Raw genomic sequence first — 72089 nt, 5'->3', positions numbered from 1 at the left:
ATTGCAGATGGACAATTGAGCTAGAGCACACCTGAACAAAGGCAAAGCAGACATACCTTACGCATTTGGGTTGTCCTTGCTGCTGTGTCCTGCATCCGTTGGCTGTAGCTGGACCTCATAATCTTAAACTGATACCCGATTTGCTAAATTGGCTGTGAGCTGGAACGTACCTGTGAGCATGTCCCACAGTTACATAGGATAGGGCTTAACAAAGAGTTATTAGCACAAGGCAAGGAGGCTTGAAGTAAGTCAGTCTTTAAAAGAAACTATTGTTTCTAACACTTAGGATTTATTCTTTAACAAGAAGGGAAACTTTGAAGAGGAAACTTTTACTTCCTACATCATCTGCCCGCTTTGTCAAGGCCAAATGTAAGCACTTCTCAGACACTGAAATGCTGTTGACAAACTAATTTTCAGTCTAGTGGAAATCCTTGTATTAATTCACCCTTCTAAAATCATTCTTGGATGGGTGCAGTTGCTCACGCCTGTAATTCCAGCACTTTGGGAGGCCGAGGCGGGCGGATCACTTGAGGTCAGGACTCTGTCTTAAAAAAAAAAAAGGCCGGACGCGGTGGCTCACGCCTGTAATCCCAGCACTTTCACGAGGTCAAGAGATCGAGGATCGAGACCATCCTGACCAACATGGTGAAACCCCTTCTCTACTAAAAATACAAAAATTAGATGGGTGTGGTGGTGTGTGCCTATAGTCCCAGCTGCTTGGGAGGGTGAGGCAGGAGAATCGCTTGAACTAGAGAGGTGGAGGTTGCAGTGAGCTGAGATCCCACCACTGCACTCCAACCTGGGCAACAGAGTGAGACTCTGTCTCAAAAAAAAAAAAAGGGGGCATTCTTTCTTCACTCTGTGCTAGTTATCTTCACTGTGTTACAAAAAGTCAAATTATTTTACAATTTATATTACTTTTTTTGTAATGTGTAACTTTCCACCAGAGAACCACTAAGATTAGAGGAGTGTGAAGTGAGTGTCCTCTGGACCTTAGACTAGATATTAATAAGCAGGACTTGTTTTGAGACGGAGTCTCGCTCTGTCGCCCAGGCTGGAGTGCAGTGGCGCCATCTCAGCTCGCTGCAAGCTCTGCCTCCCAGGTTCACGCCATTCTCCTGCCTCAGCCTCCCTAGTAGCTGGGACTACAGGTGCCTGTCGCCACATCCAGCTAATTTTTTGTGTGTTTAGTAGAGATGGGGTTTCACCGTGTTAGCCAGGATGGTCTCGATCTCCTGACCTCGTGATCCACCCACCTCAGCCTCCCAAAGTGCTGGGATAACAGGAGTGAGCCACGGCGCCCTGCAGCACATTTTAAGTTTCACATTTTATCTTTAAAAATGTGCCTTTATGCATTTTACTCCACAACATATTTGTTCATTTTAATGCAAAAGTATTACACTCTCATCCAAAAATTTTTTTAAAAACGCTAAAACTTTCAAAATCATGTTTTATATATTATGTTACTTCTGAAATGTCCCTGGTGCCCTGTCTCCTTACCCCAGGGACATCTCAACTGCTGTTTGAGAAGTATTAATACTTGTTTAATACTTTTTAAAAATAAATTTTAGCTTATCACCATAAAAAGGTGATTATTTAGAATCTATTACCAGGCTGTTACACTTTTACTTAAGTAACTTTTGTTCCAACCAGGAATTTTGGAATATAGTTGGTTCTAGAATGGAAACCATGGTGTAAGCACCATGAACATAATTCAAAGTGGTTTTACTTTAAAAAGAAAAACAAAAACAAACAAACAAAACAAAAAAGAAAACCCCCCAAAACTTAGAAGTCAGTGGAACCAATTATAGAGCTCAGAGGACTTAGACAACATCTAGTCCAGGTGTTACTAATCTGGGGGGGTTCTGGATAAGTTTCAGGGGTTCTGAATCCCATGAAATTATATGCAAATATGTGGATATACATTTTTGGAGGAGCGCATTAAGATTTTAAGGGAGGAGACCACCCCTCCTATTGTCTTACGCCCAATTTCTGCCTCCAAAGAAAGAAGAAGTAAAAACTAAAAGGCAGAAATGAAATCCAAAGACAGCCCGGCGCCACACCCTGGGCCTGGTAAAGATCGACCCCTGACCTAATTGGTTATGTTATCTATAGATTACAGATATTGTATAGAAAAGCACTGTGAAAATCCCTGTCCTGTCCTGTTCTGTTGCGTTCTAATTACCGGTGCATGCAGTACCCCGTGCTTGCTCAATCTATCACGACCGTCTCACGCGGACCTTAGAGTTGTGAGCCTTTAAAGAGATGGGAATTGCTCACTCCAGGAGCTCGGTTGTTGGAGACAGGAGTCTTGCCGAAGCTCCGGGCGAATAAAGCCCTCTTTTCTTTAACTTGGTGTCTGAAGGGTTTTGTCTGTGGCTTGTCCTGCTACAATTTAAGTAGCATTTCAAAAAGATTAGTGTAAAGGTACCTCATTAAGGGTAAAATGCAGTGATTCACTCTTAGGTTCAGTCTTAGGTTATAAATGCTGAGATATGTCTGGAGAAGTGACTTTTTCAAGAACACACAGCTAAATAACAGAGCCAGTAATGCTGCTCTTTTTTGTGTGTCCTCGGCCTTGAACATTCTCTTTAACAGAGAGGAAAGCAGCAGCATTTCAGTTTATGCATGGCTGTGGCAGTAGTTTCAGATCTTAGATAGTGGATTTTCATTGTCTGAAGAAAGACAATGGAGAATTATATATCTGTTTAACTGGATTTGACCTGAGCATAACTTCCCATAAACCCTTCTATTCCCTTTCTAAACACAGGATGTAAAAAAGCCATTTAATCTCATTCTTGTGAAATCTGCAGCTGCCAAGAAACAACCAATGTTGAGAGTTCATTAATGAACACTAAAGCACGAGAGGATTATATTGTTTTGTAGCTTTGTTTTTAAATTATTGATTGAAAAGATTTTTGCACTTGAGCTATGCTCTGATTCATTCGTTCATTCAACAAGTATTTGTTGAGTGCCTAGCTTTGGTTTGCTAAAGTAAAAGCTAGTTTTTCTTCTTGGGTGGCGAGCATGGTAAGGTGGATATCCTGGGGTAAAAGCAGGATACGGTAGAGAAAAAGCCCTGTTAGAAATACCACGAGAATCTCATATTCCTGCTGAATTCCCCTCCTTTCTCAGTGCGGCAGGTAGCAACTCTTACATTCAAGGACTATGGAGGTTGCATGGAGGTTGCATGTGAATGTGTTCCTGGAGGTTTTGGTCTCCTTTGTATTTCCCAGCACGAAGGGAAGTGGAGATAATGCTCTACTTGCCCTGAACCTGTCCAGAAATTTGCTTCACCCACTTCATGGGATTAATCTAGTTGAAACAGAAGGTTTGCATTTGGGGCTTTTAGCGAGCAGAACATCGCTTGTGAGTCCTTGTTACTGTCATCTCCAAGGCCTAAGTGTCCATCTTTACCCTGGGATCTTGCTTACAACCTTCTGTTCCACAGCTGCTGCCATCTTCCTAGGTGGTTTCAACATGATTACATCGACCTCTGTCTTCCTCAGCCTCCTTACCACCTCCTCAGTGTTCAACTTCCACGTTCCTTTCCAACTGCAGCCTCAATGCTTACCTGGTCATAGCCATAATTGTGATTTTCTCTGTGTAAAATAAAGTCAGTCCTAAAATGAGAGAAGTAAAAAAAAAAATTTACAGAAAAAGAACCATGTTTTATTGGCTGTCTAAGCTATAGTAGTTAGGAATTGTATTTTACCTGACATAACGATAGTGGTCTAAACAAGACATTAAGTAAAATAAACCAGCAGTAAGCCAATCTAGTGCTAGTGGAAGGAGTCCTTAGTCGTCAGTGACCCAGACTCATTCTGTCTTGGATCCCAGTATTCTTCTGCATGACTTCTTCCCTGATGTCGCCTCAGTCCAAGATAGCTGCAGAGTTATTCTTTTTTTTTTTTTTTCGAGACAGAGTCTCGCTCTGTCCCCAAGGCAGTGGCGCGATCTCTGCTCACTGCAAGCTCTGCCTCTTGGGTTCATGCCATTCTCCTACCTCAGCCTCCCGAGTAGCTGGGACTATAGGAGCCCACCACCACGCCCGGCTAATTTTTTTGTATTTATATAGAGATGGGATTTCACCGTGTTAGCCAGGATGGTCTCGATCTCCTGACCTCGTGATCCGCCTGCCTCGGCCTCCCACAGTGCTAGGATTACAGGTGTGATCCACCATGCCTGGCAGCTGCAGTTATTCTGACACAAACCATCGTATTTGTAATCATAGCACCAGACCTGGGGAGAGGGGAGAAGACAGAAAGGCCCCTTTCCAGCTAAGCAAATACCATTTTCCCACACAGCTTTCCCCTATCCCCTTCTACTAGTTCTGTTTACATAATCTTAGCCGGACTGACCACCTGGCCACATCTTGCTGCAAGGGAGAAGCTAGGAAATGTAATGTTTTAGCTTGGGCCTGTTGCTAGCCCAAGTGAAATCAGAATTGTTATTAAGGAAGAAAAATAAACCAATATTGGGTGGCACTTAACAATGTCTGCCACAGCTGCTAATCAATAAAATCTCCCTTGACATGGGGAAATCCACTCCGTATAAACTCCAGTATATCATCAATGCTAGTTGCCTTGCCTTGCAGATACCGTCAGCCCTCAGAGTCTGTGGGTTCTGCATCCCTGGATTCAACCAATTGTGGGCTGAAAATACTTGGGAGGCGAGGCATGGTGGCTCACGCCTGTAATCCCAGCACTTTGGGAGGCCAAAGCAAGCAGATCTCCTGAGGTCAGAAGTTTGAGACCAGCCTGGCCAACATGGTGAAACCCCATCTCTACTAAAAATTGGCCAGGCATGATGGTGGGTGCCTGTAATCCCAGCTACTGGGGAGGCTGAGGCAGGAGAATCATTTGTACATGGAAGGCAGAGGTTGCAGTGAGGTGAGGTCATGCCACTGCCCTCCAGCCTGGGCAACATGGTGAAACCCTGTCTCTACTAAAAATACAGAAATTAGCCAGGTGTGGTGGCAGGTGCCTGTAATCCCAGCTACTGGGGAGGGTGAGGCAGCAGAATCACTTGAACCTGGGAGGTGGAGGTTGCAGTGAGCCAAGATCACACCACTGTACTCCAGCCTGGGTGACAGAGGGAGACTCCATCTCAAAAAAAAAAAAAAAAAGAAAAGAAAAGAAAAAACCCAAAACTCAAAAAGTTTCAAAAAGTAAAACCTGAATTTGCCACATGCCGGAAACTACTGGTGAAGCCACATGAAGTAATATATAGCCATTGCATTAGGTATTATAAGTAATCTAGACAGAATTTAAGGTTTATGGGAGGGAGGGTGTGTGTAGGTTCTTTGCAAACACTACACCATTTTATACTTGGGCATCCAAGGATTTGGGTATCTGAGGGGTCTCCTCTAAACAATCTCATATGGATACGGAGGGATGAGTGTAGTAATGGCTCCACAACTGGTGAATGATTGAATGATCTGAATGTTTTGAATTCATCATGTTTGCTATTTTTCACATTACAGGTAAATAGAAAATACATTAAGAACTTAGTTATTAGCAAGCTGCAAGGAAATGGCCAAACCTTAAGTGCTCCATATGGACTTAAAAGTTATCCTGAATTTTGACACTGTGTAACCTTGCTACTTAAAGTGGCGGGAGCTGGCTAATAAAGGCAGAATCTAAGGCTCCACTCCAAATCTGTCAAGTTAGAGAACCTACATTTTAAACAAGTCCAGGTCATTTGAATGCACATCAAAGTTTGGGAAGCTTTATCATGCTTTTTAAAAAAAATACTGAACCAGAGAAATATTTCTTTAAAATTGTATCCTGTACTCTCATTAATGTAGGGTGTAAGAGAAAAGGAAGAGAGGAGGGAAGGGAGCGAGGGAGCACATTCTTCTCTGCCTTTTAATTTTGTAGCTAGTTGGATGATGCTTTCCACCTGCATGGGATTAAAAAAAAAAGCCAGTAAGTGCTAGTTCCAATAGTTATTCTCAGCAGGTAGCTGAAGAGAGAAATGTATTTGTCTTAAGGTTTTAGTTACTAAAGTTTCCTCTTTTTTGTGTTGTGGTAAGGGGTGGAGTGGAGACTATCCTTCATTGTTGACCAACACACCTACCCCTTCTGTCCCTCCTTGGGGTTCTGCTGACTCCCCCTGGCCTGACAGTTGGTAGAGAGGGCTGGCAGGTGGAAGCCAGAAATTCCCCCAGGTGCCTCAGTACACCCCTCCCCCACCCACACCTTTGCCCCGTTTGTCAGGAAAGTCAAGCAATTAATTGCCTAGCAGGAATTGCCACTAAATGTAATTCTCTCAGGTGTAGTTGCAAGACTTATTTGTCAGGGTTGAGAGGTTTTAGCCCACAAGCTGGAATTTTTGACACGGGAATAAAAACTGGATTCTGCTCTCTTTTTGTAAAGTTTCTGGATAAATGGCCCAAGGAGAGAGTTTTGCAGGTTTTGGCATAACTCAACAAAATAACTATTACTGCTACTGGCAAAGGTGAGTGTTTTCCTCCTGCTTTGAAAAGGAAAGCTGTTACTGTTCTATTTGCTACATAATTGTTGGTAACTTACGAACTATGGCTTTTTAAAAATTTATTTAAGTTCCGGGGCACAGATACAGAATGTGCAGGTTTGTTACACAGGTATACATGTGCCATGGTGGCACATGAACACAGGTGTTCAATTTATTGCAAACTTCCTGGAGAAAAGAAAGGGTTTGGGGGTTTGTGGATGATTCTGCATTGGTTGGTGACGATTCTCATTCCTGTAGTCTCCCCTCTGCTATTAGAGTGAAGCAGGAGTTCCAGCCCAACCAGGGTTACCTCTATGGCAACTGGTATGCGCGACAGCACAGCTCATACCTTCTTTCTGGCTACAGCTATGGCTGTGCAGTGGATGGAAATGGACGGGACTGTTTTTCTGCGTATGAGACTCCTGAACACACAGCTGGAACTCTGGTTATGCCTAAGGTATACCTTGCTGGAATGAGTCTTGTGTCATTTGTATGCCCAATAATAGTAAACATCACTTTCCTGTCTTCACACATCTGTGTCCTGTCATCCAAATTCCCACAGCCATGGCTTTTGCTACCTGTTTTAATACTAGAGAGTAAAGCTGATAGCCTAAGAAAAATTTTGTATAGCTTTGTTGAGGTATAATACACAAAAAGTTTCTGTACATGTTTAATTTATATGATTTGCTGAGTTTGGACATGTATAACCTAGAAGTGTTCACTTGCAGATAATTTCCCATTCTCTTCCAGAAACAAAACAAAAGGCTAATGAAGTCTTTGTCTAAATTCTTGCTACTAAATTTTAGATTATCATAATTCAATATATTTTACTCTTTAACACTTAATATAGGACAAAAGGTAATTTTGGGGTTTGTTTTATAGCAGTTGGACATAAATACACTTTAAAAAGATAATAATTTGAATTACTGAAGTGACATATTTCTCAAATCACACAAAGATGTATTGAAGTAAGGGAAAAGTTCCTCCTCAAACACCCCTCCTTCTTCCCCATTCCCTTCCCACTTAGAAGAAAGTACTGTGGAGTGGAGCTATGTCTTCTAGATCTTTCTCCTGTACTCTTGCTAAATCAGTGTGGTTCGTCTTTCTGTTTTGGTGGTTAGGGGATGATTTAGGCAAGAATGAACTATGTAGTACATGCTGGTTTGCTCTTTGCTTCTGCATAAGGAGACCTTTCTTTAAAAAATTGCACACTTATGGTCTGGGCAAGGTGGCTCACGCGGGTAGTCCCAGCTACTTGGGAGACTGAGGCAGGATGGTCACTTGAGCTCGGGAGTTTGAGGCTGCAGTGAGCCATGACTGTGCCATTGTACTCCAACCTGAGCAATAGAGTGAGCTCATTTAGACATAGTGTGATTTTTAGCTCATCCGTTATTTGACATTTTAAATATTTTCAGGGCTTTAACAAACTTTTTTACTTATCTTCAAGCATTTGTCTGAGTGTTGCTTTTTTCCCCCAAGAATATATTTCTGGATGTGAAAGGGCTGGATTAAAGGATATAACATTAAAAATTTTTAATAGCAAATTACCTAAAGTCTGCATGAATTTGTACTTTTCATTATTGTGGTGGGTGTTCTTGCTACTCTACATTTCTCTGTGTATGATTAGCCAATCTAATAGGGCAGAGAGGCATTTGTCTATTATTGAGGGCAAATACCTCTTGAAATGTTTATTGGCATCTGTGTTCTGTGACTTGGATATCCTCTTTCTAGTTTTTCTGTTGAGTTATGTCCCTCTTGCTTGACTGCGTAAGATATTCACATGTTAGAGAAATTAACATTTTGGAGTTTAAATGTTACGGACTTCCCCCACCCTGGCTTGTCTCCTAATATTCGGAGTGACACCGTTTGTGTGATCTTTGCCTTAAAACCAAAGTTGAATTTTATATCTAGTCCCTTGGCTTTTAAAACTTACATTTGCTTTATATTATGATATTTTACTGCCCAAACTTGCGTTTTCAATTTTTCTCAAGTCTGTTTTAGTTGTGCCTCTTGTATAAAATATCTTGTTAGATTTCTTGTAATTTTTCCCCCTTTTGACCCAATTTGGGTTTTTCCCTTTTAACAAATGTTTGATATTGCAGCACTTAAAAAACAAAAATCTTTCACTACATTGCCTGAGGTTTTGGCACTCTTTTTTTTTTTTCTTTCGCCTCTTCCCTTTTTGCTCTTTTTTGGGAGACAGTCTGTCTTTTGGTGGTTACCCTTATATCATTAAATAGAGAAGTATAAGAATGAGTATATTATCAACTTCAGAAATGAAAGTATTTCCTGATTTTTCATCACTCTTGAGAAAATTAAGAAATGAATATCCTTTTTTTCTCACCTGGCTACCCTTTCTCTCCACTCCTCTGTCCATTTTTTGTTGGCACATTCTGGGATTTTTATCTCACCCTCTAGCCAAATTATTACTATAACATGCATTTTTTTCGTATAAGAATTATAGAAATATATTATCTTTTGTGGTTGTGGTGACCCCACTGTGCCATCTGCCTGCCATCCTGCTGGGTGTTCTCTGTTGGGAAGCTGCTGAGCAAAATTAAAGATGATAAGGCTCCGTGGTGGCGCTCTTTTACTCACACGTCCCCATTTTGGTCTTCTCTAATAAAGCGTATCCTCACCAAGATGTACTAGTTATTCCCTGCTTCACCCAATGTGCTGTGCCTCTGTCCATAACCTTTATCTCCCCAGTTAAAGGGGAGATCTCCAGCCCTCTCCTTTACATTTTGACATTGTGGAGGTGGGTGTCTCCAAAATGATTCTCAGGTCTTTGTGGTCCCTCAGAATGCTTTCCCAGACTATCTCTAGCTGAGGAAAGCCTTTTATAAATGTGCTTTTGTTTAAAGGCAGCCAGCTGCATACACAGTGCAGGTGGCCCTCAGACCAGAGAGAATGCTCTGTCTCCAGATAGTTCCTGCTTCCCTCATCCTGGTCATTTAGCATCCACATTTACCAGAACACTCATTGAAAGGAGGAAATGTGAGCTTACTTAGTCTTGTATTATGGGAAAGGACTTATGGAAGTGTGGATTCTGGGTGTTTTAGCCATTTCTTTCTTTCCTTTTTATATAACTAGTTTTAGAAATGATGTCTTGCTCTTTTGCCCAGGCTAGAGTACAGTGGTGCCATCATAACTCACTGCAGTCTTGATCTCCTGGGTTCAAGTGGTCCTCCTGCTTCAGCCTTCCAAGTAGCTGAGACTATCAGCTGCATGCTACCATGCCTGGTGTCTTAGCCATATCTAAGTAGAAAAAAGACACAGATTGTCTTTTGAAATTTATGGTAACTGTATAACCTATTTTCCAAACCTCAATATATTTCAGAGTGAAGAGGAGGCATACTTTCAGATAGACTGAAAAGTCTTTGGCTCTTAGTATCTTGTCATTCTTATTAGCAAGAGAAGCTTAATTAGGTGCCAGGAGCTACATCAGCCCTTTCTTGATAGAGTGATTCCTTGGAATAGCTGGCCATACTTAAAAATACAGGTTCCCAACAGGTCTACATAGAGGAATCATAAAAACATACGCTGCCCCAGTAAAGCCAACAGGGTCTGGGTTAACCAACCAAGATTTACTTTGGGAGTGCCTCTGCAGTTTACTTCTCTCATTATGTAAGAATATGATTGGTTTGCTTTGCTGTAGCCTCTGCATTTTCTTGAGCACCTAATGTCCTGGTTCTTAGCGGAGCCATGGGTTTGAGGACGTGATTAGAAGGCCATGAGGAAAACGTGTTCATGGAGACTTTACAGATTGTCTTCTGGAAGGAGGAGCAAAACTCGAGGTACAGGCGTGTAGTACAGGAAATAAGGAGCCTGGATACCAGGGTCCCTGCTGTCTGGTTCCTAGCTCAGGCTCTAGGATGCTAGTTAGGTCCCAGAAAATCCAGGGGCCAGAGGCCCTTGTTAGGCTGGCTCTTTGTTTGACAGTTCTTCTGTGACTCAGTTTACTTCTTTCATAATTGTACTGTCACCTAAAGATTCTTTGAATCAAATTCAAAAGTTGATTTAAAGAGACTAATTTTCAATATTATTTTTATTTTAGGTAGTTTTTTTGAGAGCTAGAGTTTTTCCCAATGAAGTATCTATTGATATTAAACCTTTAAACCTTTAAGTGAAATTATTTTCTCATAAGATAATTTTTTGTTGCAGGAAACCACACCTCTAGCTGAAAACCAAGATGAAGACCCACTAGAAGGTAACATAAACCTTGTACTGAAGTGGTTGGAAACAAAACCCCATTTCCTGGTTTCTCATTCACTCAGCTTGCTAGAAACTGGGAGGTTCTATTGGAAAATTCCAATGTAGGTTGCCTAAGCCATATGCTTCAGTAATTTCTCTTGTTTTTAGAAACTGGTTCTATGGGAACAACTTTAGCTAAGCCACCTCTTTGGGTCTTTCTGAAGGGCTGAGAAAAGGGGACATTCCCAAACAATAACAAGCCAATACATTTTTCTTAAGCTCCATTTCCTCTGTAAGTTTAGACTTTGAGGAAAATTATGCTTTAATTCTGTTTTTCAAGTGGGGAGAGCATGAGGTAATTGCTGTGGCCTCAGGATTATTGGATCCTGGGGTACCTGACAGGACAGCACTGTAGTGTCAGTCTGTGTGGTGCTTCCTGTACTTCTCAATTTGTTTTGGAAAGAACAAAGTTTGTCTGCCTGGAGACAAACACTCTGAATGTGTCTTATTTGAGGAAGGGAAAAAATGTTTTGCTTCTTTTATTTCAACTAATGGGAAGGAAAAATAGAAGAGAAATACAGAGAACACTGTTGCCTTTTTCTTATCACATGTCTGGCTTATCACATGTTTGTCTCATTTCTGTCCCTTGCCCAAACCCCTGCCCCTACCAGACAAACCCACTCACTGCCTTTATGACTTTATCAAAGAAGGGAGCATGGTGTTATCAGTCTTAGTAGCCCTTGTGACTAATTCAGAGTTCGCATGTCGGTAGGTGCTCAGTGTTTAAATCAAATTGGTGTTGAAAAGAAATCTTTATATGCTATTGAGCAGTTCTAGTTTTTAGCACTTTGATTTAAACATGAGTAAAGGGTGCTTATTTAAACTTTCTGGGATTTCTTTCAGGTTAAGTGTGAGTCTCTTCCTGCCTTCATCAGTTATGCAATTTATTAAAATTGATGCAGGATTTCTTCCTCCTCAGTTCAGCTAAATCTGGGTCCTTGTCTCACGACCAGGAAAAATTAGGCATGCAGACACATTGAAGGGTGAGGAGAATGGAATTTATTAAGCAAAAGGAAAGCTCTTAACACAAAAGAGGGATCCAAAACACAGGTTTCCACCCCACAAATTGAATACCAGGCTACCACACACAAGTTGAAAAGGCCAGGCTCCTCCCCTGCATAAGGTGTGAATTCCTGATGACGACTCCTCATTCTTCCAGTGTGCATGTGGGCCCTTAGTCTGAGCCACTCCACATTGATTTATTTCCCTTACTGCACATGTGTTAAGGGATGGAATTTTTCACTGTGGGCATGTTTAGCCAAGCCCCCTGTGTACAATGACTTGGGCAGGTTGGAGGTTTTCCAGGGACCCTTCCCTATTTGCCTAGGCATTGACTGTCCCCTGTCTCTATCAAAATAATAGAGGTAAAGGTCTGCTTTTTGGATACAGATTGCCATGGGGTTCAGATCCCACCTACTAGCTCTGTAGTTCCAGACAAATTAATCTCTAGTGTGTCTGCTTCACTTTCTGTAAAGTGGGGACATTGTTACCTTTCTCATGGGAAGTGTGGGCATGCTAGGTCTAAAGTACTTTTAGGTGGTTAAACAGCTTCTGCCATGTGATAACCACTCAAGTATTGGCTGGTCATCAATCTGGCACAGTACTGGTCAGTAGAAATGTAATGCAATTGCACCTCAAGGAACTAGAAGACAAGAACAAAGTAAACCCAAAATTAGTAGGAGAAAAGAAATAATAAAGACTATAGCAAAAATAAATAGAAACTAGAAAAACAATACAAAAGATCAACAAAATGAAGGGTTGATCTCTTTAAAAGATAGGCAACAAACCTTTAAGAACAAAAGAAACTCAAAATCAGACGAAAAAGGAGACATTACAACTGATACCACATAAATACAAAGGAACATAAAAGACAATTATAAACAATTATACATCAGTAAATTGGATAACATAGAAGAAATGAGTAAATTCCTGGACACATAGAATCTACTACCTACCAAGATTAAATTGTGAAGAAATAGAAAACCTGAACAGGCCAATAATGAGGAAGGAATTGAAACAGTAATAAAAAGTCTCCCATCAGGCCAGGCCTGGTGGATAATGCCTGTAATCCCAAGCACTTTGGGAGCTGATGGGGGAGGATCATTTGAGTCCAGGGGCTTGAGACCAGCCTTGGCAATACAGTGAGACCTTGTCTCTACCAAAAATTTAAAAAATAGCTGGGTATGGTAGTATGTGCCTGTAGTCCCAAATATTTGAGAGGCTGAGGTAGGAGGATTGCTTGTGCCCAGGAGGTTGAGGCTTAAGTGAGCTATGAATGTGCTGCTGCATGTCAGCCTGGGTGACAGAGTGAGACCCTGACTCAAAAAACAAAAGTCTCCCGTAAAAGAAAAGCCCAGGTCCTGATGGCTTCACTGTTTAATTCTACCAAACATTAATTTTTCATTTTATTTTTTGTAGAGGTGGAGTCTCACTTTGTTGCTCAGGTTGGTCTCAAACTCTTGGGCTCAAGCAATCCTCCCAGCTCTGCCTCCCCAAGAGTTGGAATTACAGGCATGAGTCACCATGCCTGGCCCCCAAACATTTAAAGAAGAACCAATGCCACGTCCTAAACTACTCAAAAAAATCGAAGACGAAATACTTTGAAACTCATTTTATGAAGCCAGCATTACTCCGATATCACAACCAGAAAAGGACACGGCAACAAGAAAGAACTACAGCCAGTATTCCTGATGAACATAGATGCAAAGGTCCCCAATAAAATACTAGCAAACTGAATTCAACAGCCCAATAACAAAATCATTTGTCATGAACAAGTGGTATTCATCCCAGGGATGCAAGGATGGTTTAATATACACGAATTAATAAACACGATACATCCCATTATCCCATCAACAGAATGAATGACGAAAAACATTATTTTTCTTTTCTTTCCTTTTTCTGGAGATAGGGTCTCACTCTGTCACCCAGGTTAGAGTGCAGTGGTGTGATCTTGGCTGCAACCTCTGCCTCCTAGGCTCAAGCAATCTTCCCATCTCAGCCTCCTGAGTAGCTGGGACCATGGGTGCATGTCACCATGCCCAGCTAATTTTTTGTATTTTTGGTAGAGATGGGGTTTCACCATGTTGCCCAAGCTGGTCTTGAACTCAGCTCAGGTGATCTGCCTGCCTCAGCCTCCCAGAGTTCTGGGATTTACAGGCATGAGCAACTGCACTTGGCGATCATTTCAGTAGATGCAGAAAAATCATTTGACAAAATTCAGTATCTCTTCATGATAAAAACTTTCAACAAATTAGATATAAAAGGAGTGTACCTCAATACAATAGAGGCCATATAACAAACTCACAGCTAACATTGCACTGAACGGGGAAAAACTGAAAGCTTTTCCTCTATGATCTGAAACCGGATAAGGATGCCCCCCTTCACTACTTCCATTCAACATAATAGAAGTAACCATAATAGTCTAGCCAGAGCAATTAGGCAGGAGGGGGAAATAAAAGGTTCCCAGGTTGGAAAGGAAGAAGTGAAATTGTCCTTGTTTGAAGATGACATGATGTGTTATACAGGCATACCTCATTTTATTGTACTTCACTTTATTATGTTCCACAGATACTATGGGTTTTTTTTTGTTTTTTTTTTTTTGTTTTTTACAAGTTAGAAGTTTATGGCAGCCCTGAACTGAGCAAGTGTATCTGTGCCATTTTCCCAACAGTATGTGCTCACTTTGTTAGCACTGTTTAGCAATAAGCTATTTTTTTTCTTTTTTCTTTTTTTTTGGAGACAGTCTTACTCTTTGTCACCCAGGCTAGAGTACAGTGGCATGATCTCGGGTCACTGCAACCTCCGTCTCTGGGTTCAAGCGATTATCCTGCCTCAGCCTCCTGAGTAGCTGGGATTAGAGGCACCTGCCACCACACCCGGCTAATTTTTGTATTTTTAGTAGAGATGGGGTTTCACCATGTTGGCCAGGCTGGTCTCGAACTCCTGACCTCAGGTGATCCACCCAGCTCGGCCTCCTAAAGTGCTGGAATTGCAGGCATGAGCCACCGTGCCCAGCAGCAATAAACTATTTCTTAAGGTAATTACATTGTAAACAAATTTATTCTTTTTTTTTTTTTTTTTTTCTTTTTTGAGATGGAGTCTTGCTCTGTTGCCAGGCTGGAGCACAGTGGCACGATCTCTGCTCACTGTAATCTCCACCTCCTGGGTTCAAGTGATTCCCCTGCCTCAGCCTCCCAAGTAGCTGGGACTATAGGCGTGCACCACCACACCTGGCTAATTTTTTGTATTTTAGTAGAGGTGGGGTTTCACCATGTTCGCCAGGATGGTCTCAATCTCCTGACCTCGTGATCTGCCTGCCTCAGACTCCCAAAGTGTGGGGATTAGAGGCGTGAGCCACTGTGCCTGGCCAAATTTGTTCTTTAAAAAAATTTTTTTTAAATAGAGACAAGGTCTTACTATGTTGCCAGGCTGGTGTAGAACTCCTGAGCTCAAGTGATTCTCCAGCCTCAGCTTCCCAAAGTACTGGGATTACAGGCTTGAGCCACCATGCCCAGCCAATATAAACAACTTTTATATGCACTGGGAAACCAAAAAATTCATGTGACTTGCTTCATTGCAATATTCATTTTACTGCAGTGGTTAGGAACTAAACCTGCAATATCTCCAAGGTATGCCTGTAAAGAAAACCCTACAGACTCTGCCAAAAAACTGTTAGGTCTAATAAACTTATTAGTTTTGTACCCTGTAACTTTACTACACAAAATTGTTTCTATACACTAATAGCTATTTGAAAAAGATAACAAGAAAATAATCCCATTTACAATAGCTATAACAAAAACTTAAGAGTAAATTTAACCCGGGAGGCGGAGCTCGCAGTGAGCAGAGATTGCGCCACTGTACTCCAGCCCGGGCGACAGAGCGAGACTCCGTCTCAAAAAAACAACAAAAAAAGTAAATTTAACTGAGGTGAAAGATGTCTATACTGAACACTAAAAAGTGTAGATGGAAGAAACTGAAGATACAAAAGATACCTCATGCTTATGGATTAAGAGAATGAATATTATTAAAAAGTTCATACTACCCAAAGTGATCTACAGAATCAATGCAATCTTTTTTTTTTTTTTTGAGACGGAGTCTTGCTCTGTCGCCTAGGCTGGAGTGCAGTGGCCTGATCTCAGCTCACTGCAAGCTCCGTCTCCTGGGTTTACGCCACTCTCCTGCCTCAGCCTCCCGAGTAGCTGGGACTACAGGCGCCTGTCACCACGCCCGGCTAGTTTTTGTATTTTTTAGTAGAGATGGGGTTTCACCGTGTTAGCCAGGATGGTCTCGATCTCCTGACCTCGTGATCTGCCCGTCTCGGCCTCCCAAAGTGCTGGGATTACAGGCTTGAGCCACCGTGCCCGGCTTTTATTTATTTATTTTTTCAGGCAGTCTCACTGTGTTGCCCAGGATGGAGGGCAGTGGTGTTTGATCTCAGCTCACTGCAACCACCTCCTCCAGGGTTCAAGCAATTCTCCTGCCTCAGCCTCCCAAGTAGTTGGAATTACAGGTGCCCACCACGCCTGGCTGATTTTTGTATTTTTAGTAGAGACAGGGCTTCTCCATGTTGGCCAGGCTGGTCTTGAACTCCTGACCTCAGGTGATCCACCAGCTTTGGCCTCCCAAAGTTTTGGGATTACAGGCATGAGCCATTGTGCCCAGCCAGATTCAATGTACTCTCTATCAAAATACCAATGGCATTCTTCATAGAAGTAAGAAAAAATGACCGAGTGTTATGGTGGCTCACGCCTGTAATCCTGGCACTTTGGGAGGCTGAGGTGGGAGGATCACGTGAGGTCAGGAGTTCAAGAGCAGCCTGGTCAACATGGTGAAACCTCGTCTCTATTAACAGTACAAAAATAGCCCTAATCGTGGACTGCTGGGTGAGCAGCAGTCCTGTGTGAACGCACATGCACAAGTTGCCCCGCGGCGCCCCGTGCAATATCGGCCGGGACCCTGGGAGGCCGTCCATCCCGTTTTCAGCGGATAGCTGGGGCTAGGTAAGTGACCACGCAAGGACCCGGGATCCCCAGGTTGCGCTCTGCACAGCGGGAGGGTCACTCGCCCTGTTGAGAGCCGGCGGGCAGGGCACCTCCGCGCTTGGAAAAGGGTGGTCCAGCACTGCCGGTCCCATTCCTCAGCCCAGTCAGCGTCTGCCTTTGCCAAACCCGGAAAGAGCTCACCAGGTCTAGGACAGCCTGAAAGACCAAAGATGAATGTTGGGTAGGATGTGGAGAAGAGCCCTTGCATACTGTTGGTGGGAATGTAAATTGGTACAGCAATTATAAAAAGTATGGCGTTTCCTCAAAATATTAACAGTAGAACTACTATGTGATCCAGCAATCCCACTATTGGGCATATATCCACAGGAAATGAAATCAGTATGTTAGAGAGACATCTGTACTTCCGTGTTTATTGCAGTACTATTCACAATACCCAAGATATAGAATCAAACTAAGTGCCCATAAGTGGATGAGAGAGAGAGATATTTCTTTATATAGTATATATAAAGAAAATATGTATATATACAATAGAATACTATTAAACTATAAAAATGATGAAATCTTGTCATTTGTGGCAACATGGATGAACATGGAGGACGTTATGTTAAGTGAAATAAACCAGACACAGAAGAACAAATGCCATATGATCTCACGCATGTGGAATCTTAAAAAGCTTATTTCATAGCAGTAGAACATAGAATGGTGGTTATTAGAGGCTGGGGTAGTTGCAGGGAGAGAGTGATGGGGAGATGTTGGTCAAAAGATAGAGAATTTCAGTTAGCTAGGAGGAACACCTTTCAAGAGATTTATTGTAGGCTGGGCGCGGTGGCTCACGCCTGTAATCCCAGCACTTTGGGAGGCCTAAGTGGGTGGATCACGAGGTCAAGAGTTTGAGACCAGCCTGGCCAACATGGTGAAACCCCGTCTCTACTAAAGATACAAAAAATTAGCGAGTGTGGTGGCGCGTGCCTGTAATCCCAGCTACCCAGGAGACTGAAGCAGGAGAATTGCTTGAACCTGGGAGGTGGAGGTTGCAGTGAGCTGAGATCACACCATTGCACTCCAGCCTGGGCAACAGGAGCAAAACTCCATCTCAAAAAAAAAAAATTATATAATATACGTAATATGTGTATACTATATACTATATATAATATAGGTAATATGTATATACTATATATTATATATAATATACGTAATATGTGTATACTATATACTATATATAATATACGTAATATGTGTATACTATATACTATATATAATATACGTAATATGTGTATACTATATACTATATATAATATACGTAATATGTGTATTATATACTATATATAATATACGTAATATGTGTATTATATACTATATATAATATACGTAATATGTGTATTATATACTATATATAATATACGTAATATGTGTATTATATACTATATATAATATACGTAATATGTGTATTATATACTATATATTATATACGTAATATGTATATAATATATAGTATATAATATGCATATTATGTATATTATATATTATAATCATATATTATATGTTATATATTATATAATATACATAATATGTATATTATATATTATAATCATATATATTACATAATATACATAATGTGTATATATTATAATCATATATTATATATTATATATTATATAATATACATAATATGTATATTATATATTATTATATTATATATTATATAATATGCATATGTATAATATACATAATATGTATATAATATATATTATATAAATAATATATATTATATTATATATTATATAAATATGTATATATTATATATTATATAAATAATATGTATATATGCTATATTCTATATTATATAATATACATAATATGTATATATGCTATATTCTATATTATATACGTAATATGTATATTATATATAATATATATTATATACATAATATGTATACTATATATTATATATTGTATATATGTGTATATATAGTATATATAGTATATATACTATATATTATATATTATATATAACATATTTACTCTATATATTATAGCATGGTGACTATAGTTAATGAAGAAATAGTATAGTGAAAAATACAGGTTAATTTGAAGGTAATGAGTTATCGCAATTTGTTGTTCAGTCAGTTGCAGATTGAATTTTTTGTTCTACTCTTTGCTTCTTACTGCTGCGTTTGACTAGTCTTTAAAAAAAAAAAAAGGAAAAATAAAGAAAAATAGTGGATATTCAGTGTTTCCACCACAAAAATGAAAAATGATAACTATGTGAGGTAGTTATTTGATCATTTGATCATTCCACAATGAACATATACTTGAAACATTGTTATATGTGGTAAATACATACAGTTTTCTCTGTCTGAAAATTTAGAAATTAAAAAATAGACAATGAGAAACACAAAGCTATCCATGTGGGTAATTTTAAATTTTTTAGTAGCCAAATTAACCAACTCAAGAGATAGGTGAAATTAATAATGTTTCTTAACCTAATATCTGTTATGGACTGAATTTGTGTTCCTCCCCCTGGCCAAATTCATATGTTGAAACCCTCACTCCCAATGTGATAGTTTTAGGAGGTGGATCTTTAGGGAGAAGATTAGGATTAGGTGAGGTTATGAGGGTGGAGCCCTCATGAATGGAGCTGGTGACCTTACAAGAGTCACGAGGGAATTTGATTCCTCTCTCTGCCCTCTGCCATGTGAAAATACGACTTCTGGGCAGTGTGCAACCCAGAAGAGGGTCCTCACCAGAACCCAACTATGCCAACACTTTGATTTTGGACTTCTGGTTTCCAGAACTATGAGAAATAACTGTGTGTTGTTTACAGACTACTCAGTCTCTGATATGTTGTTAGCAGCCCAAACTAAGACAATATCCAAAATATTATTCCAACATGCAATCAATATAAAAACAACTTTTTTTTCCATCAAATCTTTGAAATGCAGCATATATTTCTTCTATCGTTTTTCTTTTAATGGCCACCCCCTCACCTGCAGATTGAGGGGACCCTTATTCTGAGGGCTATTCAGACATTACCTTCAAGCAGATTTTTAAATTGTTCCTATTGTAGTGAAATACGCATAACATAAAACTTACCATCTTGACTTTTAAATGTATCACACTTGATCTCAGCCAAAAGGCCAAGAAGCAATAGACTTTTAAATGTATCAGTGGTATTAAGTACATTCATAATGTTGTGTAACCATTACCATTCATCTCCAGATCTCTTCATTATATAAACTGAAACTCTATGCCCATTAAATAACAACTCTTCACTCTCCCTTCCCTCATCCCCTGTCAACCACCATTCTGCTTTCAATGTGGTATATATTTTATCCTTACATCACATTTCAATGAGGGCCAGCAATGCTCAATAGCTGCATGTGGCTAGTGGCTACTGTGTTGGACAGCATTGGTCTAGAAGATGCACAGGTTTAGGGATAATATAATTAGTTTGTCTTAAATAGGCTTCTATTATAGTTTTGGTCAGCATCACTGGAAGGGCAGAGGTCATATAATCCGGGGCTTGGAGCTGACCACACTGTGTCTGTTTTCTTGGCCACAGGTTAAGTGGAGAGCATGCTCATAAGCATATAATCCTAACTCCTATTTCCCCACCCGGGGCATGCAGTCAGGGACCCGTTGGCAGACAACTGCCCATAACGCTAAAGGAAAGGAACCAGGGACAGAAGTATAAGAAAATTTCAGAATGTTTAGGGGGAAAAAAGGGAAACATCTACTTTTATGACCAGAAATGCTCAAAGGAAAGATGACTCAAAAGGGATGGGAAGCTCTAAAGAATAAGAATCAGACAACACAATCATGAATGACTCCAGTGAAGAAAAGTGAGAAGTAGCTCATGAAATTAATATGATGACTAAAGCCTATTTGACCATTTTGGTTCTAAAATGATAAATACAGAAGGGTACTGCATTAGTCTTCTAGGGCTACTGTAACAAAATACCATAGACTGGGTGGTTTAAACAAAAATTTATTTTCTTACCGTTCTGGAGGCTGGAAATCCAATATATGGGGTCTGGCTAATTTGGTTTCTGGCGAGGGCTCTCTTCTTGGCTTGCAGACAGCAGCCTTCTTGTTGTTTCCACACTTGACCTCTTTATGCATACATTGTAGGAGAGAATGTGAGCAAGTTCTCTGTTCTTTTTTTTAAAAAAAATTATTTTTATATTTTGTAGTGATGCAGTCTCAATATGTTGCCCAGGCTGATCTCAAACTCCCAGACTTAAGCAATTCACTGGTCTCAGCTTCCCAAAGTGTTGGGGTTACAAGTGTGAGCTGCTGTGTCCTGCTTGCTGTCTCTTTTTGTAAGGGCACTACTTCTATCAGACCAGCACCCAACACTTATGACTTCATCTAACCTCCTAGAGGCCCCATCTCCAAATGCCTTCACATTGTGGGGGTTAGGCTTTTAATAGAAGAATTTTGTGGGGCAAAGATTTAGTCCTTAATAGACATACAGATGAATAGCATGAGCCCATATGAGTATTAGGAAGCAAATTATGATCCACAAGGAACTGAGGCTTGCAAAAATTACAAAGGAAAACATAAAAGGCTTCTTCAGTTACGTTCAGTACAAGGAGAGGAAAAAAATAGATTACATTAAAAAAAAACTAATGACCTTGAAAGCCTTGGAAAGCTCTGGAAACCTGGCAACTTGGGCTGAAAATCCAGGTTTAATACGTTCGCAATAACACCACCATCTCGTCACAGGGTTCCAGGTTTCAGAGATGGAAGGCCAAGTCCTCCTGTGTTTCTGAATTCATTGCTGTATAAAATTTATTCACTTACATTGGTCTGTTAACTGAGCAGTTAAAGTAGTATGTTTATTTTTACAAACCCCTGTCTAAGGAGCCCTTGGCTTGGTTAATTGTTTGGCATTGTATCTACCTGGCACCTGCCAGAAACATGGCAGTCATTCTTGACCTTCCTTTTTCCCTTTCCTCCCAAATTGAATCCATCCCCCAGGTATCTCAAATCTGTCCCTTTTTTTCCTCCATCTCTTCTGTCAGCTGGATGCTCATTGAGTTTGATGATACTACTACTTTTATAGCTTAAATTTCTATTTTCAAGTCTTATTGAAAGGAAATATGCAATTTAGGAATTTTAACCTTTACTATCTGCAATACTTCCTGCAAATGCTTTCTAAAAGCTTTCTAATTTTAAACTATTTCTAGTATGTGTCCTGTAAAACTCTATCTCTTTCATATCCATTATTGGCTTCTGTAGATCCACATCTTCATTTGAATATTGAGGAATCAAACCAAGAGTTTATGGTGAAAAGTGAAGAACTCTACGACTCCCTCATGAATTGCCACTGGCAGCCTCTGGACACGGTTCACTCCGAAATTCCAGATGAGACCCCGAAGTGAAGCAAGGTGTTCATTAAACTCTGCAATTATCATACTAATTATGTCTTCTTTTGTTTTGGAAAAAAGTAGTTTTCCCAGGAAGGCACTGGATTCTGGATATAAAAACCAACTTCCAGGGCTTACGTGTGATTGACATGAGAGAACATTAATGTAAATAAACTTTACCAGCACATCTGTTCCTGGAAGTGTTACATTAAGTAAGTGCCAGAAGAGCTCACGTGGTGATCATGGTAGAGCAAGCTGTGCCATAAAACCCTTGGAAACAGGTTTAATATGAGGCGGGCTTGAGCTGAACTGATTGTGGCATTGGCTACTCTGATATGATTTGCTGCTTTCACTAACTTCAAACTCTCATGGAGAGAAATTGTATCCATAGACAATGCATGCTTTCTTGCTTGTGTGTTGTCTAGAAAATCTTAGTTAGAACTGGGTGTTTGATCTCCATTTCCTGGCCCCATGAGAGAGCTAGATGTGGCAGTAGAGACTCAATTGAACAGAAAGATTCCTAAGCATGGAAAAAAATTTGCTTGATCCAAACAGCCTGTCAGCTTTCTAAGACAGAGGAATTAGGCCCTCATGAAAGCCAGCCAATGTGTATATTGACTGTGCTGCTTATAAAATGTCTTTTTTTTGTCCTGAAGATGATCATTGTGTCCTGTTTTATTGTTTTGCTATGGATGGATACTTTAGTGACCCCTGGGACTGATCTGACTGAGTTGACTGCTAGAAGACTGATTGCTTACAAGCAAGTCGATTAGACTGTGGGCAAAGGCAATCTGACATCTCTTCTGCTCTGAAGGTGCTTGACAGATGCTAATCCTTGTGCTAACCAGGTTCAAAGACCTGAATCCTACATGGAGAGCAAGGAGGGCTGTAGCCACTGTAAAGGAGCTTCCTCTGCCCCATGGTTTCTCAGCCTTGGCGCTATTGCCATTTGGGACTGGACACTTCTTTGCTGTGGGAGACTGCCTTACACGTTGTCCTGACCTCTACTACTAGATGCCAGTAGCACCCTGTACTGCAGTTATGACAACAAAATGTCTCTAGACATTCTCAAATGTCCCCTGGGGGCAAAATCCCCACCACCACCACCCAGTTGAAAACCACCGGAATAGGGCAATGTTTTCAAACTCTAGGATGTGTCAGAATCTCCTAGAAGACATGCTGAAACACAGATTCTTGGGCACCATCCTGAGTTTGATTCAATAGGTTTGGGGTGGGACCTGACAATTTCCAGTTCTCTAAAAAGTTTCTGGATAACAACACTCTGAAAACCACTGGCACAGGCATATTCTCCACTAGTTCAGCTTAGTTCTACCTAGAACAGAGGGTGAAGTTCTACTTTCACACTCCTCTCCTTAATACAAGGTGTGCAAGTCCCTACTTTCCTACAGGGCCCTGGCTTGATCAAGTATCCACCATCCTCCTCTAGCCATATGTTTTGGGGACCAGCACTATATTCAGCTCCAGGGAATGGCTCTTGTAGCATCTGAGCCATATGTAGTGATCCCATTCCTCTTGCCAGTGATTGATAGAGACATATGATAAAATTCTGGCTAACGAGATGTGAGGTGATGTTTTATCTCATTTTTAAAGGGAACAAAAAAGAGACAGCTACAGTCTCGTACTGAGCATTAGGTTTAGATGTGATGCCTGGTGCTTTGGCAGACATGTTATGACTATTAGGGGAACAATCTTAGGGAAGTGCTCATGCACAGGGATGGCAATGAAGGAAGATGGAAGGAACCTGGATCCATGATAATGGCATTGAAGCTGTTGAATTAGCCAACCCTGGATTCTCTCTTATCTGGACTTCTGTTTAATCCACTCTGAATTTTTGTTATTTGTAGCAAAAGTATCCTGATCTAGCATGGATAGATACAGATAGCATGTGCAAAGAGCTTGATATCCTTGAACCAAAACGAGGTCTGAGTGTCTAGAGTTGTGTGGTCTGATATGGTAGCCACTAGCCACATATGGCTATTGAAATTTTATTTAAGCAAAATTAAAACTTTGCTTTTCCTTTTGCACTAGGTATGTTTCAAGTGTTCAGTAGCCACATGTCACTAGGAGCTGCCATATTGTGTAGCGCTGGTCTTACAGGTAAGGGGAAGAGGAACCTGAGATTAGGTTAGGTGGATTTCTCAATTTTTCTTTAAACTCTTTTTCTAATTGCTCCCCCTCCATAAGATTTTAATTCCATAGATATTATATATGCTGTATCTATACCTGTTCTTTATACACCGGAAAGAGAAAGATTTACTTTATCCCCTCTCTTCCCCTCCAGAACCAATATTCACCTCCTTGGAGGTTGATATTGTCCCCTATTACAAATATATGGCTAGTGTGGTAGTCGTAAGTAATTTTAGGCAGGGATTTTAGGTCACTGTAAATAATTCGGATTTTAATAAAATTGTATTAGGAGGCAATGAAACAATTTTAAGGATGGGATGGGCGTAGTCAGTTTTGCCTTTAGAAAGTCACTCCAAAGGCAGAGGGGCCAAGATAGCTGATTAGAAGCAGCTGCAGTACTCATGAGTGGAATGAAAATAGGGAGTGAATTTAGCACCTTAAACTGAAATATCCAGCTTCTTGCATTGGGGCTGACTAGGCAAACAACTTGACCCACGGAGAACAAAGAAAAGAAGGGTGGGGTGATGGCCCAACTGGGAACAGCATGGAGCCAAAGGAACCCCTGCCCCTAGCCAAAGTAAGTGGTGAGTGATTGTGCAGTCCCACTCAGGAAACCACAATTTCCCCATGGATCTTTGCAACCTGCAGATCAGGAGATCCTTTTATGAGCCCATGCAACCAAGGCCTTGAATCCAATACACAAAGCTATGCGGAGTCTTGGCAAAGCAGCTTCTCAGACACACACAGACCCAGGAGTTTTACATACTCTGACCCTGGGATCCCTGGCAAGGCAGGATATCCATCTGTAAATAATCCTAGGAAGGGACTGAATCCAGGGAGCCAAGCAGCATTGTTCTGTGGGCCCCACATCCATGGCACCTCACGAGTTAAGATACACTGGCTTAGAATTCCATCCAGCCAATGGCAACAGTCTGCCAGAGATGGGACTGAGTTCCCAAGGGGAGCAGTAGCTGCCATCTCTGGTTTGGCAGACTCAGCTGTTCCAGCCTGTCAGCTTTGTACAATACAAACGGTCCAGACAAGGAAGGGTTCCCCCCAGTGAAGCACACCTGCTCTATCAAAAAGCAGCCAGAGTGCTTCTATAAGTGGGTCCCTGATCCCATTTCTCTTGACTGGGTAATAAGGCCCCCCAATAGGGGTTTCCAGCCACCTTCTACGGGCATGTTTGGGCTGGCAACAGATCAGTATCCCCCTGGGATGGAACTTCTATAGGAAGGAGCAGGCTGCCATCTTTGTCGTTTTGCAGTCTTCACTGGTGATACCTCCAGATATGGGAAAAACTGAGGCAATTAAGGGTCTGGAGTGGACCCCCAGCAAACCGCAGAAACCCTACGGAAGAATCTCCTGACTGTTAAAGAAAACAGCATCAACAAAAAAGACCCCACAAAAACCCCATTCAAAGGTCAGCAACCTCAAAGATCAGAGGTAGAAAAACCCACAAAGATGGGAAAGAATCAATGCAAAAACACTGAAAACTCAAAAAGCCAGAGTGCCTCATTTCCTCCAAATGACTGCAACACCTCTGCAGCAAGGGCACAGAACTGGGCTGAGACTGAGATGGCTGAATTGACAGAAGTAGGCTTCAGAAGGTGGGTAATATTGAACTTCATTGAACTAAAGGAGCATGTTGTAACTCAATGCAAAGAAGCTAAGAATCTAAACAATATAGGAGCTGATAATTAGAATAGCCAGTTTAGAGAGGAACATAACCAACCTGGTGGAGCTGAAAAACACAACATGAGAACTCCACAATGCAATCAGAAGTATCAATAGCCAAATAGACTAAGCATAAGAAAGAACCTCAGAGCTTGAAAACTGTTTCTGAAATAAGGCATACAAAAATAGAGAAAAAGTGAAAATGAACAAAACCTCTGAGAAATATGGGATGTAAAGAGACTGAACCTATGACTGATTGGGATACCTGAAAGAGATGGGGAGAATGGAACTAAGTTGGAAAACATAGTTCAGGACGTCATCCAGGAGAACTCGCCCAACCTAGCAGGACAGGCCAACATTCAAATTCAGAAAATCCAGAGAGCCCCAGTAAAATACTCCATGAGAAGATCAACCCTAAGACATATAATCATCAGATTCTCCAAGGTCAAAATGTAAGAAAAAATGTTAAGTGGAGCCATAGAGAAAGGCCAGGTCACCTACAAAGGGAAGTCCATCAGACTGATAGTGGACTTCTCATTGGAAACCCTACAAGCCAGAAGAGATTGGGGGCCAATATTCAACATTCTTAAAGGAAAGGATTTCCAACCCAGAATAATTTCATATCTGGCCAAACTGAGCTTCATAAGTGAAGGAAAATTAAGATCCTTTTCAGACAAGCAAATGCTGAGGGAATTCATCACCACCAGACCTGCCTTTCGAGAGCTCCTGAAGGAAGCATTAAATATGGAAAGGGAAAACCATTACTAGCCACTACAAAAATGTACTGGAGTACACAAACCAGTGACTATGAAGCCACCACATAAACAAGTCTGAAAAATAACCACCTAGCTTCATGATGACAGGATCAAGTTTACACATAACAATACTAATCTTAAATGTAAATGGGCTAAATGCCCCAATTAAAAGACACAGAATAGACTGGATGCAGTGGCTCATGCTTGTAATCCCAGCACTTTGGGAGGCCAAGGCAGGCAGATCACTTGAGGTCAAGAATTCGAGACCAGCCTGGTCAGCATGGTAAAACCCCATCTCTACTAAAAATAAAAAAATTAGCCAGGTGTGGTGGCATGCACCAGCTATTCAGGAGACTGAGGCAGGAGAATTGCTTGATCCTAGGAAGCAGAGGTTGCAGTGAGCCAAGATCACGCCACTGAACTCCAGCCTGGGGTGACAGAGAGACTCCCTTGGTGGGGATGGGGTGGGGTGGGGGTAGGAAAGACATAGACTAGCAAGTTGGATAAACAGCCACGACCCATCAGTATGCTGTCTTCAAGAGACCCATCTCATGTACAAAGAAACACATAGACCCAAAATAAAGGGATGGAGGAAAATTTACAAAGCAAAAGGAAAACAGAAAAAACAGGGTTGCAGTCCTAGTATCTGACAAAACAGACTTTAAACCAATAAAGATTAAAAGAAGACAAAGAAGGTCATTACATAATGGTAAAGGGTTCAATTCAACAACAAGAGCTAATTATCCTAAATATATATTCACCAAACACAGGAGCACCTAGATTAATAAAGCAAGTTCTTGGAGACCTATGAAGAGACCCAGACTCCCACACAATAATATTTGGAGTCTTTAACACCCCACTGATAATATTAGATAATTGATATAGAAAAGAAATATATTCAGGACCTGAACTCAGCTCTGGATCAAGTGGACTTGGGAGATAACTGCAGAACTCTCCATCCCAAAACAACAGAATTTACATTCTTCTCATCACCACACAGCACTTACTCTAAAATTGACCACATAATTGGAAGTAAAACACTCCTCAGCAAATGAAAAAGAACTGAAATCATAACAGTCTCTCTGACCACAGCACAATCAAATTAGAACTCAAGATTAAGAATTTCACTCAAAACTACACAACTACGTGGAAATTGAACAACCTGCTTCTGAACAACTATTGGGTAAATAATGAAATTAAGACATATATCAAGAAGTGTTTTTGAAATTAATGAGAACAAAGAGACAACATACCAGAATCCCTGGGACACAGCTAAAGCAGTATTAAGAGGGAAATTTATAGCACTAAATGACCACGTCAAAAAGCTAGAAACATCTCAAGTTAACAACCTAACATCTCAACTAAAAGAACTACAGAACCAAGAGCAAACAAACCCCAAAGGTAGCAGAAAATGAGAATCAAGATCAAAGCTGAACTGAAGTAGATAGAAACATGAAAAATCCTTCAAAAATCAACAAACCCAGGAGTTGGTTTTTTGAAAAAATATTGTTAGCTGGACTAATAAAGAATAAAAGCAGAATGAAATAAAATCAGAAATAATAAGGGAGATATCACCACTGACCCTACAGAAATACGATCATCAGAGAATATTATAAATGCCTCTATGCATATATACTAGAAAAATCTAGAAGAAATGGATAAACTACTGGACACATACACCCTCCCAAGACCAAACCAGGAAGAGATTGAATCCCTGAATAGACCAATAATTAGTTTTGAAATTGAAGCAGCAATTAATAGCCTACCAACCAAAAAAAAAAAGCCCAAGATCAGATGGATTCACAGCTGAATTCTGCCAGAGGTACAAAGAAGAGCTGGTATAATTTCTACTGAAATTATTCCAAAAAATTGAAAAGGAGGGACAGGGATTCCTCCAACTCATTCCATGAAGCCAGCATCATCCTGATACCAAAACGTGGCAGGGATACAACAAAAGAAAACTTCAGGCCAATATCCTTGATGAACATTGATGCAAGTATCCTCAATAAAATACTGGCAAACCAATTCCAGCAGCACATCAAAAAACTTATCCATGACAATCAAATTAGTTTCATCCCTGAGATGCAAGGTTGGTTCAACATACACAAATCAATTAATGTGATTCATTACATAAACAGAACTAAAGATGAAAACCACATGATTATCTCAATAGATACGAAAAAGGCTTTTGATAAAATTCAACATCCCTTCATGTTAAAAACTCTCAATAAACTAGGTATTGAAGGAACGTCCCTCAAAATAATAAGAGCCATGTATGACAAACCCGTAGCCAATATAATACTGAGTGGGCAAAAGCTGGAAGCATTCCTCTTGAAAACTGGCGCAAGACAAGAATGCCCTCTCTCACCACTCGTATTCAACATAATATTGGAAGTTCTGTCCAGGGCAATCAGGCAAGAGAAAGATAGAAAGGGTATTCAAATAGGAAGAGAGGAAATCAAATTATCTTTGTTTGCAGATGACATGATTCTATATCTAGAAAATCCCATCATCTCAGCCCAAAAGTTACTTAAGCTGATAAACAACTTCAGCAAAGTCTCGGGATACAAAATCAATGTACAAAAATTGCTAACATTCCTATATACCAATAACATCCAAGCAGAGAGTCAAATCATGAATCAACTCCCATTCACAATTGTTGCAGAAAGGATAAAATACCTAGGAATACAACTAACAACAGAAGTGAAGGACCTTTTCTAGAAGAACTACAAACCACTGCTCAAAGAAATCAGAGAGGGGCCAGGCACAGTGACCCATGCCTGTAATCCCAGCACTTTGAGAGGCTGAGGCAGGTGGATCACCTGAGGTCAGGAGTTTGAGACCAGCCTGCCCAATGTGGCAAAACACCATCTTTACTAAAACTACAAAAAATGAGGCAGGTGTGGTGGCGGGTGCCTATAATCCCAGCTACTTGGGAGGCTGAGGCAAGAGAATCACTTGAACCCAGGAGGTGGAGGTTGCAGTGAGCCAATATCGTGCCACTGCACTTCAGCCTGGGCAACAAAAGTGAAACTCCATCTCAAAAAAAAAAAAAAAAACCAAAAAACAAAAACAAAAAAACAGGACCCTAACAAATGGAAAAATATTCCATGCTCATGAATAGGAAGAATTAATATCATGCAAATGGCCATACTGTGCAAAGTAATTTATAGATTCAATGCTATTTCACTTAAACTGCCATTGACATTCTTCACAGAATAAGAAAAACTATTTTAAAGTTCATGTGGAACCGAAAAAGAGCCGATATAGCTAGGACAATCCTAAGCAAAATGAACAAAGTTGTAAGCATCATGGTACCTGACTTCAAACTATACTACAAGGCTACAGTAACCAAAACAGCATGGCTTGTACAAGAAAAGACACATAGACCAATGGAACAGAATAGATAACTCAGAAATAAGACCACACATCTGCAACCATCTGATCTTCAACAAACCTGACAAAAACAAGCAATGGGGAAAGGATTCCCTATTCAATAAATGGTGCTGGAAGAACTAGCTAGCTGTATGCAGAAAATTGAAACTGGTCGCCTTCCTTATACCATATACAAAGATTAACTTAGGATGGATTAAATACTTAAATGTAAAACCCAAAACTATAAACACCCTAGAAAATCTAGGCAATACCATTCCGTACATAGGCACAGGCAATGATTTCATAACAAAAATGCTAAAAGCAGTTGGAACAAAAGCAAAAATTGACAGATGGGATCTAATTAAACTAAAAAGCAAAAGAAACACAACAGAAGAAACTATCATCAGAATAAACAGACAACCTACAGAATGGGAGAAAATTTTTGCAATCTATCCATCTCACAAAGGTCTAATATCCAGAGTCTACAAGGAACTTAAACAAATTTACACACACACACACACACACACACAAACCATAAAAAGTGGGCAAAGGACATGAACAGACACTTCTGAAAAGAAGACATACATGCGGCCAACAAACATATGAAAAAAAGCTCAACATCACTGATCATTAGAGAGATGCAAATCAAACCCACAACGAGATGCCATCTCACACCAGTCAGAGTAGCTATTATTAGAAAGTCAATAAACAACAGATACTGTCAAGGTTGCAGAGAAAAAAGAACGCTTTTACACTGTTGGTGGCAGTGTAAATTAGTTCAACCATTGTGGAAGACAGTGTGGTGATTCCTCAAAGACTTAGAGGCAGAAATGCCATTTGACCCAGCAATCCCATTACTGGGTATGTACCTGAAGGAATACAAATCATCCTATTGTAAAGATATATGCACATGTATCTTCATTGCAGCACTATTCACAATAGCAAAGACATGGAATTAACCTAAATTGAATACTCTGCAGCCATAAAAAGGAAGGAGATCACGTCCTTTGCAGGGACATGGATGGGGTTGGAAGCAATTATTCACAGCAAACTAATGCAAGAACAGAAAACCAAATACCACATGTTCTCGCTTATAAGTGGGAACTGAATAATGAGAACGCATGGGGAACAACACACACTGGGGCCTGTTGGAGGGATTGGGGGGTGCATCAGGAAGAATAGCTTAATACCTAGGTGATGGGATGATCTTTGCAGCAAACCACCATGGCACTCATTTAGCTCTGTAACAAACCTGCATATCCTGCACATGTACCCCTAAACTTAAAGTTGAAGGAAAACTCATTCCAGCTGTTTTATGGAACATGGTGTGGAGGGAGATAGGAGGAGAGGCAGGGAGAGCTGTTAGGAAACTACTGCAGCTGTCCTGGACTAGAGACTGGAGTTTAATTCCAGGGTGGATGTGATGTATATGGAGAGAGGGGAGAACTTGAAGGTGCATTTTAGAGAAAAAATTATTACCATAAAGGGGTCCCAGAGTAGACCCCAAGAGAGGGTTCTTGGATTTTACGCAAGAAAAGAATCTGGGGCAAGTCCATAAAGTAAAGTGAAAGCAGGTTTATTAAGAAAGGAACAAAAGAATGACTACTCCATAGACATAAAAATAGAATAGACATAAGCTATTTTTATGCTTATTTCTTGAATATATGCTCAACAAAGATGGATTATTAATGAGTTTTCTAGGAAAGGGGTAGAGATTTCCTGGAACTAAGGGTTCCTCCTCCTTTTAGACTAGATAGGATAACTTCCTGATGTTGCCATGGCATTTGTAAACTGTCATGGTGCTGGTGGGAGTGTCTTATCATGCTAATGGATTATAATTAGTGTGTAACGAGTAATGAGGATGACCAGAGGTCACTTTCTTGCCGTATTGGTTTTGGTGAGCTTCTTTAGCACCTCCTGGTTTTGTTTTTTGTTTTTTTGTTTCTTTTTTGAGACACTGTCTCACTCTTACCCAAACTGGAGTGCAGTGGTGCAATCTCAGCTCACTGCACCCTCCGCCTCCCAGGTTCAAACAATTCTCCTGCCTCGGCCTCCCAAGTAGCTGGGACTACAGATGCATGCTACCATGCCCAGCTACTATTTTGTGTTTTCAGTAGAGACAGGGTTTCACCATGTTGGCTGGGCTGGTCTCAAACTTCTGACCTAAAGCTATTGACCCACCTCGGCCTCCCAAAGTGCTGGGATTACTAGCAAGTGAGCTACCGCGCCCAGCCAGCACCTCCTGTTTTATCACCAGAGTGTTCATGACCTGTATCTTGTGATATCAGTCCTGCTGACTTCCTGTCTTATCCTGTAACTAAGAATGCCTGACCTCCTAGTAATGCAGCCCAATAGGCCTCAGTCTTGTTTTACCCAGCCCGTGTTCAAGATGGAGTCGCTCTGGTTCAAATACCTCTGACAAAATGACAGCTCTTTTTGATGGTAATGAGGGAGACAGGCAGAATCCAGAGTTACCCCTAGGATTTTTTGGCTTGAGTAATAGCATGGATAGTGGTTCCATTTACTGAAAAGGAGGAAACTGGGATAGCATCATGGTGTGTGGTAGGTCATGGGTCTGGCAGAATGAAGATGCCTGTCAGACCTTAAGCAGGGACTGCTTGAACTTCCTGAAATGTAGCTACTCCATCACTATTCTTGATCCCACCCCTGCCAGAAAGAACCTTGCTCCAGTAAGGATTCACCCCTTTCTACCTTCTCAGCAAGCTGTGGACCATGACTGAGATGCACGCATTGGTAGACCTACCTAAAGGGAAACTTGTTATATGCATGCTTTGTTTAACCAGAGTCTTCTTAACCAGAATATTCTCTAATAGCAAGAAATAGGCAAAAGGGAAAACTTCTGCAGAAATTGAAAATAAATAAATAAATAAATAAATAAATAAATAAATAAATAAATAACAGGATGGGCTTTGCACCTTAATTCTTGAAGTTCAAAGAAACTTTGAAAATGGGGTTTTTTAAAAAAAAAAATACTAGAGGAAAAACTAGTGGAGGTATCAAGAATTAGGTTGTATTATAGCTATATGCTGTTTCCTTAAAAAGGTTTTTATGATATCTGATGAGGCACCTAAGCTCCCTTGTTGAGATTTCTGTTACTAACAAAAAAGAAAGGGTTGGGATATTTTTCCTTATCTTTTGTTTTTGTTTTATTTTTTTTGTTTGTTTTGAGATGGAGTCTTGCTCTGTCCCCTAGGCTGGAGTGCAGTGGCATAATCTTGGCTCACTGCAGCCTTCACCTCCCAGGTTCAAGCAATTCTCCTGCCTCAGTCTCCCCAGTAGCTGAGGTTACAGGCGCATGCTGCCACGCCCAGCTAATTTTTGTATTTTTAGTAGAGACGGGGTTTTACCATGTTGGCCAGGCTGGTCTTGAACTCCTGACCTCAGGTGATCCACAGCCGCGGACTCCCAAAGTGCTGGGATTACAGGCATGAGCCACTGTGCCCCCCCTTCCTCCCTTTCTCTCTTTCTCTCTTTCTTTCTCTCTCTCTTTCTCTCTCTCTCTCTCTCTCCCTCTCTCTCTTTCTCTCTCTCTCCCTCCCTCCCTCCCTCCCTCCCTCCCTCCCTCTTTCTTTCTCTCTTTCTTTCTTTCTGCTGGAGTCTCGCTCAATTGCCCAGGCTTGAGTGCAGTGCTTTGATCTCTGCTCACTGCAAGCTCTGCCTCCCAAGTTCAAGTGATTCTCCTGCCTCAGCCTCCTGAGTAGCTGGTATTACAGGCGCCCGCCACCACACCCGGCTAATCTTTGTATTTTTAGGAGAGACAGGGTTTCACCATGTTGGTCCGGCAGGTCGGGAATTCCTGACCTCATGATCCACCCACCTCAATCTCCCAAAGTACTGGAATTATAGGCGTGAGTCACTGAGCCCTGCTAAAGTTACCTTTTTGTAAGAGAACTTTACACGTAAGGAAATCTCTATTTATAAGGGTGTTTCTCTCCGCACCAGAAAGAGGAGGATTAAATCAATAAAGATGCCCATCAGTGGAGAAGGCACTGACTTTTAAATTTGCATGATGAAATTTACGCTTGCTTACTGTGCGTTTCCTGGTCACCTCTCCGTAACTTGCCTCCCTCAATTTCCTTTGAGATGAAGATGGTGTTAAAGCCTGAGTTCTAAGCCATCTCTCTGAAAGTCACTTATTTTTCCCTGGGTATCTTCTGGGTATGTATGTATACATGTTAATAAATGTCAGCTTTTCTGTTGTTAATCCATCTTTCATTATGGTGGGGAGGGCACCTAAAAACTATGAAGGATATAGGAAAAAAATATCTTTCCTCCCCCATAGAACTTTCAGAGGACTCTAGCCTTAGCAGTGATCCCACATGAGAAGCCCGATCTTTATTGCTGATCCTATTTAAAATATTTTCAAAAAGATGACACTATGATTTGGCAGTGAAATGAAAAGGGCACAGAAAACAAATCAGCAGGGCCAAAATTTGAATTTAGTGGAGCAAATATTTGTTTTCAGAGAAATGACCACAAATCCATGTTTTCTTGCATATTCGTTGTAAAGAAATGACCAATTTATTTCATTTATGTCAATCTTGTGTATAAATAAAAAATAAAGTATGATTTTTAAAAATGTGTCTAAATGAAGCAAGAGCAGGGGTTGGCCAGATAAATATTTCTGACTCTGAAGGCATCCTGCAGAAGCAGCCAAAAAGGAAACCAGTGAGCTTGGCTGCCTCCCAGTTAAACTTCATTTACTAGAACAGGTAGCAGGTTGGATTTGTACCATGAGCTATAGTTTGCAAATCCTTGGTCTAAAAAAACACCCTTGAAATTTATTTATTTATTTATTTTTTGAGATGGAGTCTTGCTCTGTCGCCAGGCTGGAGTGTAGTGGCGCGATCTCAGCTTGGTGCAACCTCTGACTCCCTGGTTCAAGCGATTCTCCTGCCTCAGCCTCCTGAGTAGCTGGGATTACAGGCACGTGTCATCACGTCCAGCTACTTTTTGTATTTTTAGTAGAGACAGGGTTTACTGTGTTGGCCAGGATGGTCTTGATCTCCTGACCTTGTGATTCATCCTCCTTGGCCTCCCAAAGTGCTGGGATTACAGGCTTGAGCCACTGCGCCCTGTCTAAATTTTTTAAAATAAAAATTATAAGCGGTTATAAAAAAGCATTGTCATAGTTTAATTGGCAAGCTTTTATATTTTTTAGTGGTACAAGAAATTATGGAACTTATAATTAGTAGAATTTTAGGTTCAATAACACAGTGTGTATGTCTGTAAGGGACATAGTATCACACAATAAGGCTTGATGAGAATGAATAGAATTTAACAGATTATGCTTCTAAAGTCTTGGACAGCATTGTGAAACTCAGTTTGGTGGAGCAGCATATAACATGACATGCAGAACTTGATGAAGCTTGATTAAGAAGGTCTGGATTTAGGGTGTGATGAGAGAGCTCAGTATAAAATGAAAGCATCAGCATACATTCATATGTTTAAGAGGCTCCTGCTCTGTGGCTGGAGTAGCCCACACTACACACTGCCTCTAATATCATTCTGCTCCTCGCTAGTACTCCTGTGAAATGATAAATATCCAGCTTAATCATGAAGGCTGTCTTCACACATGTTCTTTTTTTTTCAAGATGGGGTTTTGCGGCTGGGTACAGTGGTTCACACCTTAATCCCAGCACTTTGGGAGGCCAAGGGGGATGGATCACCTGAGGTCAGGAGTTTGAGACCAGCCCGGCCAACATGATGAAAGCCCGTCTCTACTAAAAATAAAAAAAAGTAGCCAGGCATGGTGGCAGGCGCCTGTAATCCCAGCTACTCAGGAGGGTGCGGCAGGAGAATCGCTTGAACCCGGGAGGCAGAGGTTACAGTGAGACAAGATTGCACCACTGCACTCCAGCCTGGACAACAAGAGCAAAACTTCATCTCAAAAAACAAACAAATAAAAGATGGGGTCTTACGCCTGGGCACGGTGGCTCACACCTGTAATTCCAGCACTTTGGGAGGCTGAGGCAGATGGATCACCTAAGGTCAGGAGTTTGAGCCAGCCTGGACAACATTGTGAAACCCTGTCTCTACTAAAAGTACAAAAATTAGCCAGGTGTGGTGGTATACGCCTGTAGTCCCAGCTACTTGGGAGGCTGAGGCAGGAGAACCACTTGAACCCAGGAGGTGGAGGTTACAGTGAGCCGAGATGGTGCCACTGCACCCCAGTCTGGGTGACAGAGCGAGACTCCATCTCAAAAAAGAAAAAAAAAATACAAGGTCTTGCATTGTCACTCAGGCTGGAGTGCAGTGGTGTTCATTAACACGTATACGGCCAGGCGTGGTGGCTCACGCCTGTAATCCCAAGTATTTGGGAGGCCGAGGCAGGTGGATCATGATGTCAGGAGATCAAGACCATCCTGGCTAACACGGTGAAACCCCATCTCTACTAAAAATATAAAAAATTAGCCGAGCGTGGTGGCACGCACCTATAATTCCAATTTCTCGGGAGACTGAGACAGGAGAATCGCTTGAAACTGGAAGGCGGAGGTTGCAGTGAGCCAAGATTGCACCACTGCACTTCAGCCTGGGCAACAAAGTGAGACTCCATCTCAAATTTAAAACAAAAACAAAAACAACAAAAAACATGTATACATACCTAGAAGATATACCCAAGGATCATAACTCACTGTAACCTTGAACTCCTGGGCTCAAGCACCTCAGCCTCATGAGTAGCTAGGACTACAGGCATATACTGTCACACCTGGCTACATATATATGTGTGTGTGTGTGTGTGTGTGTGTGTATACACACTAAATCAGAAGGAAAGATCTACTGAATACTGGTTCATAGAAGCCTAAAGCCGCCTCATCAGAGCCTGGGGATTCCATCCTGTTGACCCAGTGGACTTCTTTGTCTTATCACAGCAGAACATATCAGCACTAGAAATCAGCATGTTGTTCCAGGCAGTGGTCATCAACCGTGATGAGGACAAGATGGCTTTTGCTTTCTTATCTCTCTACTCCCAGCACAGAAACACTGCCTGTCCTTGCTCTCATATGCTCATCCCTGTGGATGAGATCATCACAACTAAAACTAGAACGTTCACTATTGATGATCGATTACCTACATTGCCCACAAAATACGCCCAGAAGGGCTTATCTTATATATATATATATACACACACATTTTTTTTTTTCAGAGACAGGGTCTTACTATGTTGCCCAGACTGATCTCAAACTCCTGGCCTCAAGTGATCCTCCCACTTCAGCCCCCCAAAGCACTGGGATAACAGGCGTGAGCCACTGTGCCCAGCTGACATATTTTTTTTACCGAGTGGAATCAGGGTAACTTGGAAGGTAGCCAAAGCTGGGGCAGAGAAGGCAAGAATGGCCCTGCTCTCACTGATTGTTGGAGAATGAAAATTCTTTCAGAGTTTTCTGGGCTAGCAATGATGGGAACAAAAAGTCTAAGGTGAACAGTGTTATGGCAGGGACAAGACAGGGGCAACCTATGTATGAGAAGCAATGATTGCAGTCCATTGAAACAAATTACAGCTACAAAAAAAATGTCCAATGCTCCATGATTCTGAAAAGGAGACAGGTGAGCAAAAGCACAGATTCTTACATAGTGTTGATTATTTCTATCCGGGGTTGCTGTAGATAGTAAGAGGCCTGTACTGAAGTTCTGGCTAACAGCTGTGTTATCAATCATTGATTGTTGGGGCCCTACCAAGTCCTACCCTGTTTAAGTCCCTCTGTTTAATAGTGAGTGAATGAATGAATTGTGATAAGCCCTTCGGGCCTATTTTGTGAGCAATGTAGGTAATAGATCATCAATAGTGAACGCTCTAGTTTTAGATGTGATGATCTCATCCACAGGGATGAGCATATGAGAGCAAGGACAGGCAGTGTTTCTGTGCTGGGAGTAGAGAGATAAGAAAGCAAAAGCCATCTTGTCCTCATCACGGTTGATGACCACTGCCTGGAACAACGTGTTGATTTCTAGTGCTGATATGTTCTGCTGTGATAAGACAAAGAAGTCCACTGGGTCAACAGAATGGAATCCCCAGGCTCTGATGAGGCAGCTTTAGGCTTCTGTGAACCAGTATTCAGTAGATCTTTCCTTCTGATTTAGTTGCCTTTGGGGAGATGGGGTCTGGAAGAATTAGGCTCTTACTTGTTATGAAATTGGTGGAAAATGCTGAGAACAGACTACCCCAGGCCCCTGGGTGGGACTGCTATAGTGTACCTGATGCTTTGAGACCTGTGATATGCCTTAGCTTCTCCTGAATAAGCTGCAATTGAAGTTTCAGCGGCAGACACCCCAGGCCAGCTAGAGTTCTATAATTATTAAGATATGATCTCTTTCAGAAACAAGGAATGGCAACTAGAGGGAGAGGGTGTGTGTGGCTGGTGTCACTACTTCCTTTGTTACTGTATCTTTGTACACAGGCTTCTGCCTCAAAGAGTCTGGATGTTGTATAGTGGGGACTTACTTTTGTCCACCTGGGCCTCTTCCAACCTTTTTTAGGAAATGCTTTTCTCACTCAAATCTGGCTATTCTGGCAGGGTGCAGTGGTTCATGCCTGTAATCTCAGTACTTTGGGAGGCCGAGGCGGGTGGATCACCTGAGGTCGGGATTTTGAAACCAGCCCGACCAACATGGAGAAACCCCATCTCTACTAAAAATACAAAATTAGCCGGGCATGGTGGCGCATGCAGGTAATCTCAGCTACATTGGGAGGCTGAGAGAGGAGAATCACTTGAACCCGGGAGGCGGAGGTTGCAGTGAGCCAAGATCACATTATTATACTCCAGCCTGGGCAACAAGAGTGAAACTCCATCTCAAAATTTAAAAAAAATCTGGCTATTCTGGTGAGGACTTCCCTATTTTCACTAACCCTTCCTCTCTGGTCACAGTTGAAGACTGGTCTAGGCACTGGCTCCAACCCAACCTATCCAATATTGGGTTGGCAGGTATCTTAGTCCTTTGGGGCTGTAATTACAAAAATACCTTAAACTAAGTGGCTTATAAACATCAGAAATTTATTTCTTATAGTTCTGGAGGCTGATGAGTTTAAGATCAAGGCACTGGGAGATTCGGTGTCTGGTGAGAGGTTCCTGGTTCATAAATTGTGCCTGGTTCATAGACTGTGCCTTCTCACAGTGTCCTCTCACACAGTGGAAGGGCCAAGCAGCTCTCTCAGACCTGTTTTTTTTTATTTATTTTTTGGAGACGGAGTCTCACTCTGTTGCCCAGGCTGGAGTGCAATGGTGCGATCTCGGCTCACTGCAGCTTCTGCCTCCCAGGTTCAAGTGATTCCCCTGCCTCAGCCTCCCGAGTAGCTGGGATTACAGGTACGTGACTCCATACCCGGCTAATTGTATTTTTAGTAGAGATGGGGTTTCACCATGTTGGTCAGTCTGGTCTTGAACTCCTGACCTTGTGATCCGCCCACCTCATCTCCCAAAGTGCTGGGATTACAGCATGAGCCACTGCTCCCAGCCTTCCGGGGCCTCTTTTACAAGGACGCTAATTCCATTCATGAGGGCTCCATCCTCAAGACCCAGTCACCTCCCAAAGATCCCATCTTTAAATACCGTCACCTTAGGGGTTAAGATTTCAACTTACAAGTTTTTGAGGGGACACAAACATTCAGATGATAGCAATAGGGTGTTCACATGACCTAAGCTGAACCCATCTGTTCTTCCCTGGAATTTTTTGAACTGGAATTAAAAGGAAGCTCAGTCGTCCTTGATGGTGGAGCTGGAGGAGATGAGTTCCGTTGCTGCCGTAGCAGTGTTTCCTGCTGTGGCATAAAGTTGATTTATAGAGAGGAGCAGGGAGTTATGCCAGAGCAAGAGTCATGTGGTTTATTCTCTGGTTTTTCAGTTTCTGCATCCTGTTTCTTTCGGAAATCACAAAGTTTCCAATACAAGTCTCTTGGTTCAATTTCTCTCACTGGAACACAAAGAGTCCCAATTGAATTCTGTCCTTAATTTGGCCATCTCTTGTGGGTGGGTAGAAAGACTTGGGTGATGTTTCCTCCATTTTCATTCCCCCAGCTAACTCAGTCTTCGGCCACACACTTGCTCTTCTGTCTCTGCTTTTCTCAGGGTGAGCTTATCCATTTCCATTCCAGTCTACGCTTTCTGTGCTAGGAGCCCGCATTCATTTTTGCAGCCCAGCCTTTCTTTTGAGCTTTCCATTGTATGTCCTGCTGTTTATTTGATAACTCATTTTGGGTGCCAAATAGGCATTTCAAAATTAGCATATTGGTAATGCATTGCTCCCAATTCTACCTGTGTCAACAAATGCCACACTCTATCAAGCAATGGGGTGAATACTTGGGGATCCCTATGCCCTTGACAGGGAGGGACTTGGACCTGAGAGAGGGGAGGTGGACAGCTTCGTGAATTTACTGCTATAGCTGGAAGGTGAGTTTTGAGCTTTTGACTCTCAGGAAAGGAGGAGAAGGGGGCTGTAGGGTGGTGAAGCACCTGTCCACTCTCTACTGAAGGTCTGGTCCAAGTGCTGTGATGGAGGCTGACCCCCCTGCTGTGGTTGACCTTACAGGTTCTGGATGGAGCAGAACATTTGTGTGGCTGTTTTGTAATTTTAAAAACTTTTTTATTGAGGTAAAAAATCAATATAACATAAAATTTAGGATCTTAACCTTTTTTTTTTTTTTTTTTTTTTTGAGATAGAGTCTCACTCTGTCACCAGGCTGGCGTGCAGTGATGCGATCTTGGATCACTGCAACTTCTGCCTCCCGGGTTCAAGCAATTCTCTTGCCTCAACCTCCTGAGAAGCTGAGATTACAGGCAGGCACCACCACACCCAGCTAATTTTTGTATTTTGAGTGAAGACAGGGTTTCACCATGTTGACCAGGATGCTCTCAAGCTCTTGACCTCATGATCCTCTCCCACCTCGGCCTCCCAAAGCGCTGGGATTACAGGCATGAGCCACTGTGCCCAGCTGATCTTAACCATTTTTAAGTGTACAGTTCAATGTCATTAAATATATTCATGTTGTTGGCTTCCATCACCACCATCTGTCTCCAGAACTCTTCATCTTCCCAAACTGAAACTTTGTACCCATTGAATAATAACTCCCCACTCTCCCTCTCCTCCCACCCCCTGGCAACCACCATTCTCTGTCTCTGTAGATTTGTTTATTCTGGACATTTCGTATAAATGGAACCATATAATACGTGACCTTTAATGTCTGGCTTCTTCCACGTAACATAATGTTTTCAGGGCGCATCCACGTTGTGGCGTGTGTCAGACTTTCCTTCCTTTTTCAGGCTGAATCATATTCTATCGAATGTATGTGCCCCCCGTTCTGTTTGTCCATTTGTCTGTCCAAGGGCATTTGGGTTGCTTCCACCTTTTGGCTATTGTGAATAATGCTGCTATAAATACATGAGATTTTTAAGGGAAAGTAATGGCTGAGGGTTACGGCAGATCAGCTTTGACAAACAGGCGTGAGCCCCACGCAACAGAGTTCCACCGTCTTCTTCTTGGTGGCCAATTCTTCCACTAAGAAGTGAGACTAATTTTCACAAAGCTCTCAAAATTCAAAGAGCTTGGTTAAACCTTTTCCCCAGAATAATAAGGCTCTTGGCTCTGTACTTACATAAGCGTTCAGTCATTTAGTGGTTCTTGGCACAGCAAGAAGGAACTACTTTGCTTTAAGGTAACTTCCCGATCTTGCTTACATATCAAATAGCTGGCAGCCTAGGCAATATGGTGAGACCTCGCCTCTACAAAAAGTACAAAAAAAAATTGCCCGGCATGATGGCGTGCACTTGTAGTCCCAGCTGCTTGGGGGACTGAGGTGGGAGGAGGATGGCTTGAGCCCAGGAGGTTGAGACTGCAGTGAGCTGAGATCATGCCACTGCACTCCAGTCTGGATGACAAAGTGAGCCCCTATCTTCAAAAAAAAAAAAAAAAGAAAAGAAAAGAAGAAAAGAAAGCTGGATTTCTCTCTCACTAAGGGAGACAGGGAAAACCACTAATTTCTGGAGGGACACTCCTTAATTAGGGCATTCTACAAAATATGTAATATAATATTTAAGACTATGATAAGAATGGGTTAAATTAGGAGTTAAGTTAGATTGGGAGTTAAGAAACAGCAGCTCATGGCTAAGGTGCCAGCTGCAGTTGATTGAACTTTCACGCCTTCCATGTTCACAGTGACCCAGGGATGTTCTTCCTGAAGGCTCATAGGTGGTCCCCAGGGCTGCCACGTGTCCTAGACAAGATGTATGAGGAAAGTAGGGCACATATTCCAAAATAAGAGTTATTAGTTTTTTTATTGTTGATATTTTATATTTTCTTTGAAGTAGCTCTTACTCTTGGAGCAAATATTAGTCTGGTTCCACTGGGACTTCACCCTGATTCAGTTTTCTCTCGAATCCTCAGTTCTAGGCATTCCACAGTAAGTGGATATGTTTCCAACTCCAACTTGTTTGCAAACATGCTGGAAGATTCATAGAGCCACTTTAAATCCCCAGGTCCATAGATGCAGCTATCTCGCCGATAGTAGCCTGCAAGTAAACAAGAAGACATCAAGAGAAACAAAGTGAAACAATAACCAAACAAAAACATCTTGCATCCGGAGAGAAAGCATTCTGGATTCTTTCAGCTCTCTGAGATGAGTGTTTGTGGTGTAAGATATGCTGCTTCACTTGCAAATGAATCTCTCAACTGCATTTATTTGCAAAAGCAGCAAGGGTGAGTCTGAAATAGAATTTTGTGGGTGAATGCAAGTTTCAAACTGACAAGCTGTAGAAATTTATAGCACGAATTCATTCAGTAAATATGACAATGGTTATTCCTACTACCAGGTGACACTTCAGATTTGCAAGATGAATCAGGCATCTGATCACATCCGAAGAGGCATCTATAAGGAAAAGAGAATTTCCCCAAATACTGAAGTACAGAATAAAATATGCTACATGCCCCAGAAACCTATGGAGTACTGTGGAAGTTAGGTCAAGGAGTACAAATAAAGGCCTACATGAGGTAGTAAGTTTTTTAAAAAATTGTCTCAAATTATACTTTAGTTTCCTAAGCATCTTTGCATAGCCAATAAGTGAGAATTTGGACGACTAAGCACACGTGGTCTTACACAGAAGACAGCACTATCATGCTATGTGTATATATATCATGCTATGTGTATATATATCATGCTATGTGTATGGTTGCAAGTTTAGGAAGTGAAGTATCTCTCTTCTCCTAATGACTCTAGTCAGTACATCCTTCCCAAAGAATCCTCTCCACTCCCTATAGCCCCTTCTCACTGACTACCTCCTCTGTCCAACTCCAAGCTGGAACTAGAAGCCACACACTTCTCCCTCCCTCCCACAATGCTTCACCTTCACAGAAACCTGGGGTGCCCCAGAAACCATGCTGGGAAGCCTGATCTCAAAATGCCATGCCCTCTTCTTTTCCTTGCTTTATCATATTGCTACTTTAGCTGCTATCCTGCCCTTAGGGGGAAGCTGAGACCCAAAGGGTTCACGGGGTGTGACCACGCAATGGTGGTGGGGGATGGTTCAGGGTTGGCAGGCACAGGGTTGAAGAGGGACACTATGTTCCTGTGTGTTGAAAGGACCCTGTACATGGACAGTAGGGAAGAATTGTAAGCCCTGCATGGTGTGGTTAGAGGCGTGGCTTTAGAAGATGACTTTGACTTTGGCAGGAGTGTAAAGGAAGGATTTAAAGGATAACGATGACTTCTATTGACAGGCACACGGTGAATTTACGTGCACAACAGGAAAGGACGAGAGACATCAACAGTAGGAAGGGGCTGGGTGAGCTGAACTGGAGAAAGGAGAAAGGTAGCAAGGCACAGGAGCTTTCACTGGAACCACAGGTGCAGGTCAGAGAAAGGAGGCAAGGTTAGAAGTGACATCAATTGGTGTAAGGGAGAGGAAAACCCTGGGTTAGTTTTGCTTCTCAATGAAGTAAAGTTGTAGGAAGAGATGTGGGCACACAGACACATCCACATACTGCAGTGTGGCCCATCTTGGTGTTCTAAATGCAAAGCTGGCCTAGGGGGCATGCCATCAATGTTCTCTCCTAGAAAACAGGCAGCTGCTATGTTTCAGAGCATAGTTTCCCAAACTGCGGTCTGTGAAACATGAAAGTTAAGAGAAAGACATGAACGAGATGAACTACTAAAAATAGGGGTGGTGGTTCTACGGTCAAATAAGTTGGAAAAAGATTGCATGTTGCTCCCCGTATCACCAGATGAATGGCTCTGAAATTTCTGCATTATTTTCTCAGCATTTCCCACATGGATTGGGCCATACCTTTTCTCATCACATCCTTGCAGAGTCTGGTGTTACAGAGTGTGATGCTCTAACTTCATGTACTGCGGGGGTGTCCTACAGATGGGGGCTGTTTTCCCAACTATTTAACCGCTAGTCTGCAGTGAGAAAATGAAGTCATTGGGCAGACAGGGGAACTTTTGTAACAATCTGACAGTACCACAACATCCAGGCAGCATTTTGTTGTTTTTTTTTAAAATTAATCCTTTTCATTATATTTTATAATAATGTTGCTGCACAACTGATTGGAAAGAAAAAACTGGCTCTTCACATATGGGTAAGAAGCACTTTTAAAAAAAAGCAATGACTTAAAGACATTGTTCTTTTATATATATATATATATATATATATATATATATATATATATATATATATATATTTTGGAGACAGAGTCTCACTGTCTTGGCCAGGCTGGAGTACAGTGGCACGATCTCGGCTCACTGCAACCTCCACCTCCCAGGTTCAAGTGATTCTCCTGCTTCAGCCTCCCAAGTAGCTGGGATTACAGACATGTGCCACTATGCCCAGCTAATTTTTGTATTTTTAGTAGAGACGGGGTTTACCATGTTGGCCAGGCTAGTCTCAAACTCCCAACCTTGGGTGATTCGCCTGCCTCGGCCTCCCAAAGTGCTGGGATTACAGGCGTGAGCCACTGTGCTGGCCTTGTTCTCAGACATTTGAATCTCATGGATTAGAAATACTAAGAAGATTAACAAATATATAATGGCCAACTTTTTGTTTTGCCATTTAATTAAGTGACTTCCATCATCTATTTCTAAATATGGTATTTTAACATACATACAAAAGAGGAAGGACTTAATTTCAAATAAAGGACGGTCCTTTAAACTTTGGAAACATGGCTCGTTTAAAAACTTGCTACATTGTCCCTTTTTCTCATTTTGCCGCGGTTCAGTGAGGATTTTATCACGCAGCAGCATTCTTCATGGACTAGGCTGTGAAAATGACTCCAAGAAAAATGAGTTCTCAGCTTCTGGGTCCAAAAGGAAGAGAGAGGGGAAGTGAGGAGGGGCTTTCAAACAGACTCTTTCCCTGAAGGCACTGAGAACAAAACCAGAGTAAATCTCTCCGTGGTTCACAAACAGGAGGTCATTTTCACACCCGTCTATATATTAAGATGACTCATGAACTAAGAATACACCAAAGAATTCTGTAACTTGTTCTACATCAAGCAAACGTGTGTGTGTGAGCAGGGAAGGCTAGTCAAATGCTGCCATGTACAGTGTGTTCCTAGGACTTCGAGGGCTTTCTGCTTTCCATCTAGCTATTACTGCAGGAGGCAGAGACTTAAGGGAGGCAGGTTGCAGTGACAAAGCCCTAGGCTTCAAGTCAGAAGGCCACGTTCTGTTCCTGGTCCTGCCTCTCACTGGCACCTCACGGGCTTGTCATTTTCTTTCTCAGAGCCTCAGTTTCCCTATCTATAAAATGAGGAGGATTTTAAAGCTCTAAATCTATAAGATGAAATAATTACTGCAAATCTACTGGCATGTTTTGAGAGCTATTAATTCTTGACCACTCGCATTATGACCCAGGCACAATCATTTCTGTGATCATTCCAGACAGATACTGTCATTCTTTCATTCCCTCTCTTTATTCTAATGGTGAAAAATGGAAGTTCCAATAGAGAAGAAAAAAGGAGAAAGTGTTACCGTGACAGGCTGTGTGCATAGTTTCCTGAAAAATCCACTTCACAGCTCTAAGACTCGCAGCTGAGATTTCTTGGTTTATGGATCCAGGGGCATCTACAATGTTCGTGAGGAGAGAGACAGAAGTGGTTGGAATCAGTCAGGGAATTGTGGAGGGTCCCTAAACAAGCCGTGTTCTTCCTGCAGGACTTGGGAATTTGTCTATTTGTTCCCTTTGCTGTTGACCCAACCATGGACTCTTTTTCTTGAGACACCAACGAACCAATAAAACAAACCATTAGGGAACCACCTATTCCTTGATCCACCTCTGTGAATCTTTTACTTAATGAGACACGGAAATCGAATGCATTAAAGACTTAATTTTTAGAATGTAACATATTAGCCTTTAAATATGATTTAATATGTATAATAAGGATTCAAACATACAAACTACTTAGCTGAATTTCTAAAACACATTACAGGAAAAGTATTTCCTTGTGACGGGTGTTCTCAAAGGCTAGCATACCTCAGAATCACCTGGGCTTGAAAACGCAGATGGCTACCCCTCCCTGCAGTGTTTCTGATTCTGCAGGTCTGGGGAAGGGCCAGATAATTTCATTTCCAAGTTTCCAGTGCCGACTGCTCTAGGAACCATACTTTGAGAACTGCAGATGTACAAGAAGCTATACCTTTTGATGATGATCTTAGAATGCACCTTTTGGGCTGAGCATGGTGGCTCACACCTGTAATCCTAGCATTTTGGGAGACCTAGGTGGGAGGATCATTTGAGCCTAGGAGTAGATCAGCCTGGGCAATATAGCAAGATCCTATCTCTATTTTTTATTTTATTTTATTTTATTTTATTTTATTTTATTTTATTTATTTATTTATTTATTTTTTAAGACAGAGTCTCACTCTGTCACCCAGTTTGGAGGGCAGTGGTGCAATCTCAGCTCACTGCAACCTCCGCCTCTCCGCTTTAAGCAATTCTGCCTCAGCTCTTGAGTAGCTGGGATTATAGGTGTGCACTCTGCAGGGAGGGGTAGCCAATAATTTTCCTGTAATGTGTTTTAGAAATTCAGCTAAGTGGTTTGTGTGTTTGAATCCTTATGATAGATATTAAATCATATTTAAAGGCTAATATGTTGTATTCTAAAAATTAAGTCTTTAATGCATTCAATATCCATGTCTCATTAAGTAAAAGATTCATGGAGGTGAATCAAGGAATAAATGGTTCCCCAGTGGTTTGTTTTGGTGTTCACTGGTGTTCAGTAATAGCCTGGCTAACATGGAGAAACCCTGTCTCCACTAAATACAAAAACTTAGCCGGGCATAGTGGTGCATGCATATAATCCCAGCTACTTAGGAGGCTGAAGCAGGAGAATCACTTAAGCCTGGGAGGTGGAGGTTGCAGTGAGCCCAGATTGTGCCACTGTGCTCTGGCCTGGGCAACAAGAGCAAAACTCTGTCTAAAAAAAAAAAAATTAATTAATTAATTAATTTTAAAAAGCATGTTTTATACTTATTTTGTAGAGGAAGCGAAGAGATCCCAACATTCTTCTACTCCATCTTCCCAAAACATAGGTGGATTTGAGGAGATTGGTCCTATAGGGTTTTCTTTTAATTATAATTTACTCTTCAATAGTGTGGATTTGAACTGAGTGGATCCACTTATGCCGGAAATTTTTTCAACCAAAGGTCGATGGAAAATACAGTATTTGTGGGATGTGAAATCCACATATAGGAAGGGCTGACTTTTCCTATACTGAGCTCCTTAGGGTATAGCAGGACGAGCCGAAGACAAAACTCCTCAGACACCGAGTTACAGAAGGAAGGGGTTTATTCAGACGGGGGCATCAGCAAGACTTCTGTCTCCAGAGCCAAGATCCCCGAGTGAACAATTCCTGTACCTTTTAAGGGTTCACAACTCTAAGGGGGTGCGTGTGAGGGGGTAGTGATTGATTGAGCAAGCAGGGGGTACGTGACTGGGGGCTGCATACACCGGTAATTAGATCGGAACAAAACGGGACAGGGATTTTCACAGTGCATTTCTATACAATGTCTGTAATCTATAAATAACAGAACCAATTAGGTCAGGGGTCCATCTTTAACTACCAGGCCCAGGGTGCCCTGCCAGGCTGTCTGCCTGTGGATTTCATTTCTGCCTTTTAGTTTTCACTTCTTCTTTCTTTAGAGGCAGAAATTGGGCATAAGACAATAGGAGGGGTGGTCTCCTCCCTTAAGGGAAGGACTTGAGTGTGCATGGATTTTGGTATATGTGGGGGTCCTGGAAACAATCCCCCCATATACTGAAGGACAACTATATAGTTTGACATAAATACTAAATCTGCCACTTCACCATCTCCTTCTTCTTTCCTAGTGTTTCCCTTGGTGGCAACTGTGAAACAGTCTGGACTAGCATCCAACTCCTCATCCCACAATTTTTAATAAAGATAGTCCTCTCTTATTGATTTGTAGTTGGCCACTTTATATAAAAAGATGATTAAATTTGTATCAGTTACATAAGCTGAACATTTTTTTCCCCCACCTTGTCTTTTATCTCAAACATTTCTTGTTTAAATTGTTTATATGTATTTTATGTTAGTGGGATCTTTCCCCATTATATTTCTTGGTGATTATTATAAGAAAGCTGTTGAATGTCTTATGTTTTAGTTCCTTCCTATCTTTTTAGGAAGTCACACAAAGATGGGAAGAAATAAGAAGTCCCAGGTGACTCAGCGATTGCCCAGACCTCTGACCAGATCTCAGACAACACTTTGGTCAGTCTCTGACTCTGCTGAAAAAAGTGAGTGTTCTGTGGACTGTGTGCAAAGGAGCCCCAGACCTTGAAGAAGAGAGGGAATTTGTATCATAATATTCTGGTGTCTTGCCATAATTACAACTAGAAGGAAGGCTGCTTGGAGGGCATCTCTGTACTTCTTTACACTATTAGTGAATGGATCTGTCTAGTCTAAATATCTAGAATAGATAGCCCACAGATTTAGGGAAAATGCAGTTAGTTTTTATAGGATTCTGTTACAGCTTCTGGCCAACATTTTCAGAATGGAGGAGCCTAGATAGATCACATAATCTGGTCTTTGTAGCTAACCACACTGTGTCTGTTTTCTAGGCCACAAGTTATATGAGAGAGAGCGCTCTTAAGCATGTGGTCCTGGCACCTCCTACCTCAACAGGAGCATGCAGAGTCAGGGTCCATTAGCAAACAAATGCCCATAACAATGAAGACAAAAAGCCTAGGGCATGATTTTAAGAAAGATAGCCCAAGAGGAATGTGAGGTTCTAAAGAACAAGAATCAAACAACATTGTGACCAATGACTCCAAAAAAAAATTAGACACAGGGGCTATTTGATCATCTGTGTTCTAAAATGGTAGAGACAGATAGCATACAAATAAAAATAAATAGCATGAACCCATGTAAGTATTGGGAGCAAATTATGGTCGTAAATGAACTAAGGCTTGTGGCAATTGAAAGGAAAACAGAAAGGGCACTTCAGTTATGTTTAATAGAAAGAGATAAAATAATAGACAAAGTTTTAAAAGTCAATGACTCCAAAAGAGCCAAGCAATCTTTAAAAAGGACAAAAATGAAGATCCCATACTTACTGATCTTAAAACCTACCATAAAGCTACAGTAATCAAGACAATGTGGTATTGACATAACAGTACCAATGACATAGATCAAGCCCGTCCAAACTGTGGCCCATGGTGGCTTTGAATGCAGCCCAACACAAATGTGTAAACTTTCTAAAAAACATAATGACTTTTTTTGCAATTTTTTTTTTTTTAACTCATCAGCTATCGTTGGTGTTAGTGTATTTTCTGTGTGGCCCAAGACAGTTCTTCCAATGTGGCCCAGGAAGCCAAAAGATTAGACACCCCGATATAGATAACTATGGTCAATTGATTTTCAACAAGGTTTCCATGGCAATTTGAGGCAGGAAAGAATAGTCTTTTCAACAAATAACACAGAAATAACTGAATATCCACATAAAAAAGAATGAATTGGGATCTCTACCTCATATCTTTAACAAAAATTAAGTCAAAATGGATCAAAGATCTAAATACAAGAGTTAACAGTAAAACTCACAGAAGAAAACATAGGAGTAAATAAATCTTCATGACCTTGGGTTAAGCAATAGTTTCTTAGATAGGACACCAAAAATGCAAGTGACAAAATAAAAAATTTGACTTCATCAAAAGTAACAACTTCTGTGCTTCAAAAGATACAATTAAGAAAAGACAAGCCAGGCACAGTGGCTCATGCCTGTAATCCCAGCATTTTGGGAAGCTGAGATGGGTGGATCATCTGAGGTCAGGAGTTCGAGACCAGCCCTGGCCAACATGGTGAAACCCTGCCTCTACTAAAAATACAAAAAATTAGCTGGGCATGGTGGCCCTTGACTGTAATCTCAGCTACTTGGGAGGCTGAGGCAAGAGAATTGCTTGAACCCAGGAGGCAGAGGTTGCAGTGAGCCGAGATCGTGCCACTGTACTCCAGCCTGGGCCACAGAGCAAGACTGTCTCCAGAAAAAAAAAAAAAAAAAAGAAAAGAAGACAACCCACAGAATGAAAGTATTTGCATATCATATATCTGATAAAGGGCTTGTATCCAAAATATATAAAGAACTCTTACAATTCAATAATAAGACAAATAACCCAATTGAAAAATGGGCAAAGCATTTCTGCTGAGTAGATACACAAATGGCAAATAAACACATACATAGATGCTTGACATAATTAGTTATCAGGGAAATTTAAATCAAAGTCACAATGAGATATCAATTTACATGCACTAGCATGGCTAGAATTAAAAAGTCAGATAACAGCAAGTGTAGACAAGGATGCAGAGAAATTGAAATCCTCGTGCATTGCTAGTGGGAATGTAAAATGGTACAGCTGCTTTAGAAAACAGTCTGGCAATTCCTCAATTAAGAAAGAACATGATCCAGAAATTCTGCTCCTAGGTGTATACCTAAAAGAAATGAAAGCAAATATGTCCACACAAACATTTTTACATAAATGTTTATAGTAGCATTATTCATACTAGCTTAAAAGTGGAAACAATTCAAATGTCTATCAACTATTGAATGGACAAACAAAACGTGATATACAATGAAATATTATTTAGCCATTAAAAATGTAGTACTGATACATGTTACAATATGGATGTACCTTGAAAATATTATGCCAAGTGAAAGAAGCCAGTTTTTAAAGGTCACATATTATATAATCCTGTTTATATGAAAATCCAGAATAGAGAAATCTCTAGAACAGAAATTAATCTAGTGCTTGTTTAGGGCTGGGAGATAGGGATGGGAATGAGGAAAGAGGAGAGAGGAGAGAAGAACAAAATGATAGCTAAAGGGCACGAAGTTTCTTTCTGAGGTGATGAAAATGTTCTAAACACGCTTTCCCCTGGCTGGCAGCACGGAGGCCGCACGATGCCTGGAGTTACTGTAAAAGATGTGAACCAGCAGGAGTTCGTCAGAGCTCTGGCAGCCTTCCTCAAAAAGTCCGGGAAGCTGAAAGTCCCCGAATGGGTGGACACCGTCAAGCTAGCCAAGCACAAAGAGCTTGCTCCCTACGATGAGAACTGGTTCTACACACGAGCTGCTTCCACAGCGCGGCACCTGTACCTCCGGGGTGGCGCTGGGGTTGGCTCCATGACCAAGATCTATGGGGGACGTCAGAGAAACGGCGTCATGCCCAGCCACTTCAGCCGAGGCTCCAAGAGTGTGGCTCGCCGGGTCCTCCAAGCCCTGGAGGGGCTGAAAATGGTGGAAAAGGACCAAGATGGGGGCCGCAAACTGACACCTCAGGGACAGAGAGATCTGGACAGAATCGCCGGACAGGTGGCAGCTGCCAACAAGAACCATTAGAACAAACCATGCTGGGTTAATAAATTGCCTCATTCGTTAAAAAAAAAAAAAAAAAAAAAAAAAAAAGAAAATGTTCTAAACACATTGTGCTGATGGTTGCACTTATGTGCGAATATGCCCGAGGCCACTGAACTGTGCACTCCAAATTGTATTCACCCTTTCCATTTTCACCTTTACCTTATCTTGTCAAAGGGTGGTCAATAGTCAACTAGTATACCTTTTTTTTTTTTTAACAGAGTTTCGTCTTGTCACCTAGGCTGGAATGCAGTGGCACAATCTCGGCTCAGTGCAACCTCCGCCTCCCAGATTCCAGTGATTCTCCTGCCTCAGCCTTCTGAGTAGCTGGAATTATAGGTGCCTGCCACCATGCCCAGCTAATTTTTGTATTTTTTAGTAGAGATGAGTTTTTGCCATGTTGGCCAGGCTGGTCTTGAACTCCTCACCTCAGGTGATCCACCCTCCTCGGCCTCCCAAAGTGCTGGGATTACAGACATGAGCCACTATGCCCAGCCTAGTATACCTTGAAGATCCTTTTTGGCAGCAAAGCAATCCATATATTCCTCTTTTCTTATGGTGATATAATGTGGAATTGAATAGACTTTAATTTTTATGGCAACGGAGGAGTCTTTACTATTTACTAACAGTAATAGTTTTTACTATTTAGTAACTAATTACTAAATAGTAAAGGAAAGTATAATTTTGTATTCAAAAATTAAAATCAATGCATTACCAGGGTTTATATTCAATATACCATTGCTGAGTCTGGCTTGCCAATCTCGTGAAGCTCCTATTGCACACGCACATGAATGGATCTCATTGCAACTCCATAGGGTACTTTGTTATCAGTGTAGTGCTGAGTTGGTGTTTTCCATTGCTTTTCTTGTTTTTAAATTATTATTATTAGACTTACAATTTAATTTGTTATAGCGTGCTTTGCTGACACTAACCCTAGACTGCAGAGGTGTATGTTTGGCGTAGCAATATTTGGGTCTAGAATGTTTCAATGTAAGGCATCTATCACTTAAGGTAAAGCACATGTTTTCCTAAAACTTACTTGTACAGTCCCACTTCATTGGTGATATGTGATGCCTGAATCTGCTATTTGAATAACTTGCATCACACTCTTAGAGTAAGAGTAACACTGTTTCTGTATTAACGATTTATGTGCGGGTTTATTGTGTATCAGGCCAGGACTAGGGTCAAGTGATGAGACATTCACTCTCGGGGTTATGTGAGTGCTGATCCTGAACGTGAACACCTTCTTGAGTTTTATACTCCAGGTGTTTCACATGTCTCATCCTAATCTTGACCCTGTGGTCCCTTACAAAATCCCTATATGTAAGGTCATAAAGAAATAAGTCATTCAAGGCTGGGTGCGGTGGCTCACGTCTGTAATCCCAGCACTTTGGGAGGCCAAGGTGGAAGGATCACCTGAGGCCACGAGTTCGAGACCAGCCTAGCCAACATGGTAGAACCTCATCTCTACTAGAAAATACTAAAAATACAAAAAAAAAAAAAAAAAAAAATTAGCCAGGTGTGGTGGTGTGCACCTGTAATCCCAGCTACTCCGGAGGCTAAGGCAGGAGAATGGCTTGAACCCAGGAGGCGTAAGTTTCAGTGAGCCAAGATCATGCCATTGCACTCCAGCCTGGGTGACAAGAGTGAGACTCCATCTCAAAAACAAACAAACAACAAACAAAACCAGCCACTGAGTTTTTGGTAATCTCTTACAGCAGCCATATGAAACTAATACACATCCTGAGATAAATGAACATTTTAAGTATTGTTTTTTGGTTTTTATATACTGCAGCTTGGTGGGCTAGATGGTGGGGTCTGGCTTTACTATTTGAGGTGGGAATAGCACTTCCAGAATCTGCACTTGTTCTGATGAGCAGAACAAGCTGCTTCCAGGTGGAAAGACTCCAGGGCCCCCCTTGGTGCTGCAGTGCCAGCTGTGATGCTGCAGTGCCAGCTGTGATGCTGCAGTGCCAGCTGTGATGCTGCAGTGCCAGCTGTGATGCTACAGTTGCTGCCCCCAAAGCTGTTAACTGCATATTGTTGCTGAAACTCAAGGCCACGTGGAAAGATGAGTCTATTCTGGTGGGAGCCAGAGTTCACTGCCACCTTCCGAAGCCCAGTACCTCTATTTGAATGTAAGAGGACCTATCAAAAAAATTTAGAAAACCATTTTCAATAGCTAAAGAAAAATTTGAATCTTCTGATTAAAAGGGCCTTTTTTTTTTTTTTTTTTTTTTTTTTTTTTTTTTTTTTTTTTTTTTTTAACTTGAGGTGGAGTCTTTCTATGTTGCCCAGGTTGGTCTTGAACTTCTGGGCTCAAATTATCCTCCCACCTCAGCCTCCTGAGCAGCTGGTATTATAGGCATGTGCCATTGAGCCTGGCTTAGAAAGTACCTATTGAGTGCCAGACAGTTAATTTTTAAAATTTTTAAAAGAAATCCACACATTAGATACTTTCTCATAAAATTTCAAGTCTTCAAAGTCAAAGAAAAAAAACATCCTAAAAGATTATATAGTGAATAGATAATCTAGAAAGGAAAGAGATCTAATTAGTAACAGAGTCATTAGTGACATTTGATACAAAAAGTGATCAGAGCAAAGTTCCAAGGGAGATTATCTTAAATTCAGAATTATGTACCCAACAAATCTATCATTCAAGAGTGAAAACAAATGTAAGAACTCAAATAGTGTACACTACTTTCAGAACATTTATTAATAATTTCCAAAAGATGTACTCTAATTGTATAAAATATTAATTTAAGAAAGAGATAAATGGAATATAAGAAAACATAGCAAGCAGAGAAATAAGTTAAACTCATAGTTAAGTATAAGTAGTTGTTGATAACATTACTTTGATGCTCATGGTAATTGTGAAGAAATTGCCTAAGAAATTGCCTAAGAATTGCCTAAAAAGTAGAAGCAAAGATTAGATAAATCTGTTGTATTCTCTCTTCCTGCCCTAATTTCTACTTTTGACAGAAAAGGTCTTTCTCTTTCAACTCTTATAGCTTTTTTCTTTTTCTTGCCTTATTGAGCTGGCTACAGTTTCCTTTAAAATGTTGAATATGAAAGTGGTAATGTCATCCTTATTACTTTAAATAAAATACTTCTGATATTTCATCTTTAAGAATGACATGTTTGGGCTGGGCACAGTGGCTCATGCCTGTTATCCCAGCACTTTGGGAGGTTGAGACGGGTGGATCACAAGGTCAGGAGATCAAGACCATCCTGGCTAACACAGTGAAACCCCATCTCTACTAAAAATACAAAAAAAAAAGAAAGAAAGAAAGAAAAAAAATTAGCTGGGTGTGGTAGTGGGCACCTGTAGTCCCAGCTACTCAGGAGGCTGAGACAGAAAAATGGCGTGAACCCAGGGGGTGGAGCTTGCAGTGAACCAAGATCGCGCCACTGCATTCCAGCCTGGGCAACAGAGCGAGACTCCATCTCAAAAAAAAAAAAAAAAAAAAAGGAATAACATGTTTGCGGTAGATTTTTGGTAGGTAGTTATACATCCAACTTATCCATGAGTTTCCTCATTTAGCCTCTTCTCCTTTGCTTCTTCGGAACCAAACCAGGTCCATAGACATTCTTTCTGTCAGTTCAGACATTGTTATCGCACTGCTATAAAAAGAAGCCAGGACTTGTGCTTTTGTTCCTCTAAGAGTGTCCTCTCACCTTGAAGAAATCGACTTTGCTGGCTCTTTCTGAGATTTGTGGAAATCAATATCCCCTGCCTGCTTCTTCCCACTTGCGACACTGTGTGATCTTTGCTGCTTTGGAAGCTCCTTCACGTACTTCGTGGTTTACAGTTTCCATTTCTTCTAGTTTCAATAAAGTTAGAGTTTGTAGTTCTCATTTTCCTTATGGCTTTTGGATATTATCCACTGAAGGGGATTGCTAACTTTTTATTGACATCGTCCAGTAAAAATCACAGCCAAATTCTTATCAGAACCTTACAAGCTAATCCTAGTACTAATTGGCAAGTGCAAGGACCAAAAATAGCCAAGAACATTTTGAGCATAATAACTGAAATGATGCTATTGCTATTAGAAAAATAGACTAATGGAAGATAATAGCTTAGAAACTGACCCAAGGAACTTAGACTGAGAAGGAAATGGCACTAAAAATCAGCACTATTCAATAAATGGTACTGGAAACATTAGCTATCCAAATGGAGAAAGATAATATTAGATGTATTGCTTTTGCTGCCCCCCACAAATAATTTTCAGATATATCAAAATCGTAAATCAAAACCAGAAAAACCATTAATAGAAAATATGGGAGAATATTTTTATGGTCTCAGGGTAGGGAAGGATTTCTTAGAGAAGGCTTAAAATATATAGACCATTATAGTACCAGGAAGGCTGGAGTAACAGGGAGGAGGTGCAAGCTGGGTGTGGTGTCTCATGCCTGTAATCCCAGCACTTTGGGGGGTCAAGGCAAGAAGATTACTTGAGACCAGGAGTTCAAGACCACTCTGAGCTACATAGGGAGACCCTGTCTTTTCAAAAAATAAAAATAAAATTAGCCCGGTATGGTGGCACACACCTGTGGTCCCAGCTAGTCGGGAGGCTGAGGCAGGAGAATTGCTTGAGCTCAGGAGGTTGAGGCTGCAGTGAGCTGTGATTGCACTACTGCACTCCAGCCTGAGCAACAGAGTAAGAAGCTGTCCACCCTGCTGCCCCACAAAGAAAGAAAGAAACTAAGGAAGGAAGGAAGGAGAAAGAAAAAAAGAAAGGAAAGAAAGGAAAGAAAGGAAGGAAGGAAGGAAGGAAGGAAGGAAGGAAGGAAGGAAGGAAGGAAGGAAGGAAGGAAGGAAGGAAGGAAGAGGAGGAGGAGGAGAAGGAAGGAAGGGAGGGAGGGAGGGAAGGAGGGAGGGAGGGAGGGAGGGAGGGAAGGAAGAAAGAAAAGGTGAGAGGCCCAAGGTGAAGGGGGAGGGACAAGAGTTGGGCAGACCCTGTGGCAACATGCAGGCTTTAATGAGTTAAAGACTTTTTGGCAAAGCGGCAAAAGTGCTTGAAGCAGGAAAGTAATCCTATCACATCTGTGTTTTTAAATATTAGGTTGCAATAGGTTGCAAGGGGACGGGGAGATATTAGGAGACCATTCAGGAAGCAGTTGCTATAGAGCAAATGATGAAGATGGCATGGTTTGGAATGACTGCGGAGTGAATGGTAAGAAGAGAATGGTTACAAGAAATAGACAGGCTGTGGGCTCAGCAGAACCTGGTGCTTGTTTGGATTTGTGGCGTGAGGGAGGAGTTGGGGTCATTCTGGGATATGCTTATTTTAAGGACCCAGTGAGACACCCAAGAGGAGAGGTTGGGAAACCAGTTGGGCATGTGTGTTGGGAACTTTTAAAATGTATTTGGGCTCCAGGTTTAAATTTGGAATTATTGTGTATAGATAGTAATTAAGGTTGTAAGGGTGACAAGAGCACCCAGAGCAAGGCATAAACTCTGATCCTTAGGCTGGCCATATGTTTCTGTATAGCCCACAAGCTAAGAATTGTCTTTGTATGTTTGAATGGTTAGGGGGAAAATCAAAAGAATAATAATATTTTCTGACATGCGTTAATTATATGAAATTCAAATTTTGTGTCTATAAATCAAGTTTTATTGGAACATGGCCACACCCATTCATTTGGCAGCTTTCAAGCTGAGATGGTTTGAAAGTTTAGTGGCTGTGACAGAGACCTAGAGATAGTGTAGTCTGCATAGCCTAAAATATTCACTGTGTGGCTCTTTTACAGACACTCTGCTGACCCCTGACTTAGACGAAGACCAAAGCATGGTAAGTGAATAGGGCTTTAGGCCACTTTCTGATAAGTGTCCGTATCAGTGGTTTATTAAAGGATAATGAACTGACAAAAGAAGCTAAGAAGCTGCCAGAGAATTAAGAGAACTGGGCGTGGCTCAAGGGTGACCAGCTGATTTATCGACACAGAGGTCATTAATGTCCTTTGGAGGTTATTTGAAAGAAGAGGTCAAGGGAGGAAGAGTGACAGAATGGAGATGAGGTAGGTTGAGGAGCAAGGCATATACGAAGAATAGAAGGAATTGGAGATGGCAGCTGTTGAGCGCTCCTTCCAGAACTGTGGCTGGATGAGAGGAGATGAAGTGTCTTGAGGAACATAAAGGCCTAAGGCAGACTAATTTATCTTTTATTTTTATTAAGATGGAAGAGACTTGAATATATCGAAAGGCAAAAAGAAAGAAGCCATTAGAATAGAATAGGATGAAGATTTAGAAGAGAAAGGATCATCGTTTATACAAGTTTCCTGAGGAGGAAGTTTCCTTGAACATGGGTAGGTTTTGCTTATTTCAAGATGTGCATAAATAGATTCTTTCTCACCGGGTGCAGTGACTCATACCTGTAATCCCAGCACTTTGGGAGGCCGAGGTGGGTGGATCACTTGAGGTCAGGAGTTTGAGACCAGCCTGGCTGACATGGTGAAACCCTGTTTGTACTAAAAATACAAAAATTAGCCCAGCATAGTGGCACATGACTGTAGTCACAGCTACTTGGGAGGCTGAGACACAAGAATTGCTTGAACCCAAGAGGCAGAGGTTGCAGTGAGCCAAGATTGTGCCATTGCACTCCAGCCTGGGGATCTGAGCAAGACTCCACCTCCTAGAAAAAAAAAAAAAGATTATTTTTCTCAGCCTACAAATTTTTTTTAACCAATCCCATCACTCTTGTTTCTTCTGGTCCAACGTTCCATTTGCCCCTCAGGTTTCTTTTTATTGTTTCCTTAATGAGGCCCAATTGTCTCACCCTATCCCCACCAATCTAAATTAGACCTCAATGGTCTGAATAAATGAGGAGATGCAGAGTTTGGCCAGGCTCAGTGGCTCATGTCTGTAGTTCTGACACTTTGGGTGGCCGAGGTGGGAGAATTGCTTGAGACCAGGAGTTTGAGAACAGCCTGGGCAACAAAGTGAGGCCCTGTCTCTACTAAAGGGGGGGGAAAAAAAGAAAAAGAAATGCATGTATAAAATATTTGTATTATAAATATTATGTAATACAAATATAATCGCAATACAATTATATAATACAAATATATAATAAATTTAATATTTATATAATATATATGTATTATATATAATCTTTACATTATAATATATATAGTTATTTTACACACACACTATATATGTAAAATAAAATCACTATCATGGCGTGGTGGTGCACACTTGCAGTCTTAGCTATTCAGGAAGCTGAGGTGGGAGGATCGCTTGAGCTCAGGAGTTAGAGGTTGCAATGAGCTGTGATCGTACTACTGTATTGGGTGACACTCTATCTGGGTGACAGAACGAGACCCTCTCTCAAAAAAAAAGAAAAAGAAATATTTTGACTTTGAATGGAAGGATTTTTCTCTGTTGTTACAAGAAGAAAGAATGTATACAAATTCAGACAGCTGAGGGAGTTTCCATCTGTATTCTCTGTTTTGTGTTGCTATAACAGAATACTACAGATGGTAATTGATAAACAACAGAAGTTTATTAAGCTCACAGTTCTGGAAGCTGGGAAGTCAGAGATCAAGGGGTTGCATTTGCTGAGGAACTTTATGCTGCACCATCCCATGGTGGAACACAGAAAGGCAAGAGAGGGTGGAACTCACTTTTATAACCAACCCACTCTCAAGATAACTAACCCACGCCCATGATAATGACATTAATCCACTCATGATGGCAGAGCCCTCCTGACCTAATCACCTTTTATTAGGCCCCACCTCCCAACACTATTGCATTGGAGATTAGGTTTCTAGCACATGAACTTTGGGGAACACAATATAATCATAGCACCATCTGTTTGTCTGCATTTGCTCTGTGAATTGGGAGGCAAGACCATTTGTAGAAAGTGAGATTGGTAGGGGAGGCTGGAAGTTTGAGAAGAGTGGAGAAAGTCTGAAGTAGTCGTTGCTGGTAGTGAAAATGTGTGATGATCAGATCGTCATAGCAAGAACCTGGCTGGAATTGAGGGCCCAGTTGAAGCGGTAGGTTGAGAACATACAGAGATAACATTCTGCTTAGTTGTGCAATTTCTATGCTAATACTCAGCCGTCTAAACATAGAGATGATGGATATCTGAATTCGTTAGACTGTGGATTTCCAGATGGGTACAACCCAAAAGACAAAGGGGCAAAAACAATGTTTGCAAAAAGACAGATTGACAGTAAGTATTATGAATGGCAAAGAAAAAGAAGCTAGGAAGAGATGAATGGAGAAGGGGAAGGTCAAGGGAGTAAAATGTGTGAAAAAGGGGAAGTGATGGTTAGTTATGCAACCTGCAAGGGGATGAAGGAAGTGGTTAGATTAAATCATATTGGGGCAATGGGCAGGTTTGGGGGATGTTTGTAAAAGTTTATTTTAACATGATAACGTCCTTCCACTAGAAAAGAAATGTCAGGTTGTTTTGGAAATGGAAAAATTGTCTATGTCGTCATGAGATGGGGCCAGAATTACTTGCTTCATATCAAATAGTTTGGTTTGAATCTTCGTTTCACTACTTGTTGGCTGTATGACAATGTCTGCTTCTATAAAAGGAAAAATCATCACAGGGCCTGTATCTCTGGGAATGTCAGGATGATTAACTGAGACAGTCTTTAGAAAGCACTTAGCACAGTGCCTGGCACATACTAAGAATTCAATAAATGTTAATTATTGATGTTGCTGATGTATTACAGGTTGAATCTGTAATGCTTGGCACCAGAAGTGTTTCATATTTTGGGTTTTTTCAGATATTGGAATATTTGCGTTATGCTTACCGGTTGAGCATCCCAAATCCAAAATCTGAAGTCCTAAATGTTCCAGCGAGTATTTCCTTTGAACATCATGTTAGTGCTCAAAAAATTTCAGGTTTTGGAGCATTTTGGATTTCAGAATTTTGGATTTGGGTTGCTCAACCTATACATGGAACCAAATCATTATCTCAAGTTTATTTGTGTATGTGCGAGATGAGGACTCACTCTATCACCCAGGCTGGAGTGCAGTGGCACGATCTCAGCTCACTGCAACCTCCGCCTCCCAGGCTGAAGCCATCCCTGCCTTCTCAGCCTCCTGAGTAGCTGGGACTACAGGCACACACCTCCATGCCCAGCTAATCAAGTCCTTTAATCTAACAATTGTGAGCCTCAAAAGTGACTCTTTTGTACACATCCAGCTGATCCTGAGTAACTCTGATTTCTCTTGGAATATAAACATGAATTCTATGGGAGTCACATGGATCTTGTAGTTAATAGTTACTACAAACATGGCCCCAAAGCCTTGTGACCAGCGTTGCTGTAGTCTGTGAAAAATTGGATTGTAAATTTTTTCTTATAAACAAGATTGCTAGCACAAAACTGAATTTAATATTTTAAACATTTACATATAATTTAATATACTAATAAAAAGAACTGGAAAAGATACTACTTATTCATATTGTTATTCAGATGTTTACTGTGGCCTGTAAGGGAGTACTACATGCAGTACTCAATAGGGAACATTTAATTCAACCATGTATAAGGAATTAAGGGCACTGAATATGACTGACCCTTTTCTAAAAGGATTCCCAACCTGGATATGAAGAGAAACAGACATTAGATAAACTGTCAGAAATCCAGTCACAGAGGAGAAATAAAAGTGATAAGGGAGTAGAGGGGAAGAAGGATTAATTCTGCCTGGGACAGTCAGGTAAATGAATCTCTGTCCTTAGATCTGTTTATGTTAAGCCTCCTCAAATATCTCAGTGGCTTCTTCCTGGCCAGGGCAGTGTGGCATGAATGGAGAGGAAGGATCTGATCCAAGAAATGCTCCCTGTTTAGAAACTAAAAGGAATGTGGGAGTCATTGAAAAGGGAAGAACGCAGGATGTTTCAGAAGATTCTGCTTTGAATGAAGACAGATGAATAGAGGAGGGTGAGAAGGTTGAGAGTGTGCGTGAGTTCTCCTGTTCAGGCAGCAGTTGAAAGAAATGCCTCTGGACTGGGTGTGGTGGCTCATTCCTGTAATCCCAACACTTTGGGAGGCTGAGGGAAGGTAGATCACTTGAGGTCCAGAGTTCAAGACCAGCCTGGGCAACATAGTGAGACCGCATCTTCACAAAAGTAAAAAAATTAGCCAAGCATGGTGGTGTGTGCACTTGTAGCCCCAGCTAGTTGAGAGGCTGAAGTGGGAGGGTCAGTTGAGCTGGGAAGGTTGAGGCTGCAATGTGCTGCGATCCTGCCACTGCACTCCAGCCGGGGTGACAGAATGAGACCCTGCCTCAAAAAAACAAAACAAAACAAAACAAAACAGAGAGAAAAGAGTGCATCTGCGGAAGCCAGTTATTAATTGTAGTCACCTAAAAGTGAGACAGACATTATATGCATTCTGATCCCAGACAGCATGAAGCTCTCAGCACAGTCGTCTTCCCTCCTAGCCAATTAAACCATAATTCAATCAAGGTTTTACATCTAATTTCCAGTCTATGGAATATATGTGGGATAGAGAAACAAGTTAAAACAAGAAGGCAGTCAGCCACATCTCAAATGTGGGATGTTCTACAAGGCAAAAGATCTATTCTAGAAGAAAGGAAAGAAAGATTTAAGAGACATTATGAACATATTCAGTGAGTGATCCTTATTTCAATAAACCAACTATGTAACATTTTTTAGACAACTCAAGAAATTAGAATTTAAATTGGTTATTCAATTACAGATGGTTCTTGACTTACGATGGTTTGACTTAGGATTTTTAGATTTTAGGATGGTGCAAAAGCAATCCACATTCAGTGGAAACCATACTTTGAGTGGCCATGCAGCCATTCTATTTTTTACCTCCAGTACAGTATTCAATAAATTACATGACCTACTCAACATTTTATTTTGTGTTAGATGATTTTGCCCAACTGTAGGCTAATGTAAGTGTTCTGAATATGCTTAAGGTGGGCTAGTTATGATATATTCGGCAGGTTAGGTGTATTAAATGCATTTTTGACTTAAAATATTTTCAACTTACAATGGATTTATCAAGATGCAACCCAATTGTAAGTTGAGGGGCATCTATATATTAAAGAGCTATTGTTAATTTTGTTATAGGTGTTATCAGCATTATGTTGGGTGATAAATGTCTATTTTTTTCTTTTGAGATGCACCCTAAAATATTTAGGGGTGAAATGACATAGTGGCTTGGATTTGCTTTAAAATATTGCAGTTAAAAAATGTGGAGAACCATAAACAAAACAAGTATGGCATTATATGGATGACTATGAAAGTTGATTGATAGGCTTATGGAGGTTTGTTGTACTATATTTTTGAAATATGTTTGGAAGTTTTATATTAAAATATTAAAAATAAATTGCATCAGAAAAAAAATATGTATTGGGAAATGAGGAGAGAAGATGGGGCTAGTGATAGAAACAAAGATTTGAAAAGCTGTCCCAAGGCAGAGTACTTGGTGTGCATGATATGCTGGTACTGTTTAACGTGGACAGCTGCAGCTTTATAGACCCCATCAGGGTGACACTGAAGGACAGTGGAGAAAGAAAATTCTCAAGCCAGGCACGGTGGCTCAAGCCACCCTGGAAAGCTGAGGCAGGCAGATCACTTGAGTCCAGGAGTTCGAGACCAGCCTGGCCAACATGGCGAAACCCAGTCTCTACTAAAAATACAAAAATTAACTGGGCGTGGTGGCACATGCTTGTGATCTCAGCTACTCAAGAGGCAGAGACACAAGAATCGCTTGAACCTGGGAGGCAGAGGTTGCACTGAGCCAAGAACACAACACTAGGCTCCAGCCAAGGTGACAGAGTGAGACTCCATCTCAAAAAAAAAAAAAAAAGAAAAAGAAAAAAAAGAGAAAATTCTCTAGTAGTTAGATCTTTGAGTAGTTCATTGCTAGTCTGTCTACTTTGGAGAGACAGTTGGCCAGACACATGGCTCTATACTCATTACATGAGCAGTTGCATAGTTGGTCTCAATGTTTAGACTTGGAAAAAACAGGATTGAAAGATTGGTGAACAGGAGACCTGGGGAAGAATAAGCACAAACGATGAAGGTATTTGTGTCCCATGTGAATTCTCACCAGACAGCACACACTACAGAGAAAGAAGAGAAAGCTTTTGATTATCAGGTGAAACAAATGGCACACTCTGTGTATATCAGCCAGCCACTTTCTCCAGAAAACCCAGTGCTTCCTCAATGGGCCCATGAACAAAGTGGCTATGGTGGCAGAGATGGAAGCTATGTATGAGCTTGATAGTATGGACTTTCCATTACCAAGGCTGACCTGGCCAATGCTACTGAGTGCCTAATCTGCTAACAGCAGAGACCAACACTGAGCACTGAAATGGCAGTTTTCTAAGGGGACCAGTCAGCTATCAGGTGGCAGGTTCATTATGCTGGACCTCATTCATCATCGAAGGAATGGAGATTTGTTTTCACTAGCTTAGACACACATTCTAAATGTGGATGTGACTTCCCTACCCACAGTCGTCCTGCTAGCACTACTATCCATGGACTAACAGAATAACTTGTTGTTTTGTTTTCTTTTCTTGAGACAGAGTCTTGCTCTGTCACCCAGGCTGGAGTGCAGTGGTGAGATCTCAGTTCACTGCAACCTTCACCTCCTGGGTTCAAGAGATTCTCCTGCCTCAGTCTCCTGAGTAGCTGGGATTACAGGCGCCCACCACCATGCCTGGCTAATTTTCGTATTTTTAGTAGAGACAGGGTTTCACCATGTTGGCCAGGCTAGCCTGGTCTCGAACTCCTGACCTCAGGTGATCCACCTGCCTCAGCCTCCCAAAGTGCTGAGATTACAGGCTTGAGCCATCGTGCTCGGCCTCAGAAAATGACTTATTTGTGATCAAGTCACTCTGTACAATGTTAAGAAAACTCATTCTGATCCTTCTTATCAAGGAACTCATTTGATACAAAGAAAGCATGTCAGTTGGCTCATGTCCATAGAATTAACAATTCTCAACACATATCTCATCAACTGGAAGTGTCTGGCCTTGTTGAAATCTGTAATCGCTTACTGAAGGCTCAGTTCTAGAACCAGTTGGGAGACAACTCCCTGAAAGAATAGATCTTTCTCTTTCCAAAGTAGACTACCAAATGTATGACTTGAAGTACTGCTTATTGGAGGATTTTCCTTCACCACTGTCCTTGGGTGCCATATATACTTTGTCTAAGGATACAGTACGTGTTTTGAACCAGAGACCACTCCTATGGTGCTATCTTCTCTATAACTAGAACACAAGGGTCTGGGAATGAAGGACTGAAAGTAGGAGTGGCTCATAAAAACCCATGCACAGAATTTTGCTTCCTATTCTTACACCTTTGGGCTCTGCTGATCTGAAGATCTTAGTTTCCAAGGAGGGAAGTGTGGTCACCAGGAGGCACAACAGTGGAGCCATCGAATGCAAAGATGATGTTGCCACTTGGCCATTCTGAACTGCTCACACCACTTAACCAACAGGGAGAAGAAATAAATTTCACTCTACTGGCTGGAGTGATTGATCCAAATCTTCAAGAGGAAAATGCATACTCAGCGGAGGCAAAGGGGCTATGGAATTCTCTGGAAGGAGGATCTCTTAGTACTTCCATGCTTAATAGTAAAGAGGTGTTTTTTGTTTTGTTTTGTGGTTTTTTTTTTTTTTTTTTTTTTTTTTTTTTTTTTTTTGAGATGGAGTCTAGCTCTGTCACCCAGGCTGGAATGCAGTGGTGCAATCTTGGCTCACTGTAACCTCCGCCTCCCAGGTTCACGCGATTCTCCTGCCTCAGCCTCCTGAGTAGCTGGGATTACAGGTGTGCTACCATGCGCGGCTAATTTTTGTATTTTTAGTAGAGACAAAGTTTCACCATGTTGGTCAGGCTGGTCTCGAACTCCTGACCTCCTGATTCGCCTGCCTCGGCCTCCCAAAGTGCTGGGATTACAGGTGTGAGCCACCATGCCTGGCCAATAGTAAAGGTTAATGGATAACTACAGCAACCAAAAAGAGGCAAGACTCTCGCAGACCCATACACTTCAGCAAAGATGATTTAGGTCACCCCACCAGGTAAAGAAACTTGACTAGCTGAGGTCTGGCTGAGGCAAGGGAAATCTGGAATGGGAAGTAGAAGAAGAAAGTCATAGATATGATTTTATAATTGATCTTGTGACCAATTATAAAAGTGAAGACTATAGTAGCTTTACATATTTTCGTTTTGCTTGTATATATTTATATATGCTAACCATTTCTAATTTTCCTTCTTCCCATCGTTATTTTATATACTGGTTGTGGGAGGTTAACTCTATCATTTATTCTTTAGGTAACAGAATATTCTGTTGGACTGTGACTACATTGGAGGAGTAATTAATTCATATAGCCAGCGATGGATATGATGACTTTCGAGACTGAGTGTCTCCTTTTAGAGAAAGTATGAGAACTTCCCCACTTGCACAAAGAGTAGATGTGTGGTGGAAAGAGAGTTGTTTTGTTGTTATATGGAAGTCCAAATTCCTATAGGGATACAAATGGAAACAATAGCCAAAGGGGTGGACTGTGCCAGTTACTAGCTTGTTGCCTTTCAGCTGTAAATGTATCCTTCTTTGTGATCATGGATCTGGATCCTCTAAATTGTAAATATTTCTTCTTTGCCAGCTCACAATTGTTGTTAGAAAGGCAGGAGAAGGCCGGGCGCGGTGGCTCAAGCCTGTAATCCCAGCACTTTGGGAGGCCGAGACGGGCAGATCACGAGGTCAGGAGATCGAGACCATCCTGGCGAACACGGTGAAACCCCGTCTCTACTAAAAATACAAAAAATTAGCCGGGCGAGGTGGCGGGTGCCTGTAGTCCCAGCTACTCGGGAGGCTGAGGCAGGAGAATGGCGTAAACCCGGGAGGCGGAGCTTGCAGTGAGCTGAGATCCGGCCACTGCACTCCAGCCTGGGAGACAGCGAGACTCCGTCTCAAAAAAAAAAAAAAAAAAGAAAGGCAGGAGAAGGGCCAGGTGTGGTGGTCATGCCTGTAATCCCAGCACTTTGGGAGGCTGAGGTGGGTGGATCACCTGAGATCAGCAGTTTGAGACCAGCCTGGCCAACATGGCAAAACCCTGTCTCTACTAAAATTAGCTGAGCATGGTGGTGGGCCCCTGTATCCCAGCTACTTGAGGCTGAGGAAGAAGAATTGCTTGAACCCAGGAGGTGGGGGTTGCAGTGAGTCTAGATTGCGCTACTGCACTCTCCAGCCTGAGTGACAGAGTGAGACTCTGTTTCAAAACAACCACCACCACCATCCAGGAGAAGGACACTGCAAGAGGAAGAGAAACAAAGTTCAGGTAGGCTTAACTTCCCTTCAGTTAAGCATTGACAGAGCCAATAAACAGATTACAAAAAGTTATAATACCTAAAACATACTAAATAAGGCATATTAATTTCTATGAATATATGTAGAATTTTATACCTTGAAAACCAAGAATACACATTTTTTTCAAGTGTCCATAAAACATTTGCTAAAACTGATCATAGATGCAGCCACAGAGCAAACAACTTTCCCAAAGTAGAAATAATACAGATAACATTATGTGATCAAATAGAATAAAAGAGAAAAATGAAATACTAATTTAAACACACACACCGGCCCCCCCCCCCCCAGAAATTTTTTAAATGCCACCTGACACTTTAAGAAAATCTTTCTTTTTTTTTTTTTTTGGCTGGGTTCAGTGAGTCATGCCTGTAATCTCAGCACTTTGGGAGGCTGAGGCAGGCAGATCACCTGAGGTCAGGAGTTTGAGACCAGCCTGGTCAACACGGTGAAACCCCATCTCTATCAAAAATACAAATATTAGCTGGGCGTGGTGGCTGGCGCCTTTAATCCCAGCTACTCGGGAGGCTAAGGCAGGAAATCGCTTGAACCTGGGAGGTGGAGTTTGCAGTGAGCTGATATCGTACCATTGTACTCCAGCCTGGGTGATAGAGCAAGACTCCATCTCAAAAAAACCAAAAACCGAAAAACAAAACAAAAAAAACCAACTTTTTTTCTCACACAACTCCTTGGTCAAAGAGGAAGCTGAAATTAAAATTGTATGATATCTAGAAAATAGTGATGAAAAGCCTACTTAGAACTTATGAGAATCTCATACCTAATGCAGTGACCAGAAGAAAATTGTAGCTTTAAATAATTAATAAGGAAGAATAAAAGAAAAAGAAATAAACATCTACCACCAAATGTTAGAAAAAGAATACCAAAGTTCATAAAAGCAAAATGAAGAATTAATAATAACTAGAAATTAATACTTTGCAAAGAAAAAAATGGCAGAACCAGTAAGTGAAATCCAAGCGCTGGGTCTTTGAATCAAAACAAACAGCAAGAAACTGTTAGCTGAGCTAATTTTTTAAAGAAAAAGAGAAAAATCACAGTTACACAAAGTAGGAATTGATAAGTAGGAAATTAACGGTAGACATACAAAGAATTTAAAAGATTTATAAGAGATGCATATGTTCAACTCTGCAATTGAATTTGAAAATCTAGATGAAATGAATAATTTTCCAGGGCAATATAATTCATCAAAAACCAACTCTAGAAGGGCTTAAAACTCGAAAGAGACAATTGCTTTGGAAAAAGTAGGGAAAGATGCTAAAGGTTCCCTTCCCATTCCCAACAAACAAGTATGCTCTCACCAAACACACACCTAGAAAGTTTCTTATTACAGTTAAGTATAAGAGAATTACCATTATCAGTACTTTTATTCTGAAAGTAGTTGTTAACAAATTAGATAAACAAATGAACCTTGCCTTTGGAAGTTAGGTTAATTTGTCATTTATTTGCACATTATATAATTGAATACATGGGAAATTCAAGAGAATCAACTAGAAAACTGCTAAAAAGGATAAGACAGGACAGGCTCACACCTATAATCCCAGCAGTCTGGTAGACCAAGGCGGGCAGATCACCTGAGGTCAGGAGTTCGAGATCAGCCTAACCAACATGGTGAAATCTCGTCTCTGCTAAAAATACAAAAATTACCTGGGTGTGGTGGCGGGTGCCTGTAATCACAACTACTCGGGAGGCTGAGGCAAGAGAATCACTTGAACCTGGGAGGCGGAGGTTGCAGTGAGCTGAGATCGTGCCATTGCACTCCAACCTGGTCGACAGAGCGAGACTCCGTCTCAAAAGAAGAAAAAAAAAAGGATAAGAGAATTTAGCAATATGGCTGAATTTAAAAATAGTATACAAAAATCAAGAAGCTATAAGTAAAATAATCAGAAGAACATAACAGAAATTACTGTCCTATTTATAATAACATCAAAAAAGAAACAGCTATTAAGGTTTTAAATTCTTCTTACTATAGAAAATTTTAAACACGCGAAAATTGTAGATCAATAATTAACTCTGACATACCCATCATCCAGTATCAATAATTATAAACTAATCATGATTCACTTCCCCATCTACCCTCAGATTATTTTGAAGTACATGTGTGAGTTCATATTATTTAATTCTTAAATATTTCAAGATTGATAATAAAGATAGATATAAAAGATAGATAATGTAGATTCTATGGAATATAAAATTCAACATCATAACAAGGAAGAGAGTTCCCAGGTAAGATAAATGCTGACAACAGGCCCATAGAGACAATGTCCAGATTGGGAGGGCATAAGAAGTTGAACATCGCTGGGTACAGTGGCTCACACCTATAATCCCAGCCCTTCGTGAGGCTGAAGCGGGTGGATGACTTGAACCCAGGAGTTTGAGCTCAGCCTGCATGACATAGCGAAACCCTATCTCTACTAAAAGTACAAAAATCAGCCAGCCATGGTAGCACATGCCTGTAGTCCCAGTTACTCAGGAGGCTGAGGCACGAGAATGGCTTGAGCCTGGGAGACAGAGGTTGCAGTGAGCGGAGATCACACCACTGCACTCCAGCCTGGGTGACAAAATGAGACTCTGTCTCAAAAAACAACCACAAAAAGAAGAGTTGAATATTAAAAGAGATAAGTGAAGGAAAGTTTGTGGGTAGAGGATATAAACATTCTTAATCACTATAACAGGATACTGCTACCTAATGTTAAAATTAATGTCAAGAAATGGCAGTGTAAGCATGTTCTTTACACAGTAGTCACTGATAGGAGGAACAGCTAAAATCCGATAGTTTTTTTTGTGAATTGTGACTGCACATGGGGAGAAGCAGGGCATAAGGCTATAAATCTTTGTTATAAGAAGGCTTTGAATAATATGATTTTAAAATCATAATTATACATCACTTTGATTGAAAAATAAAAATTGGTTGGGTGCGGTGGCTCATGCCTGTAATGCCAGCACTTTAGGAGGCCGAGGTGGGTGGATCGCTTGAGCCCAGGAGTTTGAGACCAGCCTGGCCAAAGTGGTGAAACCCCATCTCTACTAAAATTGCAAAAATTAGCCTGGTGTGATGGCACATGCTTGTAATGCCAGCTACTTGGAAGGGTGAGGCAGGAGAATCGCTTGAACCCAGGAGGCGGAGGTTGCAGTGAGCTGGGATCATTCCACTGCATCCCAGCCTGGGTAATGGAGGGAGACTTTATCTCAAAAAAAAAAAAAAAAAAAAAAAATTAACAAAAAAGAAATGATAAAGGAAACCACACTCACCTGGAATATTGTTGAGTGTAATCCAGAAACGTTCATCTGGACTGTAGGTATCTTGAGACCACTGGAGTAACTCAAAGGCTCTTTTATCATAAGGAGCAAAATGGACAAATTCCCTTGTAAGGGCAACATAAGTTGAGCCAAAGGGGGATTTTGAGTTGACGTGGAGGTGGGCTCTTCTTTTTACGCTTCTTTAGGACAAAAGCGTGTGCTCTGGTTCTGTACTCTCTATGGGTATATTTGATCCTTTCAGTAGAATTCAGAACAGGCACTAAATTAGGTGTAATATTTGTCCAATTCATTGTTTTCAAATACTGAACTATCTCCCTGTTGGTTTTTAGGGGGAAATCGCGATCACCAGTGTTAATGACATATCTCCACTGAACAGCTGATGGTATAAGATCTCTCATGCAGGCCTGGATTTGCCCCATAAATAATATACTCAGACTGTGAGGATATAAATGCATTTGAGAAGCACTCCAACGTGAATACAGTAGACTTTTTGAGGCATGTAAATAGTTTGGAAAAGCTGTTCAAAATATCAAAATCTTGACTGATGGTCATTACATATGCCAAAGGGAATGCAGCTTCTTCCGTGGACAAAGGAGTTGTGATATAGTGATTCTCTAGCACATAGTAAGCGTAAGAATCTATTCCAAACATTGTGGATAAAGCACTTGGCAACACTTGCACCGTCTTCCCATTTAGGGCTGTGTCACAGATGTGCAGTCAGGAAAGCACTTGATCACTTGATATTCACCGCCTACATCATCATTTGACCACGGTCTGGTTGACTTACATGCCCATTGTGTAATGCTGTGACTATGATTATAATTTGAAGAGTAATGATACAAAGATAACTGCTCCAAAACTTCAGTTTAGTTTTTGACACCTTGGGGTAGAAGGGTGGAGAGAAAGAATTCTTCTTTAAGAGTTAAAGAAATAAAATCAATTTCTAAAACATTTTGCTTCTCTACAAGTCTCTAATTTGGCCACTTTATCAGTTTCACTCACTTTTCCAGATCCCGTTTGCTTATTTTGATGCCTGGCCATTCCTCAGTTGAGTGTCAATTCTGTGATGTTTCTTCCTTCTTGCTCTGTGAATGTTCTGATCTTTTAGTCAATGCATCCTCGTCCAGGCTGGGCTACCAAGACTGCTCAGTGTGACTCACCCTCCTTTCTATCTTATGTGGCTGTAACTGAGGAGATGGGTAAAGTGTTAGTTCCCATTTCCTGTTTCTATTGTTGAATCATCTAATTTGTCATAATTGTGTAAAGTTACATACCTCTCTGTATCCACCCTTCGTTTTGTGGCTAACTTCCCCCTGAGTATGCATATCTGGAATATTCAAGTAATTTCCCATCTTGCTTATCATTCCTAACCTTTTAAGCAGATGGATCCTTCCAGATTTCTGTCCGTTTAAGTAAGAGTACTGCATTAAGGCGTAGCCACGTCTTAAGAGTTTTTATCCAAAGTGCTCAGCGTAGTGCCTGGCACATTTGGGTACTCAGTTGATTCTTCCAATGAATAATTGAATGAGTGACTCATTTCCCTCATTCATTTAGTTTTTGAAGGGTCCCGCGACACTGG

At 41.1% G+C, this 72089-nt stretch overlaps 2 protein-coding genes and 1 long non-coding RNA gene across 5 annotated transcripts; 2 read left to right on the top strand and 1 right to left on the bottom strand.

Moving 5' to 3' along the window:
* The first annotated feature begins 6252 nt into the window (after window positions 1-6252).
* On the top strand, window positions 6253-22158 carry C17H6orf52 (chromosome 17 C6orf52 homolog). Of its 2 annotated transcripts, XM_073005647.1 has the most exons (5): window positions 6253-6462; window positions 6736-6934; window positions 10642-10687; window positions 20927-21019; window positions 21978-22158. In XM_073005647.1, the coding sequence occupies exons 1-5, from the start codon at window positions 6392-6394 to the stop codon at window positions 22118-22120; spliced, it is 552 nt and encodes a 183-aa protein (XP_072861748.1). In that variant the 5' UTR covers window positions 6253-6391; the 3' UTR covers window positions 22121-22158. The 2 variants fall into 2 exon arrangements, with proteins under 2 accessions (XP_072861748.1, XP_007971913.1); XM_007973722.3 differs by lacking the exon at window positions 20927-21019.
* A 20128-nt stretch (window positions 22159-42286) lies between these two features.
* LOC140708821 (uncharacterized) lies at window positions 42287-71747 on the bottom strand. 2 transcript variants are annotated; one of them, XR_012089029.1, is made up of 4 exons: window positions 70502-71747; window positions 58304-58399; window positions 46037-46129; window positions 42287-42581 (listed from the first exon to the last, which is right to left on the bottom strand). It is a non-coding gene; the product is annotated as an uncharacterized lncRNA (long non-coding RNA). The 2 variants fall into 2 exon arrangements; XR_012089030.1 differs by lacking the exon at window positions 58304-58399.
* LOC140708820 (small ribosomal subunit protein eS19-like) lies at window positions 51443-51984 on the top strand. Its single transcript, XM_073005646.1, has one exon. The coding sequence runs from the start codon at window positions 51476-51478 to the stop codon at window positions 51911-51913; it is 438 nt and encodes a 145-aa protein (XP_072861747.1). The 5' UTR covers window positions 51443-51475; the 3' UTR covers window positions 51914-51984.
* Window positions 71748-72089: the final 342 nt, after the last annotated feature.

The sequence above is a fragment of the Chlorocebus sabaeus genome, chromosome 17, assembly GCF_047675955.1.
Source record: "Chlorocebus sabaeus isolate Y175 chromosome 17, mChlSab1.0.hap1, whole genome shotgun sequence".
Taxonomy (NCBI): Eukaryota; Metazoa; Chordata; class Mammalia; order Primates; family Cercopithecidae; genus Chlorocebus; species Chlorocebus sabaeus.
This window is presented reverse-complemented; position numbering and strand designations above follow the sequence as displayed.

Bases quoted from the DNA above. Each gene is read 5' to 3' on its own strand.
- C17H6orf52 (XM_073005647.1), top strand. From the start codon at position 6,392: ATGGCCCAAGGAGAGAGTTTTGCAGGTTTTGGCATAACTCAACAAAAT. The intron at 6,463-6,735 runs GTGAGTGTTTTC...TCATTCCTGTAG, and splicing joins TATTACTGCTACTGGCAAAG to TCTCCCCTCTGCTATTAGAG. The intron at 10,688-20,926 runs GTAACATAAACC...TATATTTTGTAG, and splicing joins AGATGAAGACCCACTAGAAG to TGATGCAGTCTCAATATGTT.
- LOC140708820 (XM_073005646.1), top strand. From the start codon at position 51,476: ATGCCTGGAGTTACTGTAAAAGATGTGAACCAGCAGGAGTTCGTCAGA.